Source organism: Euwallacea fornicatus, unplaced genomic scaffold (assembly GCF_040115645.1).
Source record: "Euwallacea fornicatus isolate EFF26 unplaced genomic scaffold, ASM4011564v1 scaffold_115, whole genome shotgun sequence".
Classification (NCBI taxonomy): Eukaryota; Metazoa; Arthropoda; class Insecta; order Coleoptera; family Curculionidae; genus Euwallacea; species Euwallacea fornicatus.
The window spans coordinates 1-72,089 of NW_027096083.1; the positions used below are offsets into that span (position 1 = coordinate 1).

General features: G+C 40.9%; 1 protein-coding gene, 2 long non-coding RNA genes and 1 other non-coding gene across 4 annotated transcripts in view; 2 read left to right on the plus strand and 2 right to left on the minus strand.

The window, feature by feature from the left end:
* Window positions 1–1,529: 1,529 nt before the first annotated feature.
* On the minus strand, window positions 1,530–38,367 carry LOC136350119 (uncharacterized). Its single transcript, XR_010734080.1, has 2 exons — window positions 38,148–38,367; window positions 1,530–1,722 (listed from the first exon to the last, which is right to left on the minus strand). It is a non-coding gene; the product is annotated as an uncharacterized lncRNA (long non-coding RNA).
* On the minus strand, window positions 34,521–34,592 carry TRNAD-GUC (transfer RNA aspartic acid (anticodon GUC)). The gene has a single exon. It is a non-coding gene; the product is annotated as a tRNA-Asp (tRNA).
* A 6,248-nt stretch (window positions 38,368–44,615) lies between the features above and the next one.
* On the plus strand, window positions 44,616–46,510 carry LOC136350123 (jerky protein homolog-like). Its single transcript, XM_066301639.1, has 2 exons — window positions 44,616–45,621; window positions 45,684–46,510. The coding sequence occupies exons 1-2, from the start codon at window positions 44,815–44,817 to the stop codon at window positions 46,464–46,466; spliced, it is 1,590 nt and encodes a 529-aa protein (XP_066157736.1). The 5' UTR covers window positions 44,616–44,814; the 3' UTR covers window positions 46,467–46,510.
* A 22,394-nt stretch (window positions 46,511–68,904) lies between these two features.
* The window catches only part of LOC136350122 (uncharacterized), a 4,435-nt gene continuing 1,250 nt past the window's right edge, over window positions 68,905–72,089 (plus strand). Inside the window, exons 1-3 of the long non-coding RNA XR_010734081.1 lie at window positions 68,905–69,069; window positions 69,326–69,522; window positions 71,132–72,089. The exon at window positions 71,132–72,089 is cut by the window's right edge and continues 1,250 nt beyond it. This is a non-coding gene — a long non-coding RNA (uncharacterized lncRNA). The remainder of the gene's footprint in view (window positions 69,070–69,325; window positions 69,523–71,131) is intronic.

The following is a 72,089-nucleotide window of genomic DNA, read 5'->3' on the forward strand; positions in this document are numbered from 1 at the left end:
TACCTGAACTAACCTGAACTAACCTGAACTAACCTGAACTAACCTGAACTAACCTGAACTAACCTGAACTAACCTGAACTAACCTGAACTAACCTGAACTAACCTGAACTAACCTGAACTAACCTGAACTAACCTGAACTAACCTGAACTAACCTGAACTAACCTGAACTAACCTGAACTAACCTGAACTAACCTGAACTAACCTGAACTAACCTGAACTAACCTGAACTAACCTGAACTAACCTGAACTAACCTGAACTAACCTGAACTAACCTGAACTAACCTGAACTAACCTGAACTAACCTGAACTAACCTGAACTAACCTGAACTAACCTGAACTAACCTGAACTAACCTGAACTAACCTGAACTAACCTGAACTAACCTGAACTAACCTGAACTAACCTGAACTAACCTGAACTAACCTGAACTAACCTGAACTAACCTGAACTAACCTGAACTAACCTGAACTAACCTGAACTAACCTGAACTAACCTGAACTAACCTGAACTAACCTGAACTAACCTGAACTAACCTGAACTAACCTGAACTAACCTGAACTAACCTGAACTAACCTGAACTAACCTGAACTAACCTGAACTAACCTGAACTAACCTGAACTAACCTGAACTAACCTGAACTAACCTGAACTAACCTGAACTAACCTGAACTAACCTGAACTAACCTGAACTAACCTGAACTAACCTGAACTAACCTGAACTAACCTGAACTAACCTGAACTAACCTGAACTAACCTGAACTAACCTGAACTAACCTGAACTAACCTGAACTAACCTGAACTAACCTGAACTAACCTGAACTAACCTGAACTAACCTGAACTAACCTGAACTAACCTGAACTAACCTGAACTAACCTGAACTAACCTGAACTAACCTGAACTAACCTGAACTAACCTGAACTAACCTGAACTAACCTGAACTAACCTGAACTAACCTGAACTAACCTGAACTAACCTGAACTAACCTGAACTAACCTGAACTAACCTGAACTAACCTGAACTAACCTGAACTAACCTGAACTAACCTGAACTAACCTGAACTAACCTGAACTAACCTGAACTAACCTGAACTAACCTGAACTAACCTGAACTAACCTGAACTAACCTGAACTAACCTGAACTAACCTGAACTAACCTGAACTAACCTGAACTAACCTGAACTAACCTGAACTAACCTGAACTAACCTGAACTAACCTGAACTAACCTGAACTAACCTGAACTAACCTGAACTAACCTGAACTAACCTGAACTAACCTGAACTAACCTGAACTAACCTGAACTAACCTGAACTAACCTGAACTAACCTGAACTAACCTGAACTAACCTGAACTAACCTGAACTAACCTGAACTAACCTGAACTAACCTGAACTAACCTGAACTAACCTGAACTAACCTGAACTAACCTGAACTAACCTGAACTAACCTGAACTAACCTGAACTAACCTGAACTAACCTGAACTAACCTGAACTAACCTGAACTAACCTGAACTAACCTGAACTAACCTGAACTAACCTGAACTAACCTGAACTAACCTGAACTAACCTGAACTAACCTGAACTAACCTGAACTAACCTGAACTAACCTGAACTAACCTTTTTTTTTTTTTTTTTTTTTTTTAGAGGAGGGAAACCTTCAAAAGGTACCCGGTCTGATGTTCGAGCGACCGGGTTATGTGGGATTCACTCCCTGAAAAGGAGGTGCCTACCCACTAAAACCCTCCTCTCTTCACCCTGTAAAAAATCCCCCCCGGAACCACCAAACGGCATTACTTCAGGGGGGTGGTGGAACAAGTTTCTCCTTAACCATTTATCAATTGTCATCCTTCATCCTTCTCCAATCTGATCCAACCGCCCCATCATTCCCGTTCTTGATCAATCCGGTTCACCCGTTCCTGCTCCCTGGTCTTGCCTCCTCTCTTCCCTCTCCTTTCTCCTCATTATCGCCTCCAGCATCCTCGAAACAGCCTCCCATTCACCCTGGCCTCTCACCAACATCTCCGCTACATTCTCCTTCGTCACTTTAGTTCCACAGCCCTGTTCCGCTCTGTCTCTCTCAGCCGCATGCTCTTCACACACAAAAATTGTGTGCTCCGGAGTATCAGTTTGTCCACAAAACCAACATGCATCCCTATCCGCTTTCCCGATCCTACACAAATACGTTCCGAAACAACCATGTCCACTGATAGCCTGCGTAACATAGTAGTTAACCTCCCCAAAACCTCTATTCACCCAATTTCTTACATCCTTTATAAAATATTTTGTCCACCCGTTATATTTTTCCCATCTCGTTTGCCATCTTTGTATAAGTTTTTCTCTAGCTTCCACCTTTATTACCGCACCATGCTTATAGATTTCAATCCTCTCCCATATTCGCAGGTCTATCGGTGGCATTCCCGCAATCAATTTCACTGCTTCCCCCCCAACTGTTCTATATGCCGATACAATACTCATTGCCAATCTCCGATTTACCCTTTCCAATTTGTTCAGATGCACCTCTTTCCTACAAAAATCCCCCCATATTGGCGCCGCATAAAGCATCGCAGAGGTAACCGTACTGGCCATTAATCTCCTTTTTTTTTCTTTACATCCTCCCACATTCGGTAACATCCTATTTAATATATTTATCCTTTGATTTGCTTTTTCGGTTATTTCCCTCACGTGTTCCGTCATACTAAAATCTCTGCCGATCCTAATTCCCAAATACCTTGCATGCTCGATACTCTCAATTATCTCATTTCCCATTTTCAGCGTCATACCCCTCACCTTTCTCCTCCCCGCCAACATAACCATCTCCGTCTTTTTTTTTGCCACTCTCAAGCCCATATTTTCCAGTGTTTCCACAGCCTCAGCTACCGCATATCCGGCCTTATCCTCCAAGTCACCCTGATTTTTTGCCGTCACTATAACCGCCAAATCATCGGCATACGCAACCATTCTCACACCTTCCTCCCTGCGTCCCCGCAAAACTTTATCATAAAACAAATTCCACAGTATCGGCCCCAACACCGATCCCTGTGGAACTCCGCACGAGACCCCATGGTACCTCCCTTCCCCGTAACAAATTTTCCTGTCCGTCAGATACGACTTGATCATTTGGACCAGATACAGACTCATACCCTTTACCTCCATAGCCTCTATTATTTTATTCCACGGAGCACTATTGAATGCGTTTTCAACATCCAATAAAATCATTGTACAGAACTCCCTATTTTTGACAGCTTTTCTTTTAATCTCCTCCGTAACCCCCTTAACTTTTTGTAACGCATCCACTGTTGATTTCCCTTTTCTAAACCCATATTGTGACTCTGAAATAGCTTTTTTTGTTTCCAATTCTTGTTTTATTCTTTCTCCAATCATTCTTTCTAAAATTTTTCCTGTTGTGTCTATAAGACATATGGGTCTGTATGCTGGTTCCTCTGACTGCCCTGTCTTCGGTTTCTCGATCAAAATTAACCGCGCCATCTTCCATATTCCCGGAAAACTCCCATCTGCCAAACACACATTATACATCTCCAAGAATACCTTTTTATGTCCCTGAATGCATTTCAGCAATACCTCCGCCATTATTCCATCTGGACCTGGGGCCTTACGTTTTCCCATCCTCATCATTGCACTATTAAGCTCCCCTTCATCAAAACTCTCTCCACGTTGCCCATCTTCCTCTTTCTTTTGCCATATTATTTCCGGACTCACTGGGAACAGTTTACTTATTTGCTCTTTTACAATTTTCTCACTAGGTTTCTTTTGCCCCCCTATTTTTAATTTTTTGGTTAGGATTTTATACGCCGTTCCCCACACATTCTCTTCCAATTCTTGACACAATATTTTCCACTTTTCTATTTTACTCTTATATATTTCCCTTTTCAACTCTTTTCTTGCTTCCTTATACGCCTCTTGACTTCTTTCCATTTCTTGTCTCGTAGGGTTTTTTTGTCTCAATCTGGTCCATTTTCTTCTTTGTTCTTTACACTTGCTTCTCTTTTCTCTTATTCTATCATTCCACCAATATACCGGGTTTCTTTCCTGATTTTTATCTTTTTTATTTTTTCCCAGATGTTTCTCACATAGTCCTTTCATCCGTTTTATTATTTCTTCCGCTGTGTATTTTGTTCCTTCTTCAAATAGTCTCGGGATGTCCTTCTCCAGCCGCTCCATGTTTTTAACCGTGATTCTCCACTTTTTATTGCTGTTTGTATTTTCTGCCCGTTTATTCCCATGTAGCTTCCCTATTTCAAACTTTATCGATCTGTGATCACTAAGATTTTCTTGCCTAATATCAACTCTCCAGTTTTTGACCATTCCTGCTATCCGTTCACTTGCCAAGGTAAAATCTATTACTGACTCTCCACCTGATTTACAGCATGTCGCCACGTTTCCCTTATTTAGAATTATTAAACCATTCGCTTCAACCCAATCTTCCATCATTTTTCCCCTTCTATTCGTAACCCTGGACCCCAAAACTGCTGTTTTCGCATTTAAATCACCTCCAATTACAATTGGCCTTGTACATCTTTTTATAACTAGCGTCATATCTTCCAGTAACTTTTCAAAATCCCTGTCTATTCCATTTGGAGAAAAGTAGCACGATATTATTGCCATCTCAGACAACTCGACACATACAAACCCTTTTCCCTTCTGGCTTTCCATAACCTCCCAATCTCTGTATATATTAATAAAACTATCACATTCCATATCACAGTATTGTTTTCCATCACATTTAATATTTGGTTCACAGCCTATTAAAATATCCAGACAGTTTTCTTCAATTGTTTTCCTCATCAGATCATGTGCCGCTCTAGAACGATTAAAATTTAGCTGTATTACTTTTATTTCTTTTTTGTTGTCCTGGATATCCTTTTTTTCTTTTCCGTCATTATCCCCGCCTTCATCCATTGTTGTTACTATAAACACCTCTTCCCATTCTTTCTTCTTTCCTTGCTAGCGATAACGATCTTCTAAACCATACACATTTTCTAGTACCCGCTCTATGCCCCACTTCATTACAAATAGGACAGCATTCTTCGTTTTCACAGCCTTTCCCCTCATGTCCCCTCTTTCCGCATTTGTAGCAAAGTTCTCTCCGATCCGTTCCATTACACTCTCCCATTACATGACCGTATTCCCAACATTTAAAGCATCGCGCCATCTCTATCCTCCTCTCAATATGACATCTGACCATCCCTATTCTAATCAATCTTTCTTTTTCTAATGTTTCTATTACTTCCGCTTCTGCACTAAGCGTTATCGCCTGCGTTCTATTAGCCATTGGTCTCAACCCACTTAGTCTATAATTTCCCTTATTCCAGTTTGGTATCATTTCCGTCAGTGCATTCATAACTTCTTCTTTTGTTGCAATAGCGTCCATTCCTTTTATGTGTACCGCTCTAGTTATTTTTTGTCTTCCTGTTATTTTCTTAATCTTATTATCTCCTTCTAATCTTTGTAGTGCTTTCCCCAGTTCCTCTACAGTGTTTTGATTCCTCTCCGTAACGATCAATAGCTTACCTTCTTTAGTACTTCTCATGCCGATAACACCATTCCCTTTATTTTCAGTTTTCAAACACTCCTTCACCTTTCTCAGTGTTTCATTGTACAATCCTTCTTTATTTTCAACTATCACAGCATACGTTTTCCGTTCTTTTATCTGCTTATTATTTTGTGTCATACTCTCTTCTTCTGTTTTTGTATATATCACCACTTGTGTCTTTGTCTCATGAAAAACACTCTCCACCATTTTCCTAAATTCTCTTATTGCCATGTCTTCTATTTCGTGTAACGCTATCCATTCACAATCTTTAGTTTCGTCCCTAACATCTTTTATCCTATCGAATAAGTCCTTTCCACTTCCGTCATATGTAATCTTAATTATTTTTTTTGATATTGGTGTTTCTTTATTCTTTGTTTTTATTTTGTACTCTTGCTCTATCACCCCGTAGTTTTCAACAATATCTAATAGCTCCGGGAATCTTCTTCTATATATAGCCTGTATGCCTGTCTCCATCTTGCCATCCTTAGGTCCAACTATTACAATTTTAGGAACTTCATCTCTTGTGGTCATAGGGTTTCCAATTTTTATTTCAGTGTTTGTATATTCTTTTTCTTCCCAATGTTCTTTTGCTTGTAACTCATGGTCCCGAAAACTATCCATTCTTTTTATTGTACCCGTCTGTGTCCCCACTTCTTTATTTTCTATTTGTTTTGTCTGAACGTCCATATCCACTGTCATTTTTTCCGGTATTTCGTATCTGTGTTTGTCTAGGAATTCCTTTACTATGTTCTTATTTAAATTTGCTATTTGTCTTTCCAATCTTGTAGTTATTTCTTTTATGTCTTTCTTAGTATTATTTTCGATGTTTCCCCGTAGACTAGTAATCAGCTTAGTAATTGCATGAATCCCCTCTGTAATGACAAATACCTCTGCACATTCTCTTTTTTTATATGGTGTCTCTTTCCCGTCCGCTATATCACTTCTTTTTCGTTTTTTTTCCGACTCACTGAATGATCTTTCTCTTTCTTTTTTTTCTTGAAGTTTCATCCTATCCACCTGTTTTTCAATCTTATCGCCTGTTTCAAACTTACTGTTGCTAACTGATTTTTCCGCCACATCATCCCACACCAAATCAAATGTTTTTGTTGAATTCACCGAGTGTCTTCTTTCCTTCTCTACTTCTTTAAGGAATCTTGAGCGTGCATGGCCCTCCCCAGAATCCATAGGGCCTGCACCGGTCACCAGGGCTTTAACCCGGTCGGAACCGGTGGCGGGATTTTTACCCGCCTGGGGTACTAAATTTTCAGCTTCACTCATCATGCCTTGTCGTTGCTTGTGTCTCTCTTAGTCCTTATCCTCCCCCTCCGCCCGCCCGGCAAGGTAAGACCCACCGGTATGGCCTTCGGGATCCCTGGATAAGTACAAGCCCCCCCACCACGACAAGGTGGAGACACCACGGGGGGGAACCTGAACTAACCTGAACTAACCTGAACTAACCTGAACTAACCTGAACTAACCTGAACTAACCTGAACTAACCTGAACTAACCTGAACTAACCTGAACTAACCTGAACTAACCTGAACTAACCTGAACTAACCTGAACTAACCTGAACTAACCTTTTTTTTTTTTTTTTTTTTTTTTTTATAGAGGAGGGAAACCTTCATAGGTACCCGGTCTGTTGTTCTGGCGACCGGGTTATGTGGGATTCGTCCCTGAATGGGACGCCTACCCACTAAAACCCTCCTCTCTTCACCCTGGTTCCCCCCCGGAACCGCCGCTAAGCATTACTTCAGGGGGGGGGTGGTATTTCCCTTGACTACCCCACCCCCCCAAAGGGCGGGGCAGCCAGTCGTCTCTTTCTTTCCTCTTCTCTAGCCCTTCTCAAAGCCCTTCTAAATGCCTCACATTTTCCTGTTCCTGTCCTATGTCCCTTTTCATTACAAATCCCACACATGTCCTCCCCTTTGCAATCCTGTCCCTTATGACCTTCTTCGCCACACACAAAACAGCACCTCGATCTGTCCTTCCCTGTACATTCCCTAGCTTCATGCTCAAATCCCCAACATTTATAACACCTTTTCACCTCCAGTCTTTTCTCCATTCTGCATCTCACATATCCGATTCTGATGTATGGGTCCTTCATCAATTCATCCGCCACTTTCTCGCCCATAACCACTGTCACCGCCTGTGTGTCCCATTTATTTGCCCTCATGTCCCCCAAAGAAAAGTCATCCTCACTCAGTCCTATAACTCTCGTCATTATCGCCTGCTTTACCTCTTTTGTCCCTGTAGTAATCTCCATTCCTCTTATGTGTATGGCAACCCTTTTTGTTTTAGGTCCCATAACTCTCACTTTCGTCCTCAACTGCCACTCTATCGCACTCTTGATCTCCTTGACGCATTCTACATCACTTCCCATTGTCATTAGAATTTTCCCTTCTTTCGTTGTTCTCAGGCCATTTATTTCCTTGTTTGCTCCCTTATATTTTATTGATTTCTTTATTTCACCCATCGTTGTCTCCAAGTCTTCCCCACTCACCCGGTCCACCACTAGAGCGTAACTTTTCCTTTTTCTTCCTCTATTTATCTCTTCTTCTTCCCGTCCGTCCGTATAGATCATAACCTGAGTTGTTCCGTTTTTAAACACCGCTTCTATTATTTTTCTTAGTCTCTCAACACTCATCCCCTCAATTCTATGCATTGCCACCCACTCGTCGTCCACAGTTTCTGTTTTAATTTTGTATAAGTTTTCCCAAAGTTCTTCCTCCTTATCAGTAAGTCCAATTCTTATAATTTTCTGTCTTAATTGTTTCTCCCCCACCCCAGATTTGAAGTTATGAAGTTGCTCAACCACCACAAAATCTTCCTCACATTCCATTAATTCCGGATACCTTCTTCTATATTCGGCTTGCACTCCCTTTTCCATCTTAGTATCTCCCATCTCAACCATCACTACCTTCACCGTTGTCATTTTACTGTTCAATGGATTCCCAATTTTAATTTCCGTATTTATAAAAGTCGATTCAAGCCAATTATTTTCAACAATATTTTTAAAATCCTCATAATTATTAATACCATCTATACTTTCAATATCCCCTTCTTTATTTGTTTGAGTTGCTTGTTCTACCGTTCCTATTTTTTCTGTTTGTACATCAGCATCGTTAATCATTTTATCCGCCTTCTCGTATTTATTGTTTTCTAGCCAGTCCTTAATTATATTTCTTTCGAATACTTTCTTTTGTTTTCCTAATTGTTTGCAAATTTCTTTGATATCCCTATGAGTGCTTTTTTCTATTTTATTTTCTAAATTTTTAATTAACCCCTTAACCCTTTCTATTGTTTCCATCAGAATAGATACTTCTACGCTTTCTTTTTTCTTATATGGTTCTTCCCCGATGCATCTCTCCAATTCAACCCTCAACACCCTCGAGCAAACTTGGCCCCCCCCAGAATCCATGGGGCCAGCGCCGGCCACCGGGGCTTCCACCCGGTCGGAGCCGACGGCGGGACTATCACCCGCCTGGGGTACTCTAATGTTTTGCTTACTCATTTCGCCCTTTTTTGTGTCTCTCTTAGTCGGTCTCCACCTCCTCTGACCTCTCCAGCAGGAATCCTACTGGAGAAGACAGAAGAGTCGGAAACGTGAAGCCCCCCCACCACGACAAGGTGGAGACACCGCAGGGGGGAACCTGAACTAACCTGAACTAACCTGAACTAACCTGAACTAACCTGAACTAACCTGAACTAACCTGAACTAACCTGAACTAACCTGAACTAACCTGAACTAACCTGAACTAACCTGAACTAACCTGAACTAACCTGAACTAACCTGAACTAACCTGAACTAACCTGAACTAACCTGAACTAACCTGAACTAACCTGAACTAACCTGAACTAACCTGAACTAACCTGAACTAACCTGAACTAACCTGAACTAACCTGAACTAACCTGAACTAACCTGAACTAACCTGAACTAACCTGAACTAACCTGAACTAACCTGAACTAACCTGAACTAACCTGAACTAACCTGAACTAACCTGAACTAACCTGAACTAACCTGAACTAACCTGAACTAACCTGAACTAACCTGAACTAACCTGAACTAACCTGAACTAACCTGAACTAACCTGAACTAACCTGAACTAACCTGAACTAACCTGAACTAACCTGAACTAACCTGAACTAACCTGAACTAACCTGAACTAACCTGAACTAACCTGAACTAACCTGAACTAACCTGAACTAACCTGAACTAACCTGAACTAACCTGAACTAACCTGAACTAACCTGAACTAACCTGAACTAACCTGAACTAACCTGAACTAACCTGAACTAACCTGAACTAACCTGAACTAACCTGAACTAACCTGAACTAACCTGAACTAACCTGAACTAACCTGAACTAACCTGAACTAACCTGAACTAACCTGAACTAACCTGAACTAACCTGAACTAACCTGAACTAACCTGAACTAACCTGAACTAACCTGAACTAACCTGAACTAACCTGAACTAACCTGAACTAACCTGAACTAACCTGAACTAACCTGAACTAACCTGAACTAACCTGAACTAACCTGAACTAACCTGAACTAACCTGAACTAACCTGAACTAACCTGAACTAACCTGAACTAACCTGAACTAACCTGAACTAACCTGAACTAACCTGAACTAACCTGAACTAACCTGAACTAACCTGAACTAACCTGAACTAACCTGAACTAACCTGAACTAACCTGAACTAACCTGAACTAACCTGAACTAACCTGAACTAACCTGAACTAACCTGAACTAACCTGAACTAACCTGAACTAACCTGAACTAACCTGAACTAACCTGAACTAACCTGAACTAACCTGAACTAACCTGAACTAACCTGAACTAACCTGAACTAACCTGAACTAACCTGAACTAACCTGAACTAACCTGAACTAACCTGAACTAACCTGAACTAACCTGAACTAACCTGAACTAACCTGAACTAACCTGAACTAACCTGAACTAACCTGAACTAACCTGAACTAACCTGAACTAACCTGAACTAACCTGAACTAACCTGAACTAACCTGAACTAACCTGAACTAACCTGAACTAACCTGAACTAACCTGAACTAACCTGAACTAACCTGAACTAACCTGAACTAACCTGAACTAACCTGAACTAACCTGAACTAACCTGAACTAACCTGAACTAACCTGAACTAACCTGAACTAACCTGAACTAACCTGAACTAACCTGAACTAACCTGAACTAACCTGAACTAACCTGAACTAACCTGAACTAACCTGAACTAACCTGAACTAACCTGAACTAACCTGAACTAACCTGAACTAACCTGAACTAACCTGAACTAACCTGAACTAACCTGAACTAACCTGAACTAACCTGAACTAACCTGAACTAACCTGAACTAACCTGAACTAACCTGAACTAACCTGAACTAACCTGAACTAACCTGAACTAACCTGAACTAACCTGAACTAACCTGAACTAACCTGAACTAACCTGAACTAACCTGAACTAACCTGAACTAACCTGAACTAACCTGAACTAACCTGAACTAACCTGAACTAACCTGAACTAACCTGAACTAACCTGAACTAACCTGAACTAACCTGAACTAACCTGAACTAACCTGAACTAACCTGAACTAACCTGAACTAACCTGAACTAACCTGAACTAACCTGAACTAACCTGAACTAACCTGAACTAACCTGAACTAACCTGAACTAACCTGAACTAACCTGAACTAACCTGAACTAACCTGAACTAACCTGAACTAACCTGAACTAACCTGAACTAACCTGAACTAACCTGAACTAACCTGAACTAACCTGAACTAACCTGAACTAACCTGAACTAACCTGAACTAACCTGAACTAACCTGAACTAACCTGAACTAACCTGAACTAACCTGAACTAACCTGAACTAACCTGAACTAACCTGAACTAACCTGAACTAACCTGAACTAACCTGAACTAACCTGAACTAACCTGAACTAACCTGAACTAACCTGAACTAACCTGAACTAACCTGAACTAACCTGAACTAACCTGAACTAACCTGAACTAACCTGAACTAACCTGAACTAACCTGAACTAACCTGAACTAACCTGAACTAACCTGAACTAACCTGAACTAACCTGAACTAACCTGAACTAACCTGAACTAACCTGAACTAACCTGAACTAACCTGAACTAACCTGAACTAACCTGAACTAACCTGAACTAACCTGAACTAACCTGAACTAACCTGAACTAACCTGAACTAACCTGAACTAACCTGAACTAACCTGAACTAACCTGAACTAACCTGAACTAACCTGAACTAACCTGAACTAACCTGAACTAACCTGAACTAACCTGAACTAACCTGAACTAACCTGAACTAACCTGAACTAACCTGAACTAACCTGAACTAACCTGAACTAACCTGAACTAACCTGAACTAACCTGAACTAACCTGAACTAACCTGAACTAACCTGAACTAACCTGAACTAACCTGAACTAACCTGAACTAACCTGAACTAACCTGAACTAACCTGAACTAACCTGAACTAACCTGAACTAACCTGAACTAACCTGAACTAACCTGAACTAACCTGAACTAACCTGAACTAACCTGAACTAACCTGAACTAACCTGAACTAACCTGAACTAACCTGAACTAACCTGAACTAACCTGAACTAACCTGAACTAACCTGAACTAACCTGAACTAACCTGAACTAACCTGAACTAACCTGAACTAACCTGAACTAACCTGAACTAACCTGAACTAACCTGAACTAACCTGAACTAACCTGAACTAACCTGAACTAACCTGAACTAACCTGAACTAACCTGAACTAACCTGAACTAACCTGAACTAACCTGAACTAACCTGAACTAACCTGAACTAACCTGAACTAACCTGAACTAACCTGAACTAACCTGAACTAACCTGAACTAACCTGAACTAACCTGAACTAACCTGAACTAACCTGAACTAACCTGAACTAACCTGAACTAACCTGAACTAACCTGAACTAACCTTTTTTTTTTTTTTTTTTTTTTTTTTTTTTTTTTTTTTTTTTTTTTTTTTTTTTTTTTTTTATAGAGGTTAGGGGAATCTGCCAACAGACATCGGGGGCCTGGCTCATAGCGATCTTATGCGCCCCCTTTGTGTCGGGTTGGTGTCTCCGATCGGGAGAGCACCTACCGACTAAACCCCCTGTCCTCTCTTCACCCCTGAGTGTGTGTTCCCCCCCGGCTCGGTTCATCACCATTCCTACGGGGGGGGAGGTGGCATTCTCGACGACTACCTCCGCCATCCTCGTGGAGGTAGGGTTCCCTCAATCCTAATCGCTGTCCTCCCCCGCAAGTCCACGTACAGTCCTACCAGCTCTCCTCAAGTTTTCACTTACTCTCTTTGCATCCATGATCTTACCTATCATGAAAGCAAAGACGTCCCACTTTCTCTCGCTCTCGACAATCTCTCTACCGATAGAGTTTCGATCCAGGGTGAGTCCGCCCGCCCTGGCTTCCGCTCTATCGGCTTCCCAATGCTGACACTCCCAGAGCGTGTGCTCCGGCGTGTCAGCCACACCGGTTGTTTCGTTCCCGCAGAACCAGCAGTGGTCGCTGCGCTCCGCCCCTATGCGTCGCAGATACTTCCCGAACACGCCGTGCCCGGTGAACATCTGCGACAGGGAAAAACTGGGCTTCGCCCATGCGCACTCGTACCACTGCCTTATGCTAGGCACGAACACCTTCATCCATCCTCCGTACTCGTTCCATTCCCTTTCCCATTCCTGAATTACCCATTCCGACACCTCGTTTTTGTGCTCTCTCCCACGTTCCCACAGCATTCGTCTCTCCTGCACTCTTATTCTTACGGGAGGGATCTTGGCCAGTGCCAGCACCGCTTCGCCCGGAGCCGTCCGGTAGGCGCACGCCACCCTGAGCGCGAGTCGACGATTGGCTCGCTCCAGTATGCCGTGGTACCTCCGGTACGCCAACTCCGATTGCCAAATCGGAGCCGCGTAGAGCAGGGCTGACGACGCCGCCATGACCATCACCCTCCTCCGTTCGTAACTCAGGCCGTTTGCTCTCGGGAGGATCCCTTCCATTTTCTGGACGATCCTCCCTACCTTTTCGGCTGTTCGCCGGGCGTGTTCGCCGAAGCGGGCATTCCTGCCGAACCACACCCCGAGGTACTTCAAATGCTCGACCGTCTCGTAGCTTCTTCCATCCATCGCTATTGACAAACTCGTCAGCTTGCGCCTTCCGGCCAGGATCACCATTTCCGTCTTTTCGACGGCCATGCTAAGCCCCTTCCTGCTGAAAGTTTCGGCGACCAGTTGCATGGCCCGCCTGACTCTCGTCTCCAGGATTTCCCCGTTCTTTGCCTCCACCACCAACGCGAGGTCATCCGCGTACGCCACCGGAGTGACGCCCTTTGGATAACCCATCGTCAGCAGCTCGTCGTAGAACAGGTTCCACAAGACGGGACCCAGAACGGACCCCTGGGGAACCCCACACGTCAACTCTCGAACTTCCCCGTTTGGCAACGTCAAAAAACGATTTTGCAGGTATGATTGAATCACTCCGATCAGATACCCGCTCACCCGGGACCTCCGCATCGTTTCGACGATGAGATCCCACGGCGCCGCGTTAAAAGCGTTACGAACATCAATTGTCACCATAACGGAAAAGCCCGCGTGAGCGTAGCTCTTCCCCCTGATCCCCTCAACGATCCGCATGACGGCGCCCATGGCGTCCATGGTACACCTGCCCTTCATGAACCCAAACTGCCGCTCACTTATCATACTCAGTTCGTTTGCTTCGTCCAGTAGTCTGGTCTTGATCACTTTCTCTACCACTTTCCCGAGTCCGTCGATGAGACAGATGGGCCGGTAGGAGGTCTCGGCGTCCGGGTTACCCTTCGGTTTCTCCACCAGGGCCAATCGGGCTCTCTTCCAGATTTCTGGGAAACTTCCCGAGGTCAAGATGCGCGATGCGCAATCGGCCATACCCTGGGGCGACGCCCCAAGATACAGCTTCAAGACCTCGTTCGGAATCCCGTCCATCCCCGGGGCCTTACGGCTCCTGAGAGTACCGACCGCCCGGCGAATCTCCTCAGTTGAGACCCGTACCACATGAGTTTCCCCCGTTTCCCCGGTATCCCAAATGACCCTCTCCTTCGTCGGAAACAGTTCGTCCACCTTCCGAAGCATTTCTGCTTCTGGGAGGTGGCTTCTTTTCAAGTGACCAAGTTTCCCGGCTACGATCTTGTAACCGAGTCCCCAGATGTCCCTTTCTAGCTCGTCACAGAGCCCCTTCCACGACTCTCCCTTGGCCTTCCTAATGGATGCCTTCAAGACCTTTCTTGCCTCGCGCAGGGACGACTGAAGGTCGTCCAGTCCTCGCGGTTCCCGCCGGACTCTCTCTCTCATCACCCGTCTCCGGGCCCTGACGCATTCTCTCCTTTTCTCCGCGATCTCTTCATTCCACCAGTACACGGCCTTCCGACCTCTACCAGAACCCTTCTTGCGGAGGCACTGGTTGCAGGCGTGAGTGATGTCCCTCACTATTAGTTCGGGATCATCCGCCACGCCCACATTCTGGTCTTGGGCCACGAACTGCCTCAGTTTCTCCAATCCGCGGCTATCCACTACCCATCCACTCGTCACCCTCTCCGACTTTGCCCCTTGTGCGTGTCCCTCCCCGCCGATGGAGAAAGACACGTACCGGTGCCCGCTTCCGCTCTCCGTCTCGCATTCGACTTTCCAGTCTCTCACCATTCTAAACGCAATCGCTCCCGCCATAGTAATGTCGATCAGCGACCTTCCGTTTCTGTTTCCGAACGTCCACTCCCCCCCTCGATTGAGAGGAGTGAACTCTCCCGCGTCCAGGAAATCCTCCAAGGCAAGACCGTAGGCGTTTCGCGCGACAGAGCCAAAACGCCCACACTTTGCATTTAGGTCCCCAGCGATGAGGACCCTCCTGCCGTTCAATCCCCTCACGTACCCCTCTAACCGAGCGAGGAACGCCTCGAATTCGGCCGTCCTCTTGTTCGGAGAGAAGTACGCTGAGATCAGCGTGATACGCTCCAACCCTACCGCCACGAATCCCCGATCCCTGTGGATGGACTTTACCTTCACGTGGTCGGCTAACCACACGAAGGCGTCGTCGCACCTGTCTCGGATCTCATTCCCTTTCGTTTGGTTCGGCTCTTGACCCAGAACAACGTCGATGCCTCGTTCCTTGACCACCTGGCTCAGTAGATCGGTTGCCAACCGCTTCCTGTCCAGGTTGATCTGGAGGCACCTGAGGTCCCCGATTGCCAATTCTTTGACCACATTCACTCTCCCTCGCTCACGCTACTTGAGGATCACTTACCCCGTTTCCTCCTCTCCTCCTCCAGCAGGAGGGGGCTGCGTCCCCTCCTGCCTCCTGTCGATGGTATCGGACACCACCCCCACCACTTCTCCGCGCAAATCACTCACCCTCGGCACTCCGCGCGATGCTACTCCGCCCTGTTGCGGGACCTCCCGAGCATCCTTCTCCCCCGAGTTCGGAGGGGATTCTCGGGTCATCCCGCCCCCATCCCCTAGGTCCTTCTCTCCCTCCCCCTCTTTAGGGGGGGAGGGAGAGCGTTCCTCCCGTGATCTCTTGCCCCTCTTTTTGGAGGGTTTTGGTTTCCCCTCGGTGACATCCCCCTGTTCGAGTGTCGTGGTGGGTGTCGGCTTGGCAGCACCCTCCACCCTCTTTTCCCGCCCCCCGCATTCTGGACTCCCCGCACTGTGGCCCTCCGCGCCACAGAGGGGACAAAACCGGGGATACTTGCAATCCGCGGCCCTGTGCCCCTCCCTGGCACATCGAGCGCACAGTTTGGCCCTGTCCACCCCCGTACATCCCCCCGCCCTGTGGCCTATCTCCCAACATCGGAAGCACCTGCCGGAGTCTTTCAACTCCCGCAGGCGGCACCTCCCGATGCCCACCCTGAGGTCGGCGATCCCCCGCACCCTCGCCGCCTCCAACTCCCCCACCACGCGGATCGTGGCAGTTTGGCAACTGCCGAAGCTCTCCCTGAGGCCCACCAGTTTTACCTGGTCCGTCCTCAGAGCGGCCGCAACGGCAACCGCCTCCACCACGTCCACGTCCCTCGCCAGGGCGTCCAAGCCGGTGACCCGGAACGTCACAGATCTCGACCCTTGCCCCGTGCGTACCCTCTCAGCCCCCAGACCCTTGCCCAGGATGGCCTTGAGCTCCTCGCTCTCCTTCGCCCCCCCCTTGGGGAGAGTGAGGAGGACCTCCCCCTTCCTGGTCTCCCGCACGGACCCAATCCTGAGATCTGTACCGCTACGCGACACCAACTCCTTCACCCTCTTGAGGGTGTCCCCATAGGTGGCCCCCGCCTCTGGGGAGACGAACACCACCTCTTCCTCGCGTCCACTCGCCTGAACCTTCGTCCCCTGCGCAGGCAGTATCCTCTCTCCCACATTTTTAGCCGCCGCATACAGGAGGATCCGTATCTCCTCTCCAAAGTCCACGGCCGCCATCTCCATTATCCTCCTAAACTCCCAGGGGTTGGCTCCGTGGACCATCGGGACGACGATCCGGCTCCTCCCCAGTCTCACCATCTCCCTCAGCAGGCTCCTTGTGGCTTCCAGGACCATCCTTGGTCCCGTCCCCTCGAGTTCGCTGAAGAAGATTCTTCTCTCCTGCCTCTCCTCCTGCTCTCCTACTTGCAGGGTGTACCCCTGCAACATAGAAGAGAACCCCCCTTTCCCCTCACTTACCAGCCGTAGCTGCTCCAGCCCTGGGATGAGCTGGAAGGCCCTGGTTCTCGCCGCTTCGTCATTGGCCCCCACCATCACTCCCAGGTCGGCATCAAATCCGTGCCGATACGGGTCTCCACTCCTGATCTCCGTCGCCACGAAGTCGTCCCTCTCCCATCTGAACCGGAGCGCCTCCTCCATCTTGTCCTCTCGGACCAGCTGGTGAATTTTGCGCCTCCTCTCCTCCTTCCTCAGCTTCGCCTCTCTCCACTCCTCCCACGGCTCGGTCTGGCATCCGACCGTCGCCGTGGTATGCGTGGGGGTTTTCCCCCCTTTACCCACCCCACTTACCTTCGGCGGTCCTCCCGTTTGGGTGTCCCCGTCGTAAGTCATGAGGTCTGAGGACTCAAACCTCCTCTCCTCCAGCCACCTGCGCACAACACTTCCCTGGAACACCTCCACTTGCTTGGCAAGCTTGGAGGTGATGTCCTTAATGTCTCGCTGGGTGTTGCGCTCCATTCGCTTCCCCAGCTCCCCCACCAGAGACGTGATCCCCTCCATGGCTTCTTTTATGACGGAGGCATCGGGGATATCCACAGTCTTCCTCTTCGTCCTCACCTCTCCTGCTGTCCCCTCCTTCCCCTGCTCCTCCCGGTTCATTTCCTCGTCCTTCAGCACCCGCTCCATAGCCAGCTCCTTCTTCTTCCTTTCCTCATTCACTCCATCTCCCTTCTTCTCCTCCTTGGTAGGTGGTGGCGGCGTCCTACTTACTTTGCCCCCCTTCCTAAAGGCGTCCTCCATCTTCTTCGGCTTTTCGCCGGAGCGTTCTTGGCCCTCCCCAGAATCCGTGGGGCCAGCGTGGTCCACCGGGGCTTTCACCCGGTCGGAAACCACGGCGGGATTTTTACCCGCCTGGGGTACTCGTTTTTTTTGATCGCTCATCATTAAAAAAAATTTTTTTTAACACACACGTCACTCTCATCCAGGTAAGTAAAAGGTAAGTATGTGGGAATTAGGATTGGTTTTCTTAGGATTTTCAGGTAAGTTTTGTGGACACTCCGAGGAGTCGGCTTTTCCGGGAATCAGGTAAGTAGGACGAATTGCACTTTGGGATATAAGTACAATTCCAGCTTAGGTATCCGCAGGTTCGCCACACCTGTATCCAGTGGATGAGTCTGGATCCTCACGGGACCGCTAGGAACTGGACCACCACCAGCCATGCATCCCGTCGGCGCGCGTCCCACCTTAGGATTTGGGAGGTATTTATAGTGGCCTCACCACCCGACCCCGAAGGATCCCCGCTCATCCAACTCACCCCAGTAGGAACAGCATTTCTACCATTCCACCAGTTAGAGCAGATGTTTACGGTTTGATCTTTGGATAGGACAAATAGGGATTCTCCGTAGAGCGTGAGTTTCAAGGATAATAGGTAAGTGGTAGAAACTGCACTTTGGTAGGTAAGTACAATTTCAGCTGAAGTTCCGCAGACTCGCCACGTCTGTCTTCACAGGGTGAATCTTCACGGGGCCGCTCGGAGCTGGACTTCCCTCCAGCCTTGCATCCCTTAGGCGCGCACCACACCATGGGAATTGGAAGGTGTTTATAGTGGCCTCACCACGTGATCTTGAGAAGATCCCCGCTCACCCAATTCAGCCCCGGCAAAACAACATTCCTGCCACTTCTCCGGTGCAAACCAGATGTTTACGGTTTAATGAGCTGGTCCACGGCAGAAGTTTTCGTTCCGGACTTGCAAATTTTACTTTGCAGCCATCACTTATCACTTCCACTAACCAAAGCCCCGCAAGGAGCATTGGCCGTTCCCCTATCCGCCACCCGGGGGACGCGCCTGATAGGTTACTCAACCCACAGGAACCTGAACTAACCTGAACTAACCTGAACTAACCTGAACTAACCTGAACTAACCTGAACTAACCTGAACTAACCTGAACTAACCTGAACTAACCTGAACTAACCTGAACTAACCTGAACTAACCTGAACTAACCTGAACTAACCTGAACTAACCTGAACTAACCTGAACTAACCTGAACTAACCTGAACTAACCTGAACTAACCTGAACTAACCTGAACTAACCTGAACTAACCTGAACTAACCTGAACTAACCTGAACTAACCTGAACTAACCTGAACTAACCTGAACTAACCTGAACTAACCTGAACTAACCTGAACTAACCTGAACTAACCTGAACTAACCTGAACTAACCTGAACTAACCTGAACTAACCTGAACTAACCTGAACTAACCTGAACTAACCTGAACTAACCTGAACTAACCTGAACTAACCTGAACTAACCTGAACTAACCTGAACTAACCTGAACTAACCTGAACTAACCTGAACTAACCTGAACTAACCTGAACTAACCTGAACTAACCTGAACTAACCTGAACTAACCTGAACTAACCTGAACTAACCTGAACTAACCTGAACTAACCTGAACTAACCTGAACTAACCTGAACTAACCTGAACTAACCTGAACTAACCTGAACTAACCTGAACTAACCTGAACTAACCTGAACTAACCTGAACTAACCTGAACTAACCTGAACTAACCTGAACTAACCTGAACTAACCTGAACTAACCTGAACTAACCTGAACTAACCTGAACTAACCTGAACTAACCTGAACTAACCTGAACTAACCTGAACTAACCTGAACTAACCTGAACTAACCTGAACTAACCTGAACTAACCTGAACTAACCTGAACTAACCTGAACTAACCTGAACTAACCTGAACTAACCTGAACTAACCTGAACTAACCTGAACTAACCTGAACTAACCTGAACTAACCTGAACTAACCTGAACTAACCTGAACTAACCTGAACTAACCTGAACTAACCTGAACTAACCTGAACTAACCTGAACTAACCTGAACTAACCTGAACTAACCTGAACTAACCTGAACTAACCTGAACTAACCTGAACTAACCTGAACTAACCTGAACTAACCTGAACTAACCTGAACTAACCTGAACTAACCTGAACTAACCTGAACTAACCTGAACTAACCTGAACTAACCTGAACTAACCTGAACTAACCTGAACTAACCTGAACTAACCTGAACTAACCTGAACTAACCTGAACTAACCTGAACTAACCTGAACTAACCTGAACTAACCTGAACTAACCTGAACTAACCTTTTTTTTTTTTTTTTTTTTTTTTTTTTTTTTTTTTTTATAGAGGAGGGAAACCTTCATAGGTACCCGGTCTGTTGTTCTGGCGACCGGGTTATGTGGGATTCGTCCCTGAATGGGACGCCTACCCACTAAAACCCTCCTCTCTTCACCCTGGTTCCCCCCCGGAACCGCCGCTAAGCATTACTTCAGGGGGGGGGTGGTATTTCCCTTGACTACCCCACCCCCCCGAAGGGCGGGGCAGCCAGTCGTCTCTTTCTTTCCTCTTCTCTAGCCCTTCTCAAAGCCCTTCTAAATGCCTCACATTTTCCTGTTCCTGTCCTATGTCCCTTTTCATTACAAATCCCACACATGTCCTCCCCTTTGCAATCCTGTCCCTTATGACCTTCTTCGCCACACACAAAACAGCACCTCGATCTGTCCTTCCCTGTACATTCCCTAGCTTCATGCTCAAATCCCCAACATTTATAACACCTTTTCACCTCCAGTCTTTTCTCCATTCTGCATCTCACATATCCGATTCTGATGTATGGGTCCTTCATCAATTCATCCGCCACTTTCTCGCCCATAACCACTGTCACCGCCTGTGTGTCCCATTTATTTGCCCTCATGTCCCCCAAAGAAAAGTCATCCTCACTCAGTCCTATAACTCTCGTCATTATCGCCTGCTTTACCTCTTTTGTCCCTGTAGTAATCTCCATTCCTCTTATGTGTATGGCAACCCTTTTTGTTTTAGGTCCCATAACTCTCACTTTCGTCCTCAACTGCCACTCTATCGCACTCTTGATCTCCTTGACGCATTCTACATCACTTCCCATTGTCATTAGAATTTTCCCTTCTTTCGTTGTTCTCAGGCCATTTATTTCCTTGTTTGCTCCCTTATATTTTATTGATTTCTTTATTTCACCCATCGTTGTCTCCAAGTCTTCCCCACTCACCCGGTCCACCACTAGAGCGTAACTTTTCCTTTTTCTTCCTCTATTTATCTCTTCTTCTTCCCGTCCGTCCGTATAGATCATAACCTGAGTTGTTCCGTTTTTAAACACCGCTTCTATTATTTTTCTTAGTCTCTCAACACTCATCCCCTCAATTCTATGCATTGCCACCCACTCGTCGTCCACAGTTTCTGTTTTAATTTTGTATAAGTTTTCCCAAAGTTCTTCCTCCTTATCAGTAAGTCCAATTCTTATAATTTTCTGTCTTAATTGTTTCTCCCCCACCCCAGATTTGAAGTTATGAAGTTGCTCAACCACCACAAAATCTTCCTCACATTCCATTAATTCCGGATACCTTCTTCTATATTCGGCTTGCACTCCCTTTTCCATCTTAGTATCTCCCATCTCAACCATCACTACCTTCACCGTTGTCATTTTACTGTTCAATGGATTCCCAATTTTAATTTCCGTATTTATAAAAGTCGATTCAAGCCAATTATTTTCAACAATATTTTTAAAATCCTCATAATTATTAATACCATCTATACTTTCAATATCCCCTTCTTTATTTGTTTGAGTTGCTTGTTCTACCGTTCCTATTTTTTCTGTTTGTACATCAGCATCGTTAATCATTTTATCCGCCTTCTCGTATTTATTGTTTTCTAGCCAGTCCTTAATTATATTTCTTTCGAATACTTTCTTTTGTTTTCCTAATTGTTTGCAAATTTCTTTGATATCCCTATGAGTGCTTTTTTCTATTTTATTTTCTAAATTTTTAATTAACCCCTTAACCCTTTCTATTGTTTCCATCAGAATAGATACTTCTACGCTTTCTTTTTTCTTATATGGTTCTTCCCCGATGCATCTCTCCAATTCAACCCTCAACACCCTCGAGCAAACTTGGCCCCCCCCAGAATCCATGGGGCCAGCGCCGGCCACCGGGGCTTCCACCCGGTCGGAGCCGACGGCGGGACTATCACCCGCCTGGGGTACTCTAATGTTTTGCTTACTCATTTCGCCCTTTTTTGTGTCTCTCTTAGTCGGTCTCCACCTCCTCTGACCTCTCCAGCAGGAATCCTACTGGAGAAGACAGAAGAGTCGGAAACGTGAAGCCCCCCCACCACGACAAGGTGGAGACACCGCAGGGGGGAACCTGAACTAACCTGAACTAACCTGAACTAACCTGAACTAACCTGAACTAACCTGAACTAACCTGAACTAACCTGAACTAACCTGAACTAACCTGAACTAACCTGAACTAACCTGAACTAACCTGAACTAACCTGAACTAACCTGAACTAACCTGAACTAACCTTTTTTTTTTTTTTTTTTTTTTTTTTTTAAAGGAGGGGAAAATCTTCGAAAGATACCCGGCCTGTTGGACTCTCGACCGGGTTATGTGGGATTCATCCACCCGTGACGAGGGACACGGGATGAACGCCTACCCACTAAAAACCCCCCCCTCTCCCCGCCACCTTTTAATACCCCCCCCGGAACCGCCAACGTGGGCATTACTTCGAGTAGGGGGACGAGGAGAAAATTGGCACTGTGCGGCGCTATCCTCCGTGTGGCACTCGCGGTCGCGGACGTCCGCCTTTTGTACCCCGAGCACGATCACACGCACTTCGCTACCCCTTGAGTTCGTCCGTGCATTTTGTCCGCATTATCAGTTCGAGGGCGCTCATTGTAGCGTTCCACGACTTTTCACTGTGGGCCAATAGGTCTGCCACGTTGTCCGCACTAAATGTTGCCACTCCGCATGTGGCCGCGACGCGTGTTCGTATGTCCGTGAATTTGGGACACACGAAAATTGCGTGGTTCGGATCGTCCGTCCCTCCCGCACAATAGTCACAATCGGCTGTAGTTCTCTTCCCGATGCGCTTGAGATAGCTCCCAAACGCTCCGTGACCGGTTAGTGCTTGGGTACCATAATATCCCAAGTGTCCCCACTGTCGTGTTGTCCACCACTTCACATTTTTGACGAACACCTTGGTGTGCCCGTTGTAGTTGTCCCACCGTTGTTGCCACCTTTCCAGGAGGCGTTGTCTCGCCGTCACTTTTTCCCGGGGATCTTGACCGTGGATTTCGCATCGTTCTAGAATCAGTAGGTCGACCGGTGGCATCCCGGCCAATGCCTGCGCCGCGATTAATGACACTGTCCGATATGCACATGTGACCAGGATGGCCAGTCGCCTGTTGACCCTCTCAAGTTTGGCGAGATGTACCTGCCTGGAAACGATGGCCTCGCCCCAGACCGGTGCAGCGTACAGGACCGTGGACATTCCGACCGCCGCCAGGGTCCGCCTTTTGGCGGCAGAACAACCCCCGATCCTGGGCATGACCCGGCCCAGCCCATTCACCACCCGACTCACTTTGTCACACACATATTGCACGTGAGCTCCGAAGTTTAGGTCTTTGCCCACGTGCACACCCAGTAACCTAGTCGACGCGGTGCTAACGACGTCCGTTCCCCTCGCTCCGCCGCGTCCTTCCAGTCGGACGGCGAGATGCCGCACTTTCCGCCTTCCGGATATGAGAACCATCTCCGTCTTGTGGTCGGCCACGGCGAGACCCATGTCCGTCAGTTTGCGTATTATCGCATTGACCACAACGCCGGTTTTTTCCTCTAACGAGGTCCGATTCTTCGCTCTTACTACTATTGACAGATCATCGGCGTAGGCGATTAAGTCGACGCCGGGAGGAACCGGGGTTGCGAGCACCTCGTCGTAGTAGACGTTCCATAGTACGGGACCCAATACGGACCCCTGTGGAACGCCGCAGGTCGTGGAGAACTCGAGGTTGTCGTAGTTCGTCACCAGGATACGTCTTTCACTCAGATAGGACTTGACGAGTCCTATCAAATACTCACTCACGCCTTTGCCCTGTAGGGCCCGTACGATGCCGTCCCAGGGGGCGCTGTTAAATGCATTAGCCACGTCGAGGCAAACCATCACGCAGAATTCTCTCCTCTTGTATCCCTGAGCTCCGACGAGCTCCGAGATTTCTTTTACTTTTGATAGAGCGTCTATCGCGGATCTGCCCCTCCGAAAGCCGTATTGGCTATCCGAAAGAGCTTCTCGCTGCGCTAGCTCGTCGTTCAATCTCGCGCACAGTATTTTCTCGAATACTTTACCTGCGACGTCGATCAGGCAGATCGGCCTGTATTTAACAACCTCCCCCGGGCTCGACCGAGGCTTTTCCAGAAGAACGAGCCTGGCCCTCTTCCACATCGCGGGAAAAATTCCCCGCCTCGCGTACTCGTCGTACATCCGGCGCAACACCTCGCAGTGGTGCGCCGCTATCCTGGCGAATATTTCCACCGTTACACCGTCCGGCCCGGGAGCCTTTTTGCGCTTCAACCCCCTCAGAGCACACTCGAGTTCGACCCCTGTTATCGGGGGAGGGAGAGGAGGGCGTCTCGCAGCCCCCCGATCCCTGGCACCGGTTTCGTCGTCGCCCCCTGAATCCCAGACCACGGGCGGCCTTGTGGGAAACAGCGCCGCGATTTGACCGACCACCTCTTCCTCGGATAACACCCTGAAGGTTCCCATTCCGAGTTTCTTGACGGCGATGCGATAGGCTTTACCCCACACATCGTCCTCAAGTTCGGCGCAAAGCTCCCTCCACTTGCGAGTCTTACTAGCTCTTATTGCCCGCTTGAGCTCCTTCTTCCGGGTTTTGTAAGCCTCGCAGAGTGTTTCCTGATCTCCCCTGATCGCGCCCTCCCCTCTCGCACGCATCCTGGTTAGGTTTCTCCTTGCCAGGACGCAGTCCTCGCGTATCGCTCGTATTTCATCGGTCCACCAGTAGACCGGAGTCCGACCCTGCACCCCGGAACACAGGTATCGCTCGCACATTGATTGCATCCTTTTCATGATGCCTTCGCCCCCGACGTCGCGGGGGAGATCGTTGAACATTCGCGGAAGATTTCGTTCGAATCTGTCCGTGTTACGCGGCGTTAACTTATACCTGTGTTTGTGCACGTCCGGTCGCACTCCGTTCCGTTGTGACGCGACGTTGCCCCTGTCATTGCCCCTGTGCCGGATGACGTACCTTATTGACCTGTGGTCACTCAGGTTCTCGCTTTCCCCGTCCACACGCCAGTTCTCCACGTCCCTTGCAGCCGACGAACTCCCGAGTGTGACGTCTATTATCGACGTTCCGGTCTTTCTTACGTAGGTGGGTTCGTTACCCTTGTTCATCACTACCAAGTTGTTGGCAGCGATCCAAATTTCTAAAATCGCGCCTCTGGAGTTCGCGGTGTTGGATCCGCACAGCGGAGTCTTGGCGTTAAAATCACCCCCTATAACCACCTTTATTGATTTCAGACGATTCAACTGAACAGTGATATCGTCCAACAACAATTGAAAGTTAACATCTGTGCCGTTCGGCGAAAAATACACTGAAAAAACTGCGTGTGTAGGCAATACCACGTATACAAAACCCTTACCTACGAACTTACGAACTATCTTATCTAAGTGGTACAACCTAAGGAAGCAATCTTTATTTGAATCCACTAAATCTAAACAATCAACAATTTTCGGATTCGGTTCGCTGCCGACAATCATATCCAGGTTCTGATCTCGTGCCAACCGCTCCGCCAAGTCGTGAGCCGCCCTGCACCTGTTAAAATTCAGTTGCAGAACGTTCAGCGACTTCCTCTTACCTAAAGACTTAAAATTAGGTGTACAATACATCTCTTATCGACTAGCTACTGTCCTTGCAGTCCTCCTCCACTCGGTCACGGCCGCTTTGTATGCAGGGCAGGCCAGGCTCTGTGCTTTGTGATCCCTATTGTCCTTGCACACGTAACATTTGGGGGGGCTTCTGCACTCCTTCGCGAGGTGTCCCCGGTCTCCACAGTTAAGGCATTTTCCTTCCATGGTTTCCTTGACGGTGCACCTGGAAGCGTTATGTCCGTATCGACTGCAATTGTAGCACCTAAGAGGCGCATCGGCCTCCTCGACCCTGCACCTAGACCACCCAATTCTGATGCGTCCCGCCCTTAAGAGTTTAATGGCGGAGTCCCGAGGCAGCCTCACGAAGGCGTGCTTCAACCCCACCCGGTTTCCCTTTTTGGCCAGGCCTATCTTGATGTCCGGCACCGTTCCGCACACGTCCACTATGGCGTCCACCACTTCCTGTTCCTCCACTAGCTCGTCCAGGTCTTTCACGAACACCGTGTGGGACTGCACCACCAGTTCTGTCTCACCCAGGTTCGGCGAGATTTTCTCCTTGATTCTTTCAAGGAATTTACCCTGTTCCTCCTGTCCTCCCGAAAAGCCCACCTGAATGCAGCCGTCCTGGGTGGTGCGGAGACTCTTAATCTTCACCCCTATGTCCTCCACATTTATTCCCTTCTTGAGCTCCTTCACTATGTTCGCGTAGTTCTTCTTGTGTCCCTCCTGTAACTTAATTTTAATTGTCTCTGTCCTTTTCCTTGATACCGAAGACCGCCAAGGTTCTTCAGCCGCACCCGCTCGCGTCACTTGCCCTACGTCCGCACCACCGTCCTTCATCAGTCTCTCCATACGCCCACGCCTCGTAGGAACCCCGTAGATACCCAGGTCCGCATCCCCGTCCTTTCTATACAGGAATTCGAGGACCCGTCTGACCCCCACAGTTGTCCCGGCCTTGGTCGTGGCGAACGCGAGCCTAGATCTACCCCTGGAACTAGTTGTTACCCTTACCTTGTTCAGGGCGTCCAGCACGTCTTGAGTCTTTTTCTCCCCCGTAGCTTCAGAGTCGATCCCGACCACGTAAACGTATCTGTCCACGTCCTTCACGTTGTCCTCGTCCCCTTCCCTAACGAGACTGTCCCGCTGTCTCACCGTGTATAACTTCCCGGTTTCTAGCTTGTCTCCTTTCAGGAGTTTGGCCAGCTGGAAACTGGACTCCCCCAGCTCCTGTAGGAACCTGCTATCTTCGTATTTGGCATCGACCAGCACCACCAAATCCGAGTCCTCTTGTTCGAAGACGCTCCCTTTTTTGGCCTGGGTCCGCTTGTAGGCCGTCAGTGGCCATCTCATCGTCACCAGCTCGTGCACGGCCTTGATGTCCGGTCCCCGGTCCATCAAGTCCTGTATAGCCCGCTCCTTTTCCGCCTCCTCAGGCGTCGTGATTTCCTCCGTCTGGGTGGACATGGAAACACCAGCCCCTTTGCGTACCTCGGCCATGGTTTGACTCCCGGTATCCCTCGTATTCGACCCGATTTTAATGGTCCTCATTAAGTCCCACGTCTCCGGAGCCACCAGATAGGACGCCTTCTCCTTGAGCGCCGCCACTCCCTCCTTGATCTCCCTTTTCGTGTTCACATTCTGGTCAACACATCGCCCAATGTCCCTGATAATTTTCTCCATACTTTTCATGGCCCGTTTGAGCCTCCTCAGGTGGAGTTTCTTCGCTTCCACTATCTCCCCCTCGTCCTCGCTAGAGCTGCTGATGACGACCGAACGGATCGATTCTGATCGCTTCCTCTTCTTGAGGGAGGCCTCTCTGGAATCACCCCCACACGCACTCACCCTCGTACCCTCGCATGAAGCTACGGAGGAATCAGTCCCCGTATCCATCTCCGCCGCGTTACACCATGAAACAGACCGAGCTAACGTTAAGCGCGGCCTGGTTCGCCCACCTGAACCCCCCTCGGCCATGTTTCGGGGTAAAGGGGGTCTGACCCTAGAATATCTTAACAATAGGCTTGAAATAAATCGTACCTACACACGCCTAAATTTGTACAAAATATCGACCTAGAGATAAATATCAAACCCAAGCAGGCAAAAGGCACACAAATACCAACCCACAAAAAAGGTTTTTATCTACTACTATGGTGTGAGTCGGGCTTTGCCGTTTACACAGCACACTAAAAATCTGAAATCTACCCCAGACTTAACTATTGGGACTCCAAAGGAGCCCCCAGGGCTTTCCTCCCCTTGTCTCTACACTCACTGCCACTCACCGAGTGTCCAGAAGCGTCCACACTCAGTCTCCACGAGTCCGCACGTCCGCCTAAAGTCCCGTAAAGGGTTGCGAGCTCCTGCGGTCCCAAAAAATTTGGGCCCCACAAGTCACCAAGCACGCCACACTACTTCACCAACTTATTGGAACGCACATACAAAATAAATTTGGCACATAAAACCAGCATAACCACTGAAAGGCCTCGAAACTGCGAGAGCACATTTACACACGTCCGACCTCTACGAGCGTCCGCCAACCTGAACTAACCTGAACTAACCTGAACTAACCTGAACTAACCTGAACTAACCTGAACTAACCTGAACTAACCTGAACTAACCTGAACTAACCTGAACTAACCTGAACTAACCTGAACTAACCTGAACTAACCTGAACTAACCTGAACTAACCTGAACTAACCTGAACTAACCTGAACTAACCTGAACTAACCTGAACTAACCTGAACTAACCTGAACTAACCTGAACTAACCTGAACTAACCTGAACTAACCTGAACTAACCTGAACTAACCTGAACTAACCTTTTTTTTTTTTTTTTTTTTTTTTTTTTTTTTATATAGGGAAGGAAAACCTTCATAGGTACCCGGCCTGGTGGTCTGGTGGCCGGGTTATGTGGGATTCACCCCCCTGAAGGGAGGGCGCCTACCCACTAAAAACCTCCCCTCTCTTCCAGCCATGTTTCCCATTTGGCATCGCCGACAAAGCATTCCTTCAAACGGGGGCTGTTGGAAGATATTTCACCGTTTACGTCTCTTCCTCAAGGGGGCCTTGGAGTATCCTTTCATGCAAACTTTTTGCAATCATAATTTTTTCCATCATGTTCATTATAGAGTTCCAACAATTTTCATTTTTTAATAAAAGACTCGCAACGTTTATTAAGCTAATTGATTCACCGCATTCAACTTCCGCGTGTGCTCTAAGTGAGTCAAAATTCCTACATAGGAATATTGTGTGGACTGGAGTGTCAGGCTCATTGCAAAACCAGCATGAATCCGTATCAGATTTACCTATTCTCTTCAGGTAGGACCCAAAGACTCCATGCCCACTTAGGGCTTGGGTGCTGTAATAATTAAGCGTGCCATATTTTCTGTTTGTCCACGCTTCAACGTCCTTTATAAAAATTTTAGCATGTCCCTCATAGTTGTTCCATCTTTGTTGCCACTCACGCATCATGTCCATTCTGGCTGAAGCTCTGGCGTCATCGTCACCATTGTGTATTAAAATTCTTTCTTTAATTAAAAGATCTATTGGGGCCATACCAGCTAGCATCTGGGCCGCCATCATGGATATGGTTCTATATCCACTCACGATAGCGATCGAAAGTCTCCTGTTAATTCTTTCAAATTTATTAAGATGGACCTTTCTATCCACTATATGTCCCCAGACCGGGGCAGCATATAGAATCATAGATATACCAACTGTGGCCAAAGTTTTCCTCTTTTCCGAAGAGCATCCTCTTATTCTTGGCATAATCCTATTTAAAGAATTAACAACACCACTTACTTTTTCAGCTATCTTATGTACATGGGTACCAAATTTGGTGTCCCTCCCAAAGTACACACCCAAAAGTTTGACATACTCTCTACTATGTACAATTTCCTTATCTAATTTAAAAGAAAAGTTTCTTAATTTCCTTCTTCCAGAGAGCATAACCATTTCAGTTTTTTGTTTAGCCACGGTAAGTCCCATTTCTTCTAGTTTCACTATCACCCTGTTGACAGTCTTAGTGATTTTATCTTCCAGAATCGCACGACTTTTTGCTTTCACGACGATCGATAAGTCATCGGCATAGGCAATCAGCATGACTCCCGGCAACATGTTCATCTCCAGTATTTGATTATAGTATATGTTCCACAGGGTCGGGCCAAGCACAGATCCCTGCGGAACACCACAACTTATAGGAAAAGATTGAATTTCGGATCCTTCAACTACAATTTTTCTGTCCTCTAGATAAGAACAGATCAGATTTATCAGGTGAGTATTAATCTTTTTTCTTTTCAGGGTTTCAACGATCCCATCCCAAGGAACAGTATTAAATGCGTTTGCGACGTCCAAACAGACCATCGCACAAAAGTCTTGATTTTTAACACACTTCAATTTGATCTCTTCTATCGTCGCCTTCACCTTCAGCATAGCATCAACCGTGGATTTTCCTTTACGAAAGCCGAATTGCTGCATCGACAAGGTAAGTTTCCTTTCTATTTCATCGTTTAATCTATTACATATAATTTTTTCATAGATCTTACCAAATGTATCTATCAAACATATAGGTCTATATTTGACAGGATCTTTTTTATCCTTTTTAGGTTTCTCTATCAAGACTAACTTTGCAGATTTCCAGATTTTGGGGAAGGTAGCTTCTATAAAAAGTTTATTATAAAAACTTAATAAGAATTGTTTATGCTGTTTAGCTATTTTAATAAATATCTCCCCAGTTATTCCATCCGGACCGGGCGCCTTCTTCATTTTGACTTCTTTCAGAATCTTGTCAAATTCCATTTCTGTAATTTTTTCAATTTCTCTTATCGGTACAGGTGTCCTGCTCCAAACAATTTCAGATTTATTCGGGAATAGAGCTTTAATCTGCTCCCTGATTATTTCATAAGACGGTAAGTTAAAAGCACCTATTTTGAATTTTTTAACTACAATTTTATAAGCTTTACCCCATATATTTTCGTTTAGTTCCTCGCATAGGTCCTTCCACTTTTCCTTTTTGCTTCTCCATATTTCTTCCTTGAGTTCCTTCTTCCTACGTTTGTATGTATCCCTGAGACTGCTCAATACCATGTTATCTGAGGAATTTCGTGATTTAGCTCTGGACAGATGTCTGCGTGCTACAATACATCTGTCTCTTTTTTCTTTAATTTTATCATTCCACCAGTATACAGGAGGTCTGGTAAACTTTCTGATTTTTAAGTGTCTATCACAGAAACTAGTTATTTTATCAATGATCTCTTTTTCATGTTGTCCTTGGTATTCCTGGAAAAGTTCTGGCAACTCTCGTTCGAAACCTGTATTATTTGTAGGTGTTATCTGCCATCTTTTGAAAACACTTTTCTGTCTTATTGAAAATTCCTTTCTTTTTTCATTACACATCCGAATGCAGAACCTCACGGTTCTGTGATCGCTCAAATTCTCCTCCTCATTGTCCACTCTCCAGTTTATAATTTCTCCAGACACCCTATCGTTCCCGAAAGTAATGTCGATTAGAGATTTCCCAGTTTTCCTGACGAACGTGGGTTCTTTTCCAATATTGAAGGCCAACAAATTATGTTCAGACATCCAATTTTCGAGCAGTACACCCCTGCTGTTTGTTATATCTGAGCCAAACACTGGAGTTTTGGCATTTAGGTCCCCCCCGAGAACGATCTTCTTGTTCCTATATTTGCGGAGATATAGGGACAAATTGTCCAATAAAACAATAAATTTTGAGTCCAATTCGTTTGGGGAAAAGTAGCAAGAAAAAATAACTAATTTTTCTAGCTCAATAAAAACAAAGCCATCTCCGGCAAACTTACGAGATACGTTCTTAAAATTAATTAGCCTAAGGAAACAATCATTATTTACATCAACAATATCGAAATTGTCTACTTTGCCATTTGGTTCACAGCCAATAATGACGTCAATTCCTTGTTCGTTAATCACCTTATCGACTAAATCGTGGGCAGCCTTGCATCTATTAAAATTTAGTTGCAACACTGACAAAGTGTGATTTCCAAACGTTTGAAAATTAGTACGTTTACGGTCATGAGCCATTGTTTAAAATTTAGACGTCGACGATCTCGTGGTCCTCCTCCAATCCGCCACTGCAGTTTTATATTTGGGGCACTCCATACTTTGCGCCCTATGTCCTCTGTTTTCAGTACATGCATAGCACTTCGAGGGGTTCTTGCACTCGCGTGCAATATGTCCTTCCTCACAGCAATTGAGACATATGCCTTCCATACTTTCTTTAATTTGACATTTGGCCGCATTATGCCCGTACCTACAGCATTTATAGCATCTAATAGGTGCATCAGCCAACTCTATTTTACATTTGGACCATCCAATCCTTATATGTCCACATTTAATTAATTTTTCAGCATGTTCAATTGGAAGTCTCACAAATGCATGCTTCTGTCCTCCTCTATTAGCCCTCCTAGCTACACCTATTTTCAGATCTTGGATTGGACCACAGACTTCTTCAATCGCCAAAGTCACTTCCTGCTTCTCCACCATTTCATCCAGGTCTTTTATGAAAATAGTGTTTACCCGAGATACAAGCTCACTTACTCCCACTTCTTTGACATTTTCCCTGATTTTTTCTAGGAATTTTGTCCTATCCTCCTCTTTCCCTGCAAATCCTACATTAATCAAGCCATCCTTAGTCACCTTTAGGTTTTTAACTTTAATTCCCATTTCATCTACATTTATTTGCTTTTTTAAATTTCTTACTACCGTGGCATAATTTCCTTTTTGGTCCTCCTGTAGTTTAATCCTAATGGTATCCAGGACTTTCCTTCCTCCGACTACATTCCATGCTGGCTCTGTCACGGCTATAGCAGTTGCTTCGTCCTCCTGCATGCGATTATTCTTCTCTAGCGGCTTTTCCAATCGCTTTTTTCTGGTGGGGACTCCATACATGCAGAGATCCTCCTCCCTGTCTTCCTTATAGCTGAATTCCAATATCCTTCTAATACCTACGGTAGTATTGGCAGATGTTGTAGCAAAAGCCAATTTTCTACATCCAAATTCCCTAGTTTTCCTTTTTATTTTCTTTAATACTTCCATGACATCTTTAATTTTGCTTTCTCCTTTCTTTTCAGGATCTACTTTAGTCAAGAAGATGTGTCGACGGACGTCCCTTACAGCTTCATCCTCTTCACTAGTAAGTATATCATGTTGCTTTAATATATATAATTTATTAGGGATCATATTTCCGCTTTTTACCAGTCTAGCCAGCCGATTGTTGACCTCACAAAGTTCTTGTAACAATTTGCTATTTTCTTCATCAGTATCGCAGATAATAACTATGTCCCGATCCTCTTGCTCCAAAATGCTGCCCTTTTCCGTAGATGTTCTTGTATAACATTGACTCGGCCAATCAATTTTAATTAGTTCGTTTATTTGTTCAATATCCCCATCACCGTCTAATATCTCATCTATTTTTTGAATTTTAGCAAGATCTTTTTCCGATGAGGTTATAGTCTGGGTGCCCACGGTGTTCAAAGACTTTTGGATACTTTCAGGTGGTAGAGTCTGAGTATTTTGATCCTTTTGATCAATCTTACTGCCTATAGTCTCTATCAAAGACCAAATCTCTTCATTATTTATGGTATTAGATTTCCTTTTTAGAGCAGTAATGCCATCTTTGATTTCCTTCTTCGTATTTATGTTTCGCAGTACATGTCTCGAAGTTATCTCGATAATTTCATGCATGCTTTTTAAAGTAAGCTTTAATTTTTCCATCATTTTTCTTTCCATCACCTGCTCACTCGTGAACTTGTTTACCTGTGCACCTGTACACCTGTATACCTGTACACCTGTACACCTGCTCACCTGTGCACCTGTACACCTGTACACCTGCCCACCTGTGCACCTGTGCACCTGTACACCTGTTCACCTGTACACCTGTGCACCTTTGCACCTGCTCACACGTGCACCTGTTTACCTGTGCACCTGTACACCTGAGTGTCCTTAATGTCTATGAGGCAAGATGTCACAATAAATGTCACTGTCCTAATTTTACTTAAAGGCTTAAAAGCGTCCTAATTACAGTCTTTAAGAGTCCTATCTAGCTGTGAAGCTAATCGGGTTGACTCACCCTTCAAGCCGCTAGCAGCGGTTTTTGTCCAGGTTGTCACCCAACGCCACAATGGACTTCACTTCTTGCAGTTTCTCCCAATGGCACAAATCTAACGCCACAGATTTACAAACGTTCACACACGGTCACTAGGGGCTAATGAACCGACTTAACCTGAACTACCCTTTTTTTTTTTTTTTTTTTTTTTTTTTTTTTTTTTTTTTTTTTATAGAGGAGGGAAACCTTCGAAAGGTACCCGGTCCGATGTTCGAGCGACCGGGTTATGTGGGATTCGTCCCTGAATGGAACGCCTACCCACTAAAACCCTCCTCTCTTCACCCTGGATCTCCCCGGAACCGCCGCTAGGCATTACTTCGGGGAGGGAGGGTGGTGCTCTCCGGCCGGGAATCGAACCCGGGTCTCCCGCGTGACAGGCGGGGATACTGACCACTATACTACCGAAGAGACAACAACAACCTGAACTAACCTTTTTTTTTTTTTTTTTTTTTTTTTTTTTTTTTTTTTTTTTTTTTTTTCCGAGGAGGGGGAATCTTCTTAAGACACCCGGCCTGGTCCACGACCGGGTAGTGTGGGATTCGACCGACCATTACGTCGCCCGCCTACCCACTAAACCCACCTCCCCTCTTCTGCCCCGGGACTACCTTTCGGTATTACTTCAGGGCTTCCTCGCTCCCTCGGACTAGGTACGGACACGGTTCCGCACCCCACTCTTCTTTCTTTCGTTCTCTTTTGCAATCTTGGCCCTCAAGATCTTCTCTATCAGGCCCTCAAACGCTACCCACTTGCTCTTACTTTCCACCAGCTCGTTCCCTATCGTGCTTCGGTTCAGGTCGAGTCCCCCCGCCCTTGCCTCGGCGCGATAGCCCTCCCACTCCGGACACATCCACAGCGTGTGCTCCGGTGTGTCCTCTCTTTCGTTACAAAACCAACATTCACTACTTCTCTCCACTCGTATCCGCTTCAGGTATTTCCCGAACACGCCGTGTCCGGTGAAAACCTGAGCCAACATGTACCCGCTCTTCGTCCATTCGCACTCGTACCAGTCGCGGATCCGGGGTACGAAGGTCTTTATCCAACCCTCGTACTTCTCCCATTCCCGCTCCCACTCGTTCATTGCCCATTCCTTCGCTCCACTTTTTCCCCCTTCCCACATCATACTTCTTTCCTTCACTCTGATTTTCACTGGAGGTATTTTGGCCAATGCCAGCACCGCGTCGGTCGGTGCCGTCCTGTAGGCGCTAGCCACCCGGAGCGCGAGCAGACGATTCGCTCTCTCCAGTATGGCCGCGTACCTTCCGTACTCCAGTTCTGTTCGCCAGACCGGAGCCGCGTACAGCATGACCGAGGATGCCGCCATCACCATCAACCTCCTCCTTTCATACGCTAATCCACTCGCTCTAGGCAGAATGCCTTCGAGCTTCCCAATCACTTTCCCTACCTTTTCGGCGGTCCGACGTACGTGCTCACCGAAGCGAGCATTTCTGCCGAACCACACCCCTAGGTACTTCAAGCACTCCTTCGTCTCGTACGAGACGTCGTCCACTCTCAGACTCATGCTTCTTATTTTCCTTCGCCCGGCCAACAGCACCACTTCGGTTTTTTCCGTAGCCATGCTAAGCCCCATGCGCTCGAACGTGTCGGCGACCAGTTCCATGGCCCACCTGGTCCTCGCCTCTAGGGTTACCCCGTCCTTCGCCGAGACCACCAACGCCAAGTCGTCCGCGTAAGCCACCGGAGTGACTCCTCGCGGATACTCGACGGTCAGTATCCCGTCGCAGTAGAGGTTCCACAAGACGGGGCCCAGGACGGACCCTTGAGGAACGCCACACGACATCTCTCGAACTTCCCCGTCAGGTAACACCAAAAACCGATCTTGCAGGTACGACTGAACTACGTTCAAGAGGTACCCGCTCACCTTGGCTCTTCTCATCACGTCGACGATAAGATCCCAAGGCGCCGTATTGAAGGCGTTCTTAACATCTATTGTTACCATGACGCAGAAGCCCGCGTGCGTGTAACTTTTTCCCCTGATCCCCTCGACTATCCGCATGACGGCCTGCATGGCGTCAAGAGTGCTCTTGCCCTTGGCGAACCCATACTGACTCTCACTCACCATACGCAAAGCCTTCGCTTCTTCCAGCAATCTGGTCTTGACCACCTTTTCCGCCACTTTCCCGAGTCCGTCCACCAGGCATATGGGTCGGTACGAGACCTCTGCCCCCGGGTCACGCTTCGGTTTCTCCACCAGCACCAGTCGAGTCCTCTTCCAGACTTTAGGGTACTCGCCCGAGGTCAAGATGCGATTTACGCAACTTGCCATACCCTGGGGCACTGCCCCAAGATATAGTTTCAAGACCTCGTTCGTTAACCCGTCCAGTCCCGGAGCCTTGCGGCTCTTGAGACTCCCGACGGCCTGTCGGATCTCCTCAGTCGTAACTCGAGGCACGTCATCCGGCCCCACCTGTACCTTTTCCCACGTTACCCGCGGCTTCTCCGGGAACAGCGCGTCCACTTGCTTCCGCATCTCTGCTTCTGGCAAGGGACCGTTTTTAAAGCGGCCAAGTTTCCCGGTCACTATTTTGTAACCGAGTCCCCAGACGTCCGTCTCCAGCTCGGCACACACTTTCTTCCACTCGTCCCTCTTGGCGTCCCTTACGGACTCCTTGAGGGCCTTGCGCTCTCTCTTGTATTCGGCCTCTGCACTCGTAACGATCTCATTCCCCCTTCCTCGCGCTCTCGTCCATCGTCTTCTCGCTCTGATGCACGCTTTCCTTCGTTCTGCAATTTCTTCGCTCCACCAGTACACCGCTCGTTTCGTTCTCCCGTTCCCACTGTCACGCTTCCTCATGCATTCGTCACAGGCATCGCTTATCTCCCGAACTATTTCTTCGGGAGTTTCCACGATCCCCAGACCGTCTCGCTCCTTCACGTACCGGCTCATTTTTTCCAGACCCTTCGCGCTCGTCATCCATCCACCTTTTCTCACTCTCACTTCTTCGCTCCCAGATGCCATCCCTTCTCGCTTGACGCGATAGGAGATGTATCTGTGGCCACTACCACTCTCCATTCCCACCTCGACTCGCCATTCTTGCACCCAATCACTCACAAACGTTCCCGCAATGGTCACGTCGATCAGCGACCTACCTATCCTGTTTCCGAACGTCCACTCGTTCCCGACGTTGATGGGAACGAGCTCTGCCGCGTCCAGGAACTCCTCCAGGACCCGTCCGTAGGCATTCGCCACCGCAGAACCGAACCTCGCACTCTTTGCGTTCAGGTCCCCGGCGATGAGGACCCTCCTGCTATCGCGTCCCCTGACGTAACCCCCCAGCCGATCGAGCCACGACGTGAAATCGTCGGTGCTCCGATTCGGCGAGAAGTACGCGGAGACGAGAGTGATCCCGTCCAGCTCCGCAGCCACGAACCCCCGGTCACGGTGAAGCGATTTCACCCTGACACCCGGCGCTAGCCAGATGAAGGCGTCGTCGCCTCTGTCCCGTACTAAGTTCCCTTCGGCCAGGCAGGGCTCTTGACCGAGCACCACGTCGACGTTCCTTTCCCTGATCACCTGGAACATGAGGTCCATCGCGAGACGTCCCCTGTCCAGGTTGATCTGTAGGCACCGTAGTTCTCTGTTCGCCGCCATTGGATCCTAGCACTCCGCACACACTCACACGTACGCACGCTCGCTCACACCCACTCACCCGTGTCTCACCTAGTCCTCCTTCCTCGGTCTCCCCTTCCTCCTCTTTCCCCCACTTCCCCTGTCGTCAGCGGTTGCCAGCGACTTAGGGGAGCCGGTGGTCGGTGAGTTCTTTGACCCCCCGTCCTCTTCCTTCTTCGCGTCAACCGGTTCGGGAACCTGAACTAACCTGAACTAACCTGAACTAACCTTTTTTTTTTTTTTTCCATAGAGGAGGGAAAAACCTTCAAAAAGTACCCGGCCTAGTGGACTGGCGGCCGGGTTATGTGGGATTCGCCCCATAGTAGGGCGCCTACCCACTAAAAAAACCCTCCCCTCTTCACCCTGAGTCCCCCCCGGGACCGCCGCTGAGCATTACTTCAGGGGGGGGGTGGCCAGGTTTGCAATGACCTATTGCAAACCACCTCCTTCGGACCCCGTCAATTGCACCGGGCCGACTTCCTTCGCATCCTCCCTTTTCCTTTCTTCGTCATCCTTTACTGACATGATTTCTTCCAGCATTTCTCTAACAGCCTTCCAATTGCCCTCGTTTTTCATCATTACGTCCGCTATGTTTGTTCTATAAATCCTAGCGACTTCGCACTTTGTTGCTGCTTTTCCCCTTATGTCGCTAAACCTATGGCAGTCAAACACCGTGTGGCCCGGTGTATCCGTATCATTACAGAACCAGCATTCATCGTCCTCGGTCCTCTTTATTCTTTTCAAGTATGACGAAAACGTTCCGTGTCCTGTAATCGCTTGCGTACTGTAATAGGTTAGGTTACCAAATTTTCTCTTGGACCATGCCTCCACGTCCCGAATGAATATTTTAGCGTGTCCTTCATACTTATCCCATCTGTCTTGCCATTTTTGGTACAATTTGGACCTTGCTTCGTGCCCAAACTCCTTCCCTTTCTTGTACGTTTCCGTCCTTTCCTCAACCAGCAGGTCAATGGGGGGCATACCCGCCATTACTGTTGCTACCGTTGTCGATGTCGTGCGGTAGGCCTGAATTATGCCTATCGACAACCTCCTGTTCAGATGTTCCAGTTTAGATAAATACGTTTTTTTCTCTAGCTCGTGTCCCCACACTGGAGCTCCATATAGTATCGTGGAGATAGCAGCCGTGGCAATTGTCCTCCGTTTAACCACCGAACACCCCCCCTTCCTGGGCATGATGCGCATGAGAGCGTTCGTGCAGTTACATACCTTCTCCGCCGTTTTCAATATATGGGTACCAAAACTCAAATTTCTCCCAAAGTGCACCCCTAGCAGTTTTACTTGGTCTACACTCTTTATTATCTCACCATCTATCATAATATTTAGTCTTCTAATTTTTCTTCTCCCGTCTAGCACCAGCAACTCAGTCTTGTTTATGGCTACCTCCAGTCCCATTTTCTCTATGACACCTATAATCTTACACGCCGCATTTTGAGCTCTCTTACTTAGATTTTCACTTCCCTTGCCCTTGACCAGGATCGACAGGTCATCCGCATAAGCAACCATCCTCACCCATCTAGGTACCTTAGTCTCTAAAACTTTATTATAGAATATGTTCCATAATAACGGACCCAGCACTGACCCTTGCGGCACTCCACAACTCATATTGAAGGTCGTCCCGTCCTCCGCTATCACCGTTCTATCTCCCAAATAAGATTTGATCATATTTATAAGGTACGGGTTAAAACCATATCTTTCCATTTCTCCGACTATGCCGTCCCATGGTGCAGAATTAAACGCATTCTTCACATCTATGCACACCATTGCCCAGTTGTCCCTTTTTTGCACAATCCTTTCGTTTCCTTAATTATGTCCTTAACTTTTTCAATGGCATCTATTGTTGACATATTTTTCCTAAATCCATACTGTACATCAGATAGACACCCAATTCTGTCCATATCATTCGTTATTCTGGCAGCAAAAATTTTTTCAAATAATTTACCCGCCATGTCAATTAAACATATTGGTCTGTATTTAATCCCGTCACTTTTGTTTATTCTAGGTTTCTCCAACAATATCAACTTTGCCCTCTTCCAAACCGCCGGGAATTCACATTTTCCAAGGTAAGTATTAAATAACTTTAGGAAGAAACTGATGTGACTCCCTAATATCCTGCCCAGAACGTCCAACGTGATGCCGTGCGGACCAGGAGCCTTCTTTTTATTCATAGTACGGATGGCCAATACTAACTCCTTTTCAGTAATCTTAGGTATGTCCTCTCGATTTACATCTGTTTTTTTGAAAACAACCTTTCCTTTATTGGGGAATAACAACTGTATTTGCTCTTTGATTGTCTGACTAGAGTTGGTTTTATACGGTCCCATCTTCATTTTCCTAGCCACGATCTGGTAGGCTTTACCCCACACATCGTTTTCCAATTCCTCACACAACTCCTTCCACTTTCCGGCTTTGCTTTTGAATATCTCTCTTTTTAACTCTTTTTTCCTTTCCTTATATTCCTGCCTCATTACATCTGAATAGCCACTTCCATGCGTTTTCAGATTTACCCTGCTTAGCTTCCTTCTCGCATATAAACATTCACTCCTTTTATCCCTTATCTTCTCATTCCACCAGTAGCTTGGCGGTTTGCTGTCAGTTTTTCTTTTTAACTTTCCCTCACAGTATTCCATAATCTTGGCCATAACTTCTTCAACCGTATCTTCGTTATATTCACCAAAAAGGTCCGGTATTCCCTCTTCAAACACCTCCTCGTTGCCCTTTGTCAGCATCCATCTCTTATGCCATTCCGTTGCGTTTCTCCTATCATCATCTTTTCCCCATTTTATATTATACGTTAAACTCCTGTGATCCGACATATTCTCCTCCTCTTCATCAACTTTCCAGTTCATAACATCATTCTTGACTTTGAAATTACCCATTGTAATATCCACAATGGATGTGCCATTTTTTCTAACAAAAGTGGGGGTGTTCCCGGTGTTAAACGCCACAAATCCAACCGAAGCCATCCAGTTATCCAGCAGTTCTCCTCTCCTATTTACAACACGCGACCCAAAATTCAGTGTCTTCGCATTCAAGTCACCTCCTATAACTATCCTCATATTCCTGTATTTTCTTAAATACCCGTTTACATCCTCTAATAATTTATTAAATTTTGTCTCAGTTTTGTTGGGAGAAAAATACAACGACACCAACACTAAATCCGGGAGTACAATACCCGCAAACCCCTGTCCACTAAACCTATTTACAATCCTTACTCTACTAATCAGTTGAACAAAACAATCCCCCTCATCATCCTCTACCGTAAAGTTAGCCACCTTTTTATTTTGTTCACATCCTATAATTACATTAATTCCCTTATCTTCCACATACTTCTCCATAATTTCGTGTGCCGTTCTACATCTATTAAAATTCAGTTGCACTACTTTTAACCCTTGCCCTTTGTACCTATTATATATGTCAGCGCCTTCGAAATTATTTACAATTAGTGATAAGGAAAAGGGATCCTTGAAATGGTTAAATTTCGGGTGATGAGTTTTTAAGGGAGTCTTTCGGTCCTTAAATTATGGGCGGCTGACTGATTTGTGTAGTTTGTTAGGACAAAGAACAGACCTGGCGTGGGAAATTGCGCCAGGTCGGGTGGAACGGGGCCAGGAGGGAGGAAAAAGAAGGAGCGTTGAGCAGTTTTGAAGAAAGAAGGATTTAAGAAAGACTGGCCCCGGATCACCAGTTCTTAGTCCCCTTTTCTTTTGTTTTTTTTTGCTTTTATTAAAGATTATATAAGTTGCTTCGTGCTAATTAGCGTTTAACCTACTCTTATTTTCTGAATAACACCTTTTATATTATTCGTGTGTGTTTCATTTCGTGGACATGGATGTCGAACAGGATACGTGCTCTCCCAATCCGACATATATTAAACCTGACATTTATTTCCTTGACTGCTGCCCTTGATGTGTCCTCCTCCATTGTTCTAGCGATGTCCTGTACACCAGACACATTAGACTACGGGCTCTATGATCCCTGTCCTTGTCGCATTGGTAACACCTTGGCTCATTCACACAGTCCTTAGCAACGTGCCCTTGTTGCGAGCAATTTAGACATTTACCCTCCATCGTTGTCTTGTTCTTACAATCATTCGCATAATGCCCGAAGGCCGAACACTTAAAACATCTGATTGGCGCGTCGGCCTCCTCAACCCTACAATTTATCCATCCAATTTTAATTTTCCTCCTTTTAACCAGTATGTTCGCCACTTCCATCCCTAACTGAACGAATGCATGTTTTTTATTCGCTCTATTCACCTTCTCTGACAGTCGTATTTTTATATCTTTAGCAATATCGGCCCCGGCCACCTCCTCTATAGCTTCCCTAATGTCCAATTCTTCCGTACATTCATCTATGTCTTTGACAAAAATTGTCTTCCTTCTGGTCACGATCTCACTTCTGACATCCTGACCCAAATTCGCCTGAAGTGCTTCTTTAAATACACCCCTATTCTCCTCCTTACCTACATAATTTATTTCAATATGTCCCTCCTTCGTTTTCCTGATGCCCTTCACTTTTATCCCCACTTTATCCGTGTCAATATTCTTTTTTAGCGTCTTGACTATTTCCGCATAGTTACCTTGGTCACTATTTAATTTAATTTTAATTGTTTCCTTGTTTTTTTTCACAGCCAAGGCCCAGTTGCCGGCCTCACTTTCACCTTGCGCTACTTCCATATTCTCACCGCCCTCACTCGCTATATCCGCCCTCCCTTTCCTCGTAGGTATCCCGAAAATACATATCTGTGCTTCTTTCCACCCCTCTATACATATATTCTAGGTCTTCTTACCCCCACCGTCGTGCTCGCTTTGGTAGTTGCAACTGCTAATTTTTTCGTGCCATATTTCTCACATGCCTTCCCAATCTTGGTGAGTATGTCCACAATATCCTTAGTTTTCTCCTCCCCTTTTTTTCCTCATCGACACCAGCGAAAAATACATATCTATGCGTGTCCCTGCTTGAACTCTCCCCCTTCATCATCACAAATAAAGCAGTCTTGTGGTTTAAGAATGTATAGCTTTTTTGGGACCATACCCTTCCCCTTAATCAGCCTTGCTAATTGATTATTAGAGTCACACAATTCCTGAAGAAGCTTGCTCCTCTCAGCTCCAGTGTCTGAGATAACTATTATATCCCTATCATCTTAACCTGAACTAACCTGAACTAGTATATTTGAAATTATTCTATCAGTTAATGTATATTCTTTATTTTTTGATTTTTGGCGTGGATTTGTTTTGTATTTTTCCATTTTCTGAACTAACCTGAGCTTTTTTTTCTAAACTAACCCGGGTTGTTACTTTTGTATTTCTAAACTAACCTGACTTATTTTCTTTTTTCCTTACCAACCCGGGTTCTTAATACTAAATAAAACAACTGGAGGTATTTTTTCTTTGTTTCTTATTGCAAATATACAATTCCACAAACAAACAACACAAATAGCATTAATTAAACAAATAAATAACAATTAAAAACCTTATAATAATAAAAAGAATAAATAAAAGAAAAAGAAATATAACAAAAAAAAAGAACAATAAAGATAAAATTAAATAAATATACAAAAATAATAATAAAGACAAAATGATAACGAAAGAATTAAAAAAAAATTAAAATGAATAAAAGTAATATGAATTAAAAAAACAATTAAACAAAAAAAAATGATTAAAAAAGAAAATAATAAAAGAAAAAGAATAAAAAGTACAGAAAAGAAAATAATAAAAAAAGAAAGAATAAAGAATAAGAATTAAAAAGAAAGAATAAAAATTAAGAAATGAAATAATCAATTAAAAACCTAAAAGAAAAAAAATGATTTAAAAAATTGAATAATAAAAAAATTAAGGAACGAAAGTTAGAAATCTAAATAAAGAAAAAATTTAATGAATAAAAACACTGATAATAAAAATAAAGAAAATAAGAGAAAGAATAAAAAATAAACTATAAGAATTAAAAAAAGAAAGAATAAAAATTAAGAAACGAAAATGAACAATGAAAAAAAGTAAAGAGAAAAAAAGAAAAGAAAAACGAAAGAAAAACATAAAAATTTAAAAATGAAAAATTAAGAAAGGAACATGAATAATAAAAACAAAGGAAAAAAATAAAAATTAAGAAAATGAACAATTAAAAAAGAAAAAAGGAAAATAAAAACGAATGAGAATAAAAAATAAAAATTAAGAAAGGAACATGAATAATGAAAAAACGAAAGAATAAAATAAAATTAAGAAAAAAGTAAAGAAAAAAAAGATAATAGAAACGAAACTATAAAAATTAAAAATGATAAAAAAAAGAAAGAGAATAAAATAAATAAAAGTAAAGAAAAAATTAAAAGAAATGATAAAAGAGAAAGAAAAAAAAATAAAAAAATTAAAGGAAAAAAAATTACACAAAAATAAATTGATAAAAAAGAAAGAATAAAAGAAAAGAAAATGAATCATTAAAAAACTAAAATGAATAAATATAAAATAAAAATTATAAAAAAAAATGATAATAATAACGAAAGAAAAGAAATTTAATTAAAAAAATGAATAAAAAAATTAAGGAAAGAAAGTTAAAAATCTAAATAAAGGAAAAAATAAATGAATAAAAAAACTAATAATAAAAATAAAGAAAATAATAAGAGACAGAATAAAAAATAAAGACAATAAGAATTAAAAAATGATAAAAAAGAAAGAGAATAAAAAAGAGAAAAGAAAATACAGCAGACGCTCGATAACGTAAATATGGGATAACTAAAACTTGCGCTAATGTAAACACATACTTCGTTTTATAGCATCAAACGGAACACGCGATAATGTAAACAATGTATACGCTCGATGACGTAAACAACTTTTTGCGACGGTGAATCGCCGATTTATGTTGGGGATTCACCTTTGCAAGAAAGTACGACAAACCTGGCAAACCAAGCCAGTCGTAGATGGTGTTTAGAACACGTTTATACATACGTTATAACAACCAATACATTGCATGCGTTAATACATTTTTACGATCATGGCATCCATGTCGTATAAAAGAAAATGTTTAAAATTAAGTGAGAAAGTGAAAATTATAGAAGAAGTTTCATTAGGCGCTGGAGTAACACAATTAGCAAAAAAATATGGTGTATCAAAAGCAACAATTTGCAAAATTAAGCGCATGAAAAGACAACTTTTACAAAGAACGTGCAATACATTTGGAGGACCGGGAAATAGAAGAACTTTAAAAAATGCAAAGGCACCCAAAATGGAAAATTCTCTGTATAAGTGGTTTTTACAACAGCGGGAAAATCATGTTCCAATTAGTGGCGAAATACTTAAAGAGAGAGCTAAATTGTTAAATCAAAAACTGAAAGAAACTGAAAATTTCGTTGCTAGTGATGGCTGGCTGCAACGATTCAAAGGAAGATATGGAATTCGACTGTTATCTATATCTGGTGAAAAATTATCAGCACAACCACAATTAGTACAACCATTTAAAGAAAAATTGATAAAAATCATTAAAGAGTTAGATTTAAGAATGGAACAAATTTACAACGCAGATGAAAGTGGTCTTTATTGGAAAATGTTACCAGAGAAAACTTACGCTGCATCATATGAAAAATCTGCTCCGGGTATAAAAACAGAAAAACAACGAATAACGTTTTTGGCCTGTACTAATGCTAATGGTTCACACAAGATAAAACCATTGGTAATAGGAAAAGCACAAAATCCACGATCATTTAAAAATTTTAAAGTTCCTGTTGATTATGACTGTTCAAAAACCGCCTGGATGACTAGCGGTATATTCCTGAAATGGTTTCATAAGCGCTTTGTTCCTCAGGTATAACAATAAACAAACACAAATGATCTGTGCATAATTTAAAGATGTTTTTCAATTTGTAGGTAAAAAATTTCCTAAAAGAACAGAAGCTTCCAATAAAAGCGTTATTACTATTGGATAATGCACCATGTCATCCTCCAGAACAACAACTGAGGAGCAGAGATGGGTCAATTTTTGTTATGTACATGCCTCCTAACGTAACATCAATAATTCAACCAATGGACCAGAATATAATAAGACTAACAAAACTGTACTATCGAAAGTTTTTACTTTCATCTGTTTTGTCTAAGAATCCTCAAAACATATCTGATGCTTTAAAAAAAGTAACATTAAGAGAAGCTGTCACAGATTTACATATGGCCTGGAGTGAACTTAATCAGGAAACTATTGCAAAATGTTGGAATAAGCTGTTTAGTACCAATGATGAAGATAATGAAGAAGAGAATGTTCCCTTAAGTGTAATTAGAGAACGTTTGCTATCCAGCGTTGACTCTATTGTCAATAGTGCATCATTGGATGTTGTTAATTTATTGAAAGTAGTGAATCCTAACACTGTTTGTACCTCAGCTGATATTAATATTTGGAACGAGGACAAACTAACGAATGATGCTACTAAAGATGAGAACAGTGAGAATGATGAAGACGATTCCATTGAAGCAAAAAGTTTGGTGACTGATGCCCAAGCTGTACATATATTTAATGAAGCTTTAGATTGGGCTGAAAGAAAAGAAGTGTCATACGCGGATATTTTAGTTCTTCGTAAATTACGGGCTCAGGCATTGGAAGATAATGCTAATCGCAAATTTACGCAGACTAAAATTGCTGATTATTTTTCTTCTAATTAATAACTACTTATTACTACAATAAAAGAATATTTGTTAATTTTTTATAGGTATGTTAGTATTAAACGTTTCTTTCAATAAATCTTTGAATTTTTAAATTACGTTCGCTAATGGAAACATTTCGATAATGTGAACCACACTTGGTTTTAATTAGTTCACATTATCGAACGTCTGCTGTAATTAAAAGAAAGAAGAAATTAAAAAATGAATAAATAATTATGTAATACAAATTATACAAATCAAATAAAAAAACATTAGTAAAAATATTTTAAAAAATATATGTGTGTCGGAGATTTATTAGTTCTTAAGTTTTTAATGTAAAATTTGAGTTAGCAATGAGGCTGAAGAGCAGAGCAGGTTGACAGGTTTATCGTGGAGATGAAGCACTGTCGAACGAGGTCACTAGTCACTATTACCGACGCAATTAAGGGCCGTGTGTGAAGTTTCGGTCCGTGGGAAAACCAGGACCATGACGAACAAGTATCGTTCCCTTGAGTCGAGAGGACCACGGGGAATGGGAATGGAAACTGTGAAGGCAGTAATTGAAAAAAAAAAAGAAGGGAAAGGTTGCGGCCGAGTAGTAGTGAATTCGTTAGTCTTGCCTTACCATCAATTTATTTAATGAAACAATCAAAATTATCGATGATGAAGAATATTCCTAATGTTACCCCGACGTACGTGTATGTCGAAGTAATGTTAGCCATGTTCTCCGTCATTGATAATTTTTATGTTTTTTTTCGTATCGATTGATGGTATGATAAAAAAATAAAAACGAGGCTCACGAATTCACTACTGCTCGACGGCTACCTTCCTTCTTTTTTTTTTTTAATTATTGTCTTCTTCGCGATTCCCATTCCATTTCCAATGGTACCTGTTCGTCCTGGTTTTCACGAATGGCCCTTATTGCTAACTCACGTTGTACATTTCCACACTTCAGAACTGATAAATCTCCGACATATATATATATATGAGACAAATTATACAAATCAAAATTAAAAAAAAAAAAATTTCAAGAGTACACCGTGATTCTAGTTAAGGGGGACAAAAACAGATATCTTGAAATCGGAAAGATGTGCTTCCGACAAAAATTTAAAAAAAAAATATATATCCAGGGTGAGTCGGGAGAATCGTGCCAAACTTCGGGAGCGTGTTAGACATGAAAAATAAATGTAAAAAAAAATTCAGATATCCGATTTTCGTTTGTTCACGAGTTATGGCGTAAATCGAATTTTTTAACTAGGATTCTATTTACCATAAACGTACTTTTGGTATTGGTGATATTGATGTATTAGTTGGCTTTCGAGGTCTCCAGACCTCACGCCGCTACCCAACATTTACTATGATATCCAAACGTTAATTTATAATTTTTTTACGCCGTAACTTGTAAACAAACGAAAATCGGATAACGTTTGAATTTTTTTTTTCATGCACGACATACTCCTGAAGTTTGGCACGATCCTCCTGACTCACCCTGTATACAATACAAATTATACAAATCAAATGTAAAAAAAAATTACACAAAAATAAAATGATAACAAAAAAGAAAGAGAAAAAATAAATATCAAATTTAAAACATTTTAAACGTAAAAAAAATAAAGAAAAAAATTATAAAAATTGACGTACAAAGACAAAGGAATCGGCATAACGCGGCATCCGAGATATATAAATCCCTTTGTTGACCGCTACTGGACTGCGGTAACGTAATTATGGCTAACGCAACTGACGAAACAAAAAATACTTACAAAACTACAGAACGAATAACGTTAATGTTAATTACGAAAATTCGTCACCCGGATAATCCACTGTACCATCCTTCCGACGTAGCGATATGCGAAAAAACTAACGTGACGAAAATATCAGACCGACTACTAGTACGAATACAAAAAAAAAAGTGGAAAGACAAAGAAAAAAAAACTGGGGTGTCGTTGATGGACTGTGCATTCACCGACAAACTAGAAACTCACGTTACCTCGTACCAAACACAACTATGATTGAACACTACCCAGACGTAGACTAGATGTTGGATGTTTGATGTGTCTTGTGTGCTTGCACTTTTGTGCTGTGCTGTGCTGTGAATTTTGAGTATTGTTTGTTTTACTAGGGGTATGATTAGTACTGGTAGTTTAGAGGTGATTATTGTGGATGGTGCTGTTTGCGAGGCTACGATTGCTATCGTTACGACACTTGTAAATACCACCGTGGGCTGAAAGGCCACTTAGGACGATGGCCTCTTCTTATTTAACAAGAAATTATATTATGTATTTTTAAAAAAATTAAAGAAAAGGAAATAAATAAAAAAAAGAAAAGAAAATGAACAATAAAAGAAAAAGGAAAAAAAAATTAATAAAAATATTAAAGAAAAAAATGATAAAAAAGAAAGAGAAAAAATTAATGAATAATATACTGGGGAGCATAAAATTCGGGTCACTTTAGTATTTTCGAAATTTTTGCCTTCCTAACTTCCAAAAAATTAAAAAAGGATAGCCTTTATCGATTCTGAGGTTCTTTAACCTTGTTAAGAGTAAATGGTGACAAAAACACGATCCTGTACCCAAATAACCGATGTATTGTACAGGTGCCCATTACCCAAGCACTGTAACATTTTTTAATACAATTTTGTGCTATCGAAAAAAACTCATAATGACATTATTATCGCGTATTTCCCCCTCTTTTTGCCTTTCTGCTGTTAGCGCAACTTGAAGTTAAAGAGAACACCTTTAACCAATTCGCCTAAAGTGAACAACAATTGAATGGAACTGACAAAGAGGATGCATAGATATTGAAGGTATTTTATCAATTTTTTTTTTCATGGTAGAACCATGTAGAACTGTAAACATTTTCCCAATGATCCGAAATTTCGTGAAGCAATGCCGGTATGCCAGCGAAAAATATCACTTCTCTTTCGATACATTTACATTTGAAAATTTCGAAGTGACCCGAATTATATGCTCACCAGTGTATAAAAAATAAAGAAAAAAACGTTCTATTAGACGAGCCGTCTTAAACTGACATATTTTCTAAGGTAACTTGTAAAGTAACTTGTGAATCTAAATTATTATGACGATGAAGAAATTCAAACAAATATAAATAAACGACCGAGTGAATTGTTAGAGAGCCAAACAATTAAAAAAATTAGAAAAGAAAAAGTTACGAGGAAAACGTGTACTTTGGCTCCCATTTTTTTTCGTTTACCCGAACCTTCCCGAATGTTAGATGTTAGCCTGATCGAGCTATGCGTCACTGCAAAATTTCGTTAAACTATGCCCAAGTTATTGTTGCAAAAGTCACTTTTCGAATATCTCCGGTTAGCCGAGGTTCGCCAACTAATACCAGACGCTACACCGTGTATATGCGAAATACGTCTTAAGTGGGAGTTTTCGATTTGTGTCGCGATGTCGACTTCGAAAAGTTAAGAGAAATCTTTATGTGACGTTTCATATTTTTCCGAAACCTCAAAAACCACCCGAATATCCTGCTGATTCTAAAATATTGACTGTGATTTTTAATTGTTATTGTTGTTGCTGTTATTATTATATAAATCTAAAGTTCTACATGGGACATATACATTCCTGTTTTTTATTCTCTTCTAGTTACATTTAGTAGGTATAAAAGTTGTCTTGTTCGTCTCATTGTTTCGTATGGTGCCAAAACCCTATTTTTAAATTTAAAAAAATTAAAGTGAGTTTGTGAAGTGTTTCATTAAATTAAAATTTGAAAAACTACTTAAAAAGTTCAAACACTGTTTCGATAACCCGTTATGTTTGAGGTTTCGTAAAGAAAGTGATACGAGATTGCTGGTTGTCCACCATTTGTTTAACGTGAGTGTAACAAAAAGAAAAGACAAAAACACGACGTGTCATAAAAATAGTTATAACTTGGCCCTTTAAAAATAGTCTAAACTTGTATTAGTTAAAATAATTCGTATGTTGAAATAGATAAAAGTTTATAGTTTCGTCTCAAATGTATGGAAATTTGAAGAGAATAATTAAGGGATGCGTGTTATGCCAACGTTCACATCTTGCTAGTTATATCACAACAATTTGCTTAATAATTAAATAATAAGAAACTGCGTAGTGTTTACTACCATCTAGAATTTGCGATTAGAAAACGTATTACCCCTAATTGCGATTTAATATTAAGTTCATAATGTTCTGGAAGCCTTATGCATGGTCAGCATATATTTTAATATAAATAGGGAAAAACGTAGATTTAGGAATCATAATTTTTGTAACCGTATTGTTAGTTACATTTTGTGTTGTTTCCTGTAAAATAAATTTTTAAAAAATAGTTTGGCTGAACCTCAAACTTAACTTGCTAGACGCTGAATAAGATATTTGGCGTATCGATTGAATAGTTTATATTATTTTTCGATGACGAATCGGGTTGCTAAAAGGGACAGAACTGATTCGGAATTCTTTGCTATCAGACACCTTTGTATTTTTTTTGTTATTAAAATCTCGTTATCGAACCGTTAGTTCCAATTTTAAAAATTACCGAAAATTAAATTTACACACAACATAACTTGCATTCCCTTTTCCATTTTGGTATCTTAAAGAAGTCCTGCTTAAATTTGTGTTTTTCTTATTTTATACCGACTAATAAAAAAAATCTAACAGGTATGTATGTATGTAGGCTTTTTCTTAACTTGTCTAGGGTTTTATTTCTGAGTTGTTACAATTAGGGGCTTACTAACTTAACTAAGAGGATACTTGCGTTCCTTCACGACACTCCCGACACTTCACCGAATCGTTACCTCGAGAGAAAAGAGAACGTCCCAGTTTCTCCAATACCTTAAATGCTACTTTCTGGGGCAATAAACCAGCGGCATACCCTAACCAGAGACCGATTCCCGATCCGCCATGTGGCCAGCCATATCTGAACGTCATAAACCATCCTTTGTCAGAACCGTTGTCGACTGCCCTTCGACCCTCTTTCCTGGTTCTAACAAAGAGATGCTCGACTTTCTTTTACTTCATGCGGCTCTCGACCAAGGATAATTACTGGAAAAATTCCAGTAATGCTGCGAACCACATGAACTCAGTGACCATACACCATCACTCTTCATTCCCCTAACCTTTTTTTTTTTTGTGAAGGCAAAAAAAATGCATTTACGCACTACCCCCGAGTCTTGGTGTTCGGATCGACTCGGGGAGTGTGGGACTCACTCCAGAATACCCACTAAAAAAAAATATCCCTCTGTTTTCTCCGATGAAGGTAGGAATTATCTTTCGACATTACTTCCACCCGCATCTGTCTCCTTCTACATTTCCCGTTCCTCTGTTTCTTTTTGTTTTATAATTTCCACTATTAGTTTCATTATAATTTCGTTTTTTTCTTCCTTTTCAGTTATATGTTCTATGAAATTTTCTGTTGTTAGCTTTTCCCCTATAATTGTTTCCATTTCTCTTCTGTAACCATTCCATCTATCGTAATTAAGTATCGTGTGTTCCGCCGTATCTTGTGAGATACAGTATACACATTTTTCTTCGCTTTTGATCTTAAAACGGTTTAAGTACTCTCCAAAACATCCGTACCCCGTCAGGTACTGTGTTAGGTAATAATTTGTTTCACTGAATTTACATTTTATCCATTTGTCTAGTTTAGGTATTATTTTTTTTGTTGTTTGTGCTTTGTCTGTTAAATTGTTCCATTTCTGTTGCATTTTTCAAGTAACTTGTTTGTTTCTTCCTCCCTATTTATGTTTTTCTCTTTATATAATTTGTTTCTTAGTTCCACCTGTAGTTCCATTGGGAGTATTTTCGCGACCACACATAGGGCTTCATACGACACGGTTCTGTATGCGCAACAAACACGTAATAATATTTTTCTATGAGCCCTTTGTAGTATGTTAACATTCCTTTTTTGTTTCAGGGCGTCACTCCATACCGGCGCCCCATATAGGATTATGGATTCTATTACCATTGCTACTAGTTTTCTTTTATATGTTTTGGGACCTTTTACATTTGGTAAGATTCTCGATAGATTGTTGGTCACTCGTTCTGCCTTATTTGCAGCTTCCTGTATATGGTACTTCCAATTCAGATTTTTCCCTATGTAAACACCAAGGTATTTAATGTAGTCTTTGGTTTTAATTTTCACGTTGTTTATATCAAATTCAAATTCTTGTAGATTTCTCCTCGTGCTTGTCAAAACTGCCTCTGTTTTCTCGGGATGTATATTTAATTTATTGTTTCCTGTCCATGTTAAGATTTTTGTTATAATTTTGTCTGTTTTAACTTTCAACTCATGTATGTTCCTGGCCCTGATGTTTACTGCTACATCGTCTGCGTAGGCGATAATTTCGGTGCCCTCTACTGTGTCCAGTTGTAGGATTCCGTCATAGAATATATTCCACAATTGTGGCCCTAATACGGAACCCTGTGGTACCCCCCTTGTTACTGGCATCAAACTTCCGTCTCCTAGCTGTATCATTCTTTGTTGTAAATAGTTTTGTATGACCGTAATTAAATGTTGACTGATGTTTTTTCTTTTCATTGCAGATACTATTTCCATCCACCCGACCGAATTAAAGGCGTTTTGTACATCTAATGTGATTAATAGGCAATATCTTCTGTGTTGGCATGCTTTTTTTCTTTCTAATTGTGCACTATGTAAAGCCTTATTTATCGCGTCTAGAGTTGAAAATCCTTTTCTAAATCCAAACTGGTTACCGTTTAAGGCCGATTTTTTGTTCAATTCAATATTTATACGATTCAAAATTAAATTTTCAAAAACCTTTTCAAGACTATTAATCAATGAGATGGGTCTGTAGTTGTCCTCGTCGCTCACATTTTTTTTTGTTTTTTTATTAAAACGAGCCTGCTAACTTTCCAATCGTTCGGTATTATGCCTGTATTCAATATTTCGTTATATATTCTTAGAAATAATTTTTTGTTTGTCGATATTAGGGTCTTCATAATTTCTGGCTGTATACAGTCGGGGCCCGGTGCCTTCTTTGTTTTTAGTTTACCGACCGCTTCGATTAATTCTTGTTCCGAAAATTGTATAACATTATTTGCTGTTTCTTTTGCCCACTTGATTACGTTTCCCTCGGGAAATAATTTTCTGTAGATTTCAATCTCTCTTTCTTTCGTTAGTTTTGTCTGGTTTGTTTTTATTTTCCCCCGTACAATCTTATATGCGTGTCCCCATATGTCTTTGTCCAAGTCTCTCAGTAGGTTGTTCCATGCTTGTGTCTTCGCCCTTCCAATTGCCTTCCTTAATTTTTCCCTAATCTCTTTATATGCTTGTGTTACCTTTATCTTTTCTTCCTCTGATATGTTATTTTTTTTATTTATTCTCGTTTTTTCTCTATTTTTCCTTAAACATTCTTTTCTTATCTGTGATATTGTGTCATTCCACCAGTAGATTGCTTTTTTATTAGAACCTTTTGTATTTCTTCTTCTAGTCAGCTCCGAGTTGCATGCTTTAATAATGAGGTCTGTGATATTTTCTGCATTTATATTTTGTTTATTTTTTGATATTATTTTTTTAAATCTGTTATTGAATAAATCCATGTTTACGTTTTCTATTTTCCATCCGCTATTGCTTACCTGTACTTGTGGTTTTAAACTTGCGCAGTGTATTCTGTATGTGATGTATTTGTGTAGACTAAGGCTTTCTTCTTCCAGTACTTGAAAGTCCTGTATTTAATTTATTATATTTTCAGTTGCAAGGGTGATATCTATGATGGAGGTAGACTCGTTTCTCACGAAAGTAGGTTTGTTGCCCCTATTTGCCATTAATAGGTTATATTGTGCCATCCATTCGCTTATACTTCTTCCATTAGCGTCTTCTCTACATTCATTCCATAAGGGGGATTTCGCGTTGAAATCCCCTCCTAGTAATACAGGTTTTTTGTGTGCAATCATAGATCGTCCAATATCGTGTAAGTAATTTTCGTATTGTTGTGTGTTAATGTTTGGTGATATGTATCAGCTATATATTACTCTGTCTTTGAGTTCCAGCCAGCAGGCACCTTTGCATGCACCCACATTGCTTATTTTAATATTTGTATTTAAAATTATAATTGCAGTATCTCCATTACAGTCTGTTATCCAGTTATGTGTTTTGGCTGTTTTTTTGTTCGGTTCACTAATAAGAATTATGTCTATGTTATTTTCTTTGGTAGTTATGAACATTAGGTCCGTTGCTCTTTTATCTCTTCCCAAATTTATTTGTGCTATTTTAATATCTATAGTCCCCATTGATAATGTTGTTGTTTTGTTTTGTTGTAAAAATCACAGTCCTCTCTGTCGCAATTACTTTTTATTATCTAGCTTATCGCTCTTTGTATCCCCGATTGTTCTGTCGTTTTCTCCCCTTTCCTGTCTTTTTTTATCTTCGTTTGTTTCGTTCTGTGTCTGTTCATTTACTATTTCTTTATTTACAGGTTTATTTATTTCCCTCCTACTTCTAGATATCATTCTTCTAAATACTTTGCACCGCATGCCACCCGTAGAATGTCCCGTTACCTCACACGTTACGCAGAATTCCACGTTTTTGCACTCTTTGGAGGAGTATTCTCCTTTTCCGCATTTATAGCATAAACCACTTCTGTCGGGTCCCACGCAATGTCTAGCATTATGTTCGTATCCCCAGCAGCGATAGCAACGATTAATGTCTATCTTTGTTTCTATATTGCACCAAGTGAATCCTATTCTTATCCTTCCCTTAATTTTATCTATGCTGCCCAATGGGCCTAAACAGTTACCGTTTGCGTATTATTCACTGTCGGACGGGTTTCACTAATGTATATTTCTTCTATTTTTTCAATTTTTTCACCTATTGCTTTCCTAATTTCTTCTTTTCTAGTCAGGGTATCTATGCCTCTAATATATACTGTTTTCCTTTTTTGTGTTTCTCCTATGGTTTTTACTTTTGCGTTTATAATTTTTTAATTTATTGTCTCTTTTAGCTCGTTTAATGTTTTTTGATCTTTGTCTGTAATTATTAATAGTTTTCCTTCCCTTGTGCTTCTTATACTGTTAATTTTTTTACTAGCTTCAGTTCCTCGGACGCAGTCCTTTACTGTTTTTAGAACCTCGTTATATATTGTTCCTGCTTGTTCTACAACCAAGGTATAGCTCTTTTTTTCTTTGTTTGATTCAGTACTGTTTGTTTCGTCTTTGCTTGTATATATTACTACGTTTGTTTCAGTTCCTGTAAATATCAATTCTATCATTTTTCTTAACCTTTCTGTGCTAATTTTATTTATGGTGTGCATTGCGATCCATTCGTCTCCTCTAGTTTCTTCTCTAATATCTTCTATTCTGTCATATAAATCTTTTTCCGTCCCGTCGTATTCAATTTTAATTAATTTCCTAACGTTTGCACCTTTGTCTTTATGTGACCTGATAGTTGTTTTTTGTTCCAGTACTTCGAATTTTCCAGTGGCCTCTAAGAGTTCCGGAAAGCGCTCCCTGTAGATCCTCTGTATGCTTTTTTCCATTTTCTTATCTTCAGTGTCCATTATCACTACTTTCGTCACGTTATCCTTTGTTTGTACTGGATTGCCGATTTTAATTTCTGTATTTTTATAAATTATGTTGCTCCATCTTTTATTAAATATTTTGTCGTACGTCTCATAATTGTTATCTCCTTTTATACTTGTTAAATATTCGTTTCCTGGTTGCCCTAACTTTTTTTCTATATTAATTAAATGTTGTTTTAGTTTGTTGTTTTCTTTTTTAAGTTCTTCAATTTCCTCCCTAAGTACCACCATATCCTCATTAATTGCCTCTTCGTTATTTTTATTTAGTTTATTTTCTTCCTTCATGGCTTGATTTAGCATTCCACTTATCTTCCCCACTAATGTTTTAATGGGTACATGTACATTTTTGTTATCTTTGATAAAGTTATTCAGTTGTTTCATATACGTTTCCATGTTTTTCAGAGTTTTTTCTATTTGTCTCGTTTGTGTTGCGTCTGTTGTTTTATTGTTTTTTGTATTTATTTCCCATTTTCTCTTCTTTTTTGGCATAGAGTCCGGTGTATCTTCCTTGTTTTCCACTGTTGTATCGATATCAAAACTGCTATCCCATTCCAAAGCATCTTGTTTTGGAGTGTGAAATAGATCCTCTTGGCCTTGACTTCTATTTCTATGTGGAGGAGTTCTTTTAATAGAGCTTCTCCTCCTGAAGTTTCCCGTATCGTCCACTGTCTCAAACTCTTGGCCTACTGTCTCTCCCAATGTAGCAGAGTTGCCCCCTCTGTATCCTATGGGGCAGACCTCCTCCAATGAGGAGGTGCGGGATTCCCGGTTTCCCGGACCCGCCCGGAGAAAATTTTCCTTCTGCTTGCTCACCATTCTGGGTGTTTTGGTTTCAGGTGCTCCTCTTCATCCCTTCCGGCTTGGGAGACCCTTCCGGGAAACAAAGTCCCCGCCGGTATGGCATAAAGAATCGCTGCACCCTACTCAGCCTCTACACCACGTCAAGGTACCAACCCCAGTAGAGGTCATTTCCCTAACCTAGCCTCAATTATAGTTACTTTACAATGTACATCCTATTTGCATCTCGATTTGGTCAGACGGCAACAATTATACTTATTAATATTGTATATGATGACAGGTATATAGGTCGAGACGATTTTGAACAGTTGTAGTTGACCCTACAATGACTAATAATGAGAAATAATAATCGAAGACTTGCGCATATTTAAGTTGTTTTTGATATTTCAGATTTCTAATAAATTTAACCTAACGATTTGTGTCAAAAAGAAAACTCCTATTTAATATTCGCCCTTTATACGAGGAGGGGTTATTCTCACCCAACCTGTCCCTTAAAAGTTTGTTGGTTTGTTGAAATCTAAATGTGATACGAATTTGAAAATTTCCAATAAAGTTCTTTCTACTGTGTTTACTATTTTCTTTTAATGTTTGCAACTTCCTATCATTTCCGGTTTAAACGTGTTAAATAGCTGTCGATCCTGAGTGATATATTTCCTACCTACTCTATTTCGGTATAATATCCCAAACCCGGCGCTTTCGCCATTTTTAGATATTTGATCTGGAATTAAAAACAAGCCTCCGTAATGATCCATTTCAAAATTACTTGTATCTGCAGTCTTGAGTTTACATCTAGTTCCTATTTATGTGGGTTATTATTGCAGTAGTAAGGAATGTCGTTCAACATCAAACTCTTTATAATCTAAATAATTTTCAAAGTAATTCAATTTTTTTTTAAAGTACTAGTTGACATTCGAAAAATAAATAATACGTTACCTATCGTAAATTAAAGTTACTTTTTTTTAAATCAAAGTTATTACCAAATTCAAATAATAAAACTTAATTATTTCGAACCATGGTTTGGAACGACATGGGTAATTCTGATGATAAGCTTTGATCGAGAATTAAATTTTCTAGTTACGATTGTTTGAAGTTAAGATGAATGGTGTTTCGTTTTAAAAAATTCACTTTTACAACTTCAAAAAATATATATAAATGTTAGGAACGGTACTGTAATACTAAAACCTATAATTGTCAAGAGTGTAAACTAAAGATTATATATTGTATTGACGTTTTGCGAAATGTTTCGTTCGTGTTTATTATACCTGTGGATATTTGCACAAATTGAAAATTGATCGTTACGAAGACACGTTTCTAATTCGAGATTGAATGTTTCAAAAATGATAAGGAATCTAAGTATGGGACTTTATACCGAAAATGTTACGTAGAATTTAAAAACAAATTAATATACTAGAAACCCCATTTGAAATAGGCAAGCCAGGACAACTATTTCTGATCAAACCGGAAGTAACCCGAAGTTGAAAATTTGTATTCAAGTTAACTTAATGTCCAATTTTCAAATTCTGGATCAATTTTGCATTTACATCCTAATAATCTTTTAATGAACGAGTTGGACCTATGACCCTGTGTATACGAAGTTCGCCATTAGTCCGAGCTCGGTTTCTGGTATTTTTGTATCGAATATCCAAATATCGATATGAAAACTTTAGTATTGTACTTCTTTATGTTAGAAAGCTGTGTGATTTAATAATATTTTCGTTAATGTGGGGTGTTCGGTTTTCGCTGAACGGCATAAATTCGTACTTTTTTAAATAGCAACCCATAGTTTTTTATGTCTTTCTAATGTAATATTTAATTCTCTGCCGATTTGCAATAACATTTTTTTTCAAACATTACGGTTTTGGAAGTTATCTTATAATGAACCTTCAGAATTCAAAAAATAATTAGTTTTGTAAAAAAAATATTTTAGATGAAAGTTGACGAAGTAGAAATACGTGGTGACTAATAATGCATAATGACTTGATAAATCGAGTTACTTGTGCTTTTGTTAAATAGAAGCAAAGCCTGCTATAATAAATCTATCAAGTTATAAAATAATGCCTGCTGTGTTATAATTGATATTTTGTAAATACCTTCTTGGCTGTGAATATCAAATGAAAAGATGTCATTGGTAATCGACACAGAATTAAAAACGACTTTACAAATGTTTGGGAAAAATCGTGAGTAAATTAAAATAAAAACAATGAGTTGCGGCTACTTGAAAATTTGCAATCTGGTGCAAAAAAAAGTATGGTGGATTACAAGAATGTTTTAAAGTTTTCGATTACCTCTGACTTTCATTTATAAATTTACAAAAACGAATTTCCAAAGTTCAAGAAACACCAGTTTTGTGATCTTTCTTTCTGAGTCTGCATTTTTCGAGAAATTACTTTGATGTGGCAAATGCTTTTATCGATATAAAATTTGTTTTTATTAAAATGGAATTAGATTAAGAAAATATTTGAGCCTTTATTTTCATATCTAATCGCTATTTGGCGTGATTTATTCTTGTTATTCCACGCTGATTCTGCTTAGAGTCAATTCTCTTAGAGGACGAATAATAATCAGAGTCAGCATCGCCGATTGCCTTTTTAATCATAAGACATTAGTGTTAGTCAGTTCATTTTTACCGCTTCATGTAACCAGAACTTAAAATATAATAAACTCTTTTCGGATCGACTGGTGTTTAAATTAACAGTTTTATGTATTCGTTTTCTAAATTAAGTAAATCGAAACTTCGTCGAATGGCGTGACCGAGAACAGATATAAATGGCGAACCCTCTATATACATACGTGTGGCTACCACGAATAATGACTAACATGAACAATGCTTAACCTGGACAATGATTAACCCGGATAATGATTAATCTAAACTATGGCTTGCAGAACACTTTGTTCGAAGATTTGACTGATTGCTTTGATATATAAAAAATATATAAATTGCCAAAGTGATCGATTAATAATTTTAATTAATACTCGGGGTGCTCCTTTTCGTGTTAGATGGTAAAAAATCAAATCGGTTAATCTTGAACTTATTTTGAGATAAAAACTTCTTGTAAAAGCTCGACTTAAGTTACTTCCACTTTGACTTGCGAGATGTTGAAGTTTAATTTCGCTTTTCCCGATTCTCCTTAAACTTTTTACTATTCTTAAAAAAAAGAACATCCTTTATGTGACTTATGTTAATATGCATATAAATGTTTATACGGAGTGCTTCCAAAATGACTGACTGTCAAATCTTTTAATCGAGCGTGTTGTACGAGCCAGTTTTACAATATATATATTTTTATCTAATGTACGAGGTATTTAGGTAGGTGGTAGTGTGGGATACTACGTTGGGTGGTATACCAGAGGAGGTCGTTATAAATTGATATGGTGTCGGACGAAAAGGTTGCGACTTTTCTTATTCATAAAATTATACTGCTGCTGTTTTGGAACGAAATTTGACAAGCCTTTTCATCTCGAAAAATGTACAATATAATCTAATGTGATTTTCCTAATTTGTAGTATGGCAATGAGTCAAGTTCAAAAGTCGATGATTTTATCTGAACGCTTGAATGTGTGCTTATTCAAATATCTTATGAACTTCCTTAAATTCGTCTCTTTCTGTTGTTAGAAAATGTCAATAGAGAAATATTTTAGGAACTCTTCATTTTAATACTTTTAAGTACCACCTCCCGGCGCATTCGCCAAAACTTAAACGAGCCATTTATTGTGTTTCCGGATATTCGAGGTTTTTAGATTTTCTTTCTTTTTATAGTTTCTTACCTGCGTGTATATTCGTATATATTCGTGTGTATTCGCTGGAAGTCGTCCCTGCTTATATATGTGTGAACGGGACGAGATTCGAAATGGAGAACCTACGATCGCCAGAATTAATAGAATTACTGTTCCGTGCCGATGGGCGACGGGTCAACGAGAAATAAAACTCACCACCACCACCACCAATGTGTGGACGATTGAAAATGGTGGTTGGTTCTCGTTTCGATCGTTATAAATAATCGATGACATATTTACGAATATTGTCTATACGTTGGAAAATAAATTATTATTTTGTAGTATACACCCGTTAATATTTATTTAGTGCGAATTATACAAATTTGAATAAAATCCACGTTTGAATTTAATTCCTCTGTTTGTTGTATTACTGACTAGGAAAATCGTGTTTACGAAATTCTCCGTAAATAACGAAGCCTTTTTAGATTTTATGGCGTAAATTATTTAAACAATGTGTTCGTACGTCATAAAAAAACGTTTGCTACAATTTTGTCATAAAAGGGCTTGTTTCTCTGCACTTCGATAATTTTTGAATGATAACGGGACGATCAATTAAAAAACTCAATTATCGCCAAAACCTGTACCACACACTGGGTATCTGTACGAGTACCATTGGTTTTAAATCGATTCAGAATAAACTCCGTTCGTATCCCGTTCCGTATGCTGCACTACTACTTCCTAGCAAACACCCTGGTGCTTAGTGGAGATAGAAAATTTTCGAACGGACGTAGATACATTAGTTTCGAATCTATGTAACCCTATTTATCCTTATGCAAAGTCCCTTGATTTTTGATATAATAGCCACGGAGGATGATATCTTTTTGAAAATAAAATTAATTAATAGTAGTATTGTTTAAACGAGAACTAACGCTAAGTTTTAAAATAATTAATAATTGTTTAAATTCAATCTCGCTTATCTCCTTGTGAAAAACAAATTAAGAGCAAAAGAACGTTTCGTTTTGTTGTTAGTTTAGTGAACTATAATTTTGTCATAATATACGAAGTATAACGTAAGTACGGATTTTCCTTTTAACACGACGTAGATCTAAAAAAACTATGCAATATTTTTATGTGACATTTGTTCAAAATCTCAAAAAAACACGAAATATGCCCAGATGAGTTTTAATACGTTTTTGTATAAAATGTAAATTCGTTCCTGCCTAAAAGAGTAATTCAACATAAAAAAAATAAAATGTCCCATAAAAAATTATCAGCTATAATTGCAAAAACGCAAAAAACATTTAATGTTTTTGCAAATGAAACCAATGGAGACAATTTCGAACACCTTTTGTAGCCAGTCCCAGTCCCGGAATGAGTAGCAGCTAAACTTGTATTACTTATTATAACATTCTTAGGCGCATATTTCGGTGGTTTTTGAAATTTCGAAAAAATGTTATGTAAAAATATTGCTTAGTTTTTAAAGGTCTGTGTCGTGTTAAAAGCAAAACCCCCTACTTATGTTATCACTTGTATAGATCCTTTTACTTTGTATCGTTTGAAAGAGTGTACGTTGGAGAAACTTTTGTTTAAAACATAAGAATAAATTGGAACCGGAGTATTTAAAAACGTTAATTTATCTACTTCTTCGTTTTAAAAAATGTCTCTGAAAACCGCAAATAGTTGTAGTTAAAAGAAATTAACTTAATTGAATTGACTAATGAAATTATTTCGTATAAAATCACCTAAGGCCGATATTTTAAAAAATGACGAAAATTTGCAAAATAATTTTAAAAAAGACATTGCAGAATAAATTTGGATTATGTATATTCGAACCTATCCACCGATCTACACTGGTGGCCAAAAGTAAATTAAAAATCCTAAGCTAGGATGGTTCCATTGCTGCTGTGGGTCCCACACTATTGCTATCTTCTAAACCTCGTAAACGATGTTATTGATCACAAGGATTACGTTTGCTTAATTTTTCTTTGGTCGTAGGTGGCGGCGCTCAACTTGGCGAAGGCGCCTCGATTTACAATTGTACAATTGTACGAACAAAAACAAAGTTTTTGACGTTTTCGTTTTGAGCAATATTGAAGAGTAAAAAACTGACGCCGGTTCCCATAAAACTGGTAACTTGCATTTCGCTGGGAACTCAATTTATACTCGATAGAGTTAACTTTATTCAAATGATTTAGTAAGAGTCAGTTGTAACTTGGTCTTCGTTTGGAAATAAATATAATTTTTTTTATCGAATTTTTCAATACACGATTTTTAACTTGAAATATGTTAAATAATTAACAAAAAACAGTTATAAAAAACGCTCGATAGTGTCTTCGAAACAATTGAGGATGATATTGTCAACATTTTTAATTATTTATGGTATGTGTGCCGTGCTATGTTAATTCCGTGATAATTTTTTGATTTCATTAATCGCCCTTAATTTCTTATTTCGGCGGAGATGCGCGATTTGTTTCGTTCTATTTTAAAGTTTTAGGATTGAAGCAAAATAAAATTTCTAGTTTCCAAAAAACAAATCTAAAAGTACAAGAAAATGATTGGTGGTGGTTTTTTATTTGTTGTGTATTATTCGTTAGTTATATGACCATTTCCTCTGTAAAGTAATAACATGTGTTGTCAACAAAAACAATAACACGCTCCAGATTCTACAAACTCAGCGACTTTTTATTATAAAAGTTCAGGGCAATTAGCATTAGATAGTTATTTAGGCATCCTCTTGAAGATAGTGAAAAACGTGTACGAATTAATAAATCGTATTATCAAATTATATTTTTATTTATTTTTTAAAAAGTAAGTTACAAAAGGACCTAACGTAACTCGTTGGGTGATTCGGCAGAGTTGTGATGATGATGCGGCCGGCAATTTGTAATCCCTACGACCTGGGACTTTGGTAAATCATTCTATTTGCTCGCAAAGTAAAATAAAGATGTGGCGTTTTATTTCGTCCAAGTTGTAACGCGAAGCAAAATTTCGTTTTCTCATCGATACTTCCGAAAACCGAAAAGACGTTTATGCGCTTTAAAAGATAGCAATGGTGTGGCCTGTGCTAATTGTGCTGAACCTTGTGTATATAAAATTGGATCTGTTCGTTACATATAATTATTTTATTTTCGTTAGATACTTAGATATTTTAATAATTAGGGATCTTTCTTTTCCCTGTCAAATAAGAAAACAAAAAACTAAAACCTTAATATACAACGAATAAACCCAATAGCGATGTTTACGGTATATAGAAGGGTTTTAATTAGTTAGGTAAGTGTGTATGTGTTACGTGAAAAGTGAAAAATAAATAAATTTTGGAAACTGTGTAGGTGCTTTCACTTGAGGTTTGTATCTTAAAATAAGTCCCAGATTCGCCAACTTAATTTGTTGCCATCCCTTAAAAAAAACACCCTCTATGTACCGTAATGGTACGGACGATCCGTATAAAATATCCCTCTACTATGACTATACAAAATAAAGTACAGGGTCATTTACGCTACACGATACCCCACAGAATGTTTTGTAACCGAAATACGAAGATTTCAAAAAGTTTCAATTTAGTTTAATTGCTAGCTAGTTAGCTAAATTGAACGTTAGAGAGATTAAAGTATTAAAGTTACATTTTTACAAAATGTTATGTTACGTTATTCAAAATTCAATTGATACTTTGATCTGGAAATGAATTTTGAAATTATTGAAAACTTATTGTCAAATGGCGTGAATGATCTTGTACCTAGGGTATCTCTTATCTGTACGTAACGTGAATCGGCTATGAGAAAATCTTCTCCAATTCTTCTTACTTCTACGTTATCCTCGTTATCCTGTATGTTTAACAACGACGATTTCTGTTCTTGTTTAAATCCTTATCCACCGCAAAGTCTCGAAGCTATGTTGCTACGTTGTTGTTGTTTCTTTTGTCTTTGTGCTACTCCTACCGGCGTATCCTCCTCTTTTTTTTATATCCTTTGGTTAATCTAAAAAGGCTTATACCAACATTTGTGCCATTACAAAAAAAAAATGATGTATGTGTACGGAATTATTTCTTACGTCGATGCAAATATTTAAAGGAATGAAGAAGGGAATTAAAATTTTTCTTTATTATAATTATATTTTTTTATGTTTTGGTGATGATGTAGATGATCTTACCTCCAGAATCAAATATGTGTATTTACAGTGTGTTTCCTACATAATAATAGGTGAAAGTTTAGGGGCTGGATTGTTCTCTGAGTAATTTAAAGTATTTTATTCTTCAACAGTTTTAGGAAATTTTAAAATTAATTAATTTTAAATAATCCAGTGGGAAACTGTAGCTGTAGGTTTTGATAAATTTCGTATAAAACATTTATCACCTTGTATCTAGGAAACAAAGCATTTTCCTTACCTTTAGGAAGTACACTGTAAATAAATATTAAAAGAAATATACATGTTGGATGCAACTTAAGTGATGTCATTAATTTTGAAAGATGGTTCCTTGTATTTTATGAAAAATTGGTCATATAAACGTGTGTCCTAACTTGCATTAGTTTTATTAAAAAAAAAAACAGGTTTTATTAATTGTGCGTATTAGCCCAGATTTTTTTTTAATTATAGAGTTCGATAAACTGCACAATTTCTTCGAAAATGGCCTGATTGATATAAAATTCAAGGCCTACTACGACAGTTTCTAAGAGCAAAATTTTAATAATATTAGCGATTTATTAAAATTTTGCTCCTAGAAACTGTCGTAGTAGGCCTTGAATTGTACATCAACTAGGCTATTTATTATGAAAATGTGCACTTTATCGAGATCTATAATTTTTAAAATAACCGGACTGAATCGTAAGATTTATAAACTTTTTACAGACTAACCCCAAAACAAATGAGTCACAGTGTATGAATGTGTATGTTTACTAAAAAAATAATAATATACAAGTAAAATTCTCCCTATGTAGAACTTTCTGCTGAAATATAGAACTAACCTGTGGTAAAAAATGATTTTTATTAAAATAGCTATATAAAATGAACAGAGAAGTAACCCTACATATTACAAACACATTACAATTTATTTACACAATAAAAAAATAATATATATTTAAAATGCTAAAAAAAATTAAGAAAAAAATCCATTCTATAAACAACTATAAACAATGCCTTTTATGTCCTAACTATAAAAACGTAGAGTTACAAGAAATTATTAGTTTTATTTTTCTATATTTTACAGTTTTTTACATTCCCTATCAAATAAAAAAAACTGTAAATATGAAGGTATTTTATTGTTAAAATGGAGAAACGCCTAATTTTTGAGTTAAAATATTGAGCTATTAATGTTACACACACTTTGTATTACTGTTGTATTTTGAATTTTTTCTGACTACATTCTAACAATTGATGAAGGACCTGGATAAAGTGACGAGGCCCTTTCTAAATTAGTTCCCTACATAGAGACCCTACTTCTGTATAATAGTAACCCTTTTTATTCTTACCATGTTGGAAATAAGCACTCGATATTCAAATTGAAATCAACTTTCTATGCTTACCTTAGATCTTTTCTTCTCCACCATGTTCCTGCTCCTTTTTACCTTGCTTACAAATTTACTAAATCCCATTTCTACTGCTGAAAAAAAATTACTAACAAATCCCAACTCCCTTTTCCTCCTGAGAGAGTCGATGAAGAAAACTTCGATGCATCCCTGGCCCCTCTTGATCTCGTCAAAGTGAACCATTGTAAAAAACATGTTACATGTAACATGTTTGCTAAAGGGAGCAAATAATGCCCTCCTAGGTCTTTGTTGATAAATGAAGCTCTATTAAGTCAAAGTTCTGATCCAGCTAAACCTACCTACCTACCTACTGAAAATGTGTCAAAGCGTGTCTTTTGTAAATGCTAAATGTGTGAATTGATTAATAAGGAGCAAATTGATGCAAATGTGAAAATTTTTGTCCAAAAATTCCCTGTATCACTTGCTTACTTGCCCATTAAGAGTTCTTTGAGAACCTTAATTCTTGCTAGGTCCCCACGATTGAAGGTGCTTTGCTCTATGAACCCTACGTTTTACCTATTTGAGCGAGTCGCTCACTACCATGTGTAGGTGACACCCTCACTACCTGCAGCCTCGATAACCATATCGAGACACCTCCTATTGATGTCCCACTTTGCTGCTGCTGCTTCCAAGATTTCCTCGTTCGATGCTATGTTAAAGTATGATTTTAGGTTCTTACCTAATATACATTAACGTTCTTTTTGTTGATCCTCCGTCTCGGCCCCCATTTTGAAACCCCTTGTGTAAACGATTCGAAGAGAATTTCATGAATAAACTCCCTTTCTTTCGACGATATCTCGATATATTCTTACTTACTCTGTACATGTTTGAATCTGAATCTTTCGTCTTAAAACAAAAGAATTTATTTTTTTCTGATGCACGAACAAAGAACGAATTAATTATTTCTTTGAGAGAAGGATGGGTGATTCCCGTCAGGGACTTTCCCTTCCGTTAACTTTTCGATTTGTGACAGTCAGCACCCTCTGAGATCGCCCTCTGGAACCGTTCGTTTTTTACGAATCGATACGATTGACACAGATGGAGCCACCTGCTAAGAACCATCCTCTCGCGTCGATATATACTACTAAAATTGATCTAGGCTCCCGCCGTCTTCTCGCTCAGGATTCGGACCAGTTAACGGCAGCGGCATATGTTGCTGTACGTCTTCGGGGAACAGTGTTTTTATTAGTGTTAATTTTGCTAGTTATGACAGTGGCTTGACAACCAGTTCAAGTTCCGCTTCAATAATCTCAGTTAGTATTTTCGGTGTGTTGGGTATATGGGTTGTAGAAAAGAAAAGTTTTATAATTTACTATTATATTCGTATATTATATCTTAAGACCACTCGGAAAGCAAGCCTAGGCAAGACTAAAGAATATAATATCGTGTTTCTTGTCCCTGAGAGTAACCCTTATCACCTAATAGATATATATAAGAAAAGGCACCCTAAAGCCATCAATACCATACTTAAGTTTCACACATGGTATGTGTTATTCTCCAGAAATGTATATGCAATAATGAAAGAAGAAACAACGATGTGCCATTAATAGTTTAGGGTCGACACTTAGGGTTTGGGTGTCCATAATTCAACACGGTGCTCTGTATTTATTTTATTTAGAGATTTTAACGTGTTAATATTATTCAATTCAATTTTTAAAATATGGGACCATGTTCCAGTAATTTTTAGATAAATTGAAATATGATTACTTTTATGTTTTGTATTAAATAACAATTAAAAAGTGTTTGGTATTAATTTCGTTCTAAAATATTAAAATGTTAAATGGTAAATAAATAATGTTAAATGTAATAGTCATAATATTAAGAACGTTGTTAAATGAAGTAAGAAACATTTATTAAGCATATAAAAATTGGCGAAATAAACTATTTACTATTCAATCACAATTCCCCTGTAGAAGCAAGCCGAACTACTAGGGATTAAATTCAAAATATCTAAAAAATAGTGACTTTTAGTAATTTACAACAAGAGTACCTTTTTTAGGAAAAAATAAACAGGGAATCTATTTTGATAAGAAAAAAGTTGTCATAAAGAGGCACAAAAAAGTTATCATCATTTCAACGTTCATTAGTACGTTGCATATGGCGCTTTCTGTAAATTTGACGAAAATTTTAACAAAAATAAGTTCGGCCCTGCGAAAAATCCCATAATATCAAATTTCATGGCTATATTTTGATATTTGCGCGAATTATTAAAGAAAATGAAAAGAAAAAGTTAAATTTGCCATCCTGTATTTCAAAAACTGAGCCGTTTTCAATATATATTTACATAACATTTTCATCTTAAGAAAATATCTATCGACTATTAAAATCCTGTTACTATAAACTGGAAAATTTTATAATCATAAGTTTTCTTAGTTTATTGTGTACTATTTAAATATATGTCGGATCATCAATAGGAAGGTTTTCCATGATGATATAAAGTATTTAGTTCACTTTTAAAAGCAAGAATAGAAAAAGTGCAAAACTAACGAATTCGTTACTACACGAACGCTTCTCGTCAATTGCCAATCTAATCTGCCTGTCCCTTTTCGTTTTCTCGTTTTCCAGATCTCGCGAGTCCTTCGAATCCGAGGGGTAAGGTACTTGCTAGTCCCTGTTTCCCACGAAGGCCCGCACACATGGCCTCTCAATTTCGCCCTTGATGGTGGCGACCTCGTTCGACAGAGCTTTTCCTTAAGGTGGCCCTGTCAGCTTGCCCTTCGTCATATTATCAGCTAGTAATATTACACTTTATCACTTAAGGACTAATAAATCTCCGACATATACATATTTACTAGTACCTAAAAACTACTCTACATCCTAAAGATAAACTAAGGTCGGACAGCGAAAACACTACGACTGCTAACCCGACAAACATATCGAATGACAATTATGACATTTACGTGTCAGTAATCGGACCGGGAAAGTTCGTCGTTTGTTTTTCATTAGCAGAAAAGTGGAAATTGACTTCAACTATTGGATCCGAAATAAAAATATAATCTCATTTAAAACCGAGAAGCAAAAAATAAGAAAGGGTTTCATCCCGATCGATTAAGAGAATATTTAACGAAACAAGAAAGAAGAGGTAAGAAAAAAATGAAACTCATTCCTAGAGGGTTTTCCAACGATTCCTCGTTTACAAAATGTGTACTCTCCTATTCCCGATATATGGGAACTAATAATAAAATTTCTCTTCCTCCCAACGCAATCAAAACTTATCATTAACATTGTCCTAAAGTAGTAGGTCTTTCATAGAGGACCACATTATTTTCATCGAGCTTCGATTCATCGACTGTTCCCCTGTAATTGGGATTTACCCATAACTATTCCTCTTATTTTAGTGCACAGAAACCACAGCCAAAACATGTGATACTGCCGCGTTCTACCCCGACGAAGTTAAAAAGATTCTACTATCCACTAGAGCAAGCAACTATCATTATCCTTCAGAGTCTTTGGGATATAGCGTCGGTTGGGTCCTCAATTTCTGGGATGGTTGAGAAAGTAGGGCTTTTTCCACGGCTTCACGGCTTTCACCAAGGTACGTACAGTCAACTTTGGTCCATCATTTTTATTTGCAATTTAGAATAAGTAAAATTGGACTTTCTTGCGTTTCAAGTGTTAACTGGATGTGCCTGACTTCCTGGTGGTTTGAGCCCTAATCATTTAACAATTTTTTTATTCTTCCAAAAGCAACCACATCTATACTTTCAAAGAGTTCTCATATATTTTGCATTTATTTGGACTGAGAAATTTGCTTTTTTCATCTTAGGGTATTGTTTTATTAACAATGTGAGAAATGTTTATTGGAAGATAATATTTATTTAAGTAAAATTACAATAATTTGTGTTTAAATTTCCATTATATTAAATTAGTTGATACATCTTTATCACGGTTCTCATTTATGTGGCTACTACAATGTATCAACAACGTGTCTTTGAAATAATCCACCAACCTTTTGTTGGTAGTTTAATAATTGAAAATTGTAACATAACAACACATTTTAAATAGTGGCGTAAAAAATAACAGTTATAGATGACAAAACAGTATTAATTAATATACATGTTACGATTTAGTCCAGGAAAAGAAGATAAAAAAAACGCAGAGAATACTACATCAATATTCTATTATAAGTCTAAATATCAAGAAGCTCCTTTAATTAGTAATTCTAACCATTTATATTACAAGTTTGCTGGCTCTGCAATTTCCAAGGAAATATTCGATTTGCAGTCTCGTGGGAAAGGATTCCTATGACACGAATTAAGTTACTTCTTTTCGATTAATGGTTTTTTTAAACGAATTTAAAAACAACTTTATTATCTTGCAAGAAATAACATAAACTTGATCAGACTTACAGCATAACTACTTAACTGAATATTATGACAATAATGAAAATCTTAACTATTCTAAGGGTGGTTTTATACAGTTATCTATCGATGAGGTCTTAATGAGGTCCAATATAAAGTCCAGTGGTATATATTGATAATGTCATTGGATGGGCTAGTGTGGACTACATGACTTCTTCCTTCTTAAGTTCAGAAAACGTGGGTTCTGAGGTTTTCTGAGGTGGTGGCGTTTGTTTCATGAAGCAGTTCAATTTGTGATTTTTGTATAGATATCTTAAACATACAAGAGACGAAACTAATAGACAGATTAGCAAAGAGTTTGTCCATTGGTGGGTGTTTGGTCCCTTCTTGGAATACGTTTCCAATCGTAAGGCGTTGGAAAGCTGATGAAGTCTTTTTAGGTCTTCTAGCTTCACTTTCTTGAGGGTTAACTGAATGTTTTCTGTTATTGTTAATCTTGGTACGTTTACTACCGGGAGCTCTAATATATATTCTTTTTTGGTGGTTTCTTCCTTCTTGTATGTCTTTCCATTAATTATGATATAACATTTTTTCAAAGTTATAATAGTGGGTTTGGAGATTTTGAGGAATCCATTATTTGCACAGAAAGTTTGTACTGTGTCCGGTATGGTGGGTATGATTAGAACATCACTTCCACTTATCTGCTGAACATGGGTTTTTTCTACTAAGACATGGTCCCAGGAGCATTCCATTTTCCCTCGGCGAACTAGGTTGGCTACGCAGGGTTGTTGTTTGACTAGATAGCTTTGTTGACACATATACCAATCTTCAATTTTGTTACAGTCTTCGGAGGTTATCCAAAAATTCTCGGTGTTGAGTAGTAGATAAGGATGATTTAGGATGATGATTTGGTTTTGGATTGGGACGACGTACATATGGAGGTATCTGTATTGAGACATCGTGATTGGAATATGAATTTTGAATAATATAATTTTTTTTTTACCTCTACTTGTGTTCCAAAATAATTGTAGTAGTTAAGTTTATTTCTGAATTTAATAATTTTCTCAGAGCCATATAGGGCATTTAATTTATATATAGTATATTTTTTAAATTTTTTAGAGGAGGAATAGATGGATGTAAAATATTTATTTTTGTAAAAGTAACTGTATTCTCGATGTTATCAATTATATGCTGAACATTCAGAAGTTGACTAAAACTCATGTCTGCTATATTAAAAATCATGTTGTGTTATTGCTCAATATCCAGTTGTTGCGATATTTGTTTTATTTCCAAATTGAGTTAATCTTGACTTGATTTAATATTTTGAATTTTATTTATATAACTGTCTGACAATGGCTTTAGGAAAGTTTTCTGGTTGTTAAAATCTGGTTCTAGAGTTTTGTTGTTGTTTTTTAGATTATTTAAATAGTTGACAAGGAAGGTTTTATCATCGTTATCTAAAGTTCCAAATAACCATATAGAGGTTTTACCAATGATGTTGAATATACCTCGCTTAGTTCGATGTAGTTCTTTAGTGATGTTAAAGATACCGATTCTTTGGGTGAGGTGTTCTAAGAGAATCATGCATTAATCAACCTTACGTCTAGTGTTAACAGTTTTACTTGAAATTTGAGAGTCATTTGTGATTATAGAATGTTTCATAGAATGGTTAATTACATGCCTAATTTGGTGTAGAGTTAATAAAATGTTAGTGGTATTTACATGATAAATGAATGTGTGTTTGGACGTGATTATTTTCGATTGTCCTAATGATATGGGAAGGATGGGATTATCTACGGGT

Coding starts and splice junctions, on each gene's coding strand:
- LOC136350123 (XM_066301639.1), top strand. CDS start 44,815: ATGGCATCCATGTCGTATAAAAGAAAATGTTTAAAATTAAGTGAGAAA. Junction 45,622..45,683: donor ATAAGCGCTTTGTTCCTCAG/GTATAACAATAA, acceptor TTCAATTTGTAG/GTAAAAAATTTCCTAAAAGA.